This window comes from Mesocricetus auratus, unplaced genomic scaffold, assembly GCF_017639785.1.
Source record: "Mesocricetus auratus isolate SY011 unplaced genomic scaffold, BCM_Maur_2.0 Super-Scaffold_100011, whole genome shotgun sequence".
NCBI lineage: Eukaryota > Metazoa > Chordata > Mammalia > Rodentia > Cricetidae > Mesocricetus > Mesocricetus auratus.
Window position 1 is genome coordinate 71,719,513 of NW_024429195.1, and position 64,102 is coordinate 71,783,614.

Here is a 64,102-nt window from a genome sequence, read left to right on the forward strand (position 1 = left end):
TCTCAAGGTTAAAAACAACTACATAGAAGATGAAAAATCTTCCCAGAAAAAGCGAACTCAGTAGGTAGCAGTTTTTGAGGGAGTTGGGGGAGTGATGCTTATGATAATTAACCCTAGAAATGCACCCATAGCCTCCCCAATTGGCAAGGCTTCATTCTTCAGCTCTACAGGACCAGCAGGATCTAGTTCTTTGCCACAGCTGACCAGACTGTCCTACGGGAAATCAAGCAGGGTGCTCTTCCTAAGTGCACCCACTAAAACATCTCTACTAAAAGAACTGGGTCATACGCCGCAATGTCATTAACATTGAGTTGTAAGGAAACGTGGCTCCCATAGGCCTGAAAGAGTTTCTTAAATGTGACCTACATTCAAGTATAATTATCTTTCTTTCCCAATTGGCAAACAGATACTGTATAACCCTGTCATAAAATCCCATAATTAATATAGTTTTGAATGCTGTAAGACAAATTATCTGACCTAAAATGTGGCAAGATATAGAAGAATGCAAAGCAATTAGGGTAGCCTGGCTGTGCCTTAGCTGTGGCCCCAGTGCCACAGCTTTCCTTTAGGGTTTATTTCATCCATAGACGTCATCCTCACACTCCAGTAGTAGAAGATAAACCAGCGCTGCGAGCATACCAAATATTCAGGGCTGGTCTTGAATGGTATTAAAAGCACACCCAAGATTTAAACAAAAACATCCCCCATGAAGCCCTGGGGTAGTAGGAATTTATGTAGACAGATTAAATCATGCATTTATGCTGTGGTACTTATTTGATTGTATCAGTGGGGTCATTAAGAGATGGGGCAGTGTAGGATTAAAAGGCACTGGAAGGTTGCTTCTAAGCCGGTCACCTCGCCGGCTCTTTGCTCTTCTATAGCTCTTCCGTCTTCCTTAAAATCTCCATTTCTCACCTCAAATGAGACAGTGATATCTACTTCACTGTATTGTTACAAAGAACCAAAAATGCATTTGCTCAAACCCCACCCCTTCTCTCACATTCACTTCCTCCTAAGGTCTCCTATTCCCTGACCACTTTGCCCTACAAGTTTATGTGCTTTTAATTAAAAAAATATTATATATATTCATACACACACAGTTCTGTGTGTGTGTGTGTGTGTGTGTACATACAACTTGTTGAATCCATTTAGTGTTTAGGACAGGTCACTTGGCATGGAATAACCTATCAGGAGTCCACTTAGAGGTGTCTGTATGTACATGGGTGTCAGGGCATCTACTGGAGCTTGGGAAGTCTCTTAAAGCCTTACCCATGGGGAGGACTGACTCTCCTTCCCCAACAGCATCGCCCCCATGCCGGGAATTTAGATGGCTGACCTCGTGCAGGTCTTGTGTACGCAGGCAGAGTTGCTGTGTGTGCAATAGCCCTGTCGTGTCTGGTAAACACTATTTCACTGCAGACCCCTGGTACCTCTGAATCATATCATCTTTCCATCCCCATATGGGGTGTGTGTGTGCGTGTGTGTGTGTGTGTGTGTGTGTGTGTGTGTGTGTGCACTTTTCAAAATGATGTGAGTTACAAATAAATACTATGTATGTAGAAATTTCAGATCAGGCAAACTATCCTGGGATTCCTGAAAAGGAAAGTAGATTGTGCGCATGTTTATACCTAAAGCCCACTAAAGTGTTATTGAAATTCATTGGCTGGGGTGATGGCTCAGTGAATAAGAGTGCTCACCAATCAAGCATGACGCTCTGAGTTTCAATCCCCAGCACTCACAAGAAGATAAGTGTGGCAAACCATATGTGTAACCACAGCACTGTGCAGGACACAGGGCCAGGCAAAGTTTAGGGCTTCAATGGGGTGTCAGCTTAGCTGAAACAGTGAGCCTTAAGTTCAATGAGAGAACCTGTCTCATGGAATCATGCATAGAGCAATGGAGGACCCCTGACATACTCTTCTGAACTCTTACTTCTGTGGACATGTGTACAGGCACATGTATACAAACATAACCCACCACCGGTGCACATACATGTGTGCACACATACACAGATATAGATGAGAATATAAATATAAGTATACAGCCACAGAAGTTTTCTGTGGACTGTGTGAGCACGCCCCACAGCAGCAAGAGGGGCACTAGGAAATGAGGAGTGGCGAAGACAAAGACAATCAGTGAAGGCCAGAATGAGTCGCTGTGGAGCACGCACAGAGGATGACTACAGACAGAGTGGGAGGGTGCTCACTCTCTTCTTGAAGTCCCCTTAGAAGAAATTTCCAGGAAAACATGTTATAAATTTGATCTCTAACTGACTAGAAAAAAGGAAAGAAAAAATACAGACATAAGGAATAAAAAAATTAAGGAGAGGAGATGGCTCAGCAGGTAAAAAGCTTGCTGTGCAAGTGTGAGGACCAGGGTTTAGAACCACAATGATATATAAGATAGAGAGCAACCAAAGAAGGCTCCTGGCATCAACCCTAGGTCTCTGCATACATGAGCATACATATGCACCCCCACACATGCAAACACAAGCACATACCACACACACACAGGCACATGTACACCCATACCACACACACACACACACCACAAACACACCATGTACACACACACTGCACACACACCATAATACAACAGGAGTATAATGATAACTAACACATTATTTGACACTGTGAGAAACAACACTGTGTAAATTCTCCAGGGTAAATGCCATAGAGTAGTTCACAAACTGTAGATAGAGAAGGTATAGTCACGAATAGAGAACAGAAAGGAAATGTTAGTAATCTTGACAATGTAGAAGAAATTTACAAAGTGTGAGAGAACCTAAAGGGAACTTGGAAGAGGACACTGCCTGAGAAGGAGCGTGTGCTCTTCCTGAAGTTGCTTAGGTAGCCAATAAAGATGTGACAGAAATATGACGAATTGGGGGATTAAGAGGCTAAGGATACATTCTTATCTATCAGTATCACACACACACACACCAAAAAAAAAAAAAGCTCACAGTTTTAGATTAGTTTTGCAATAGCAAAAACACCTTAGAGATTTGTTTAGCTTATAGTTTTTTGAGGCTGATAATTCAACATTGGGTAGCCTAGAGTGTTTGGCTTTAGGTGAATGTCCCCTTGCCCATGCCACCTTATGGCAGATGGTGTCATGGGGGAGCCTGTGCAAAAAAGAGAGAAAAACACGTGGCAGGGGCAGGAAGCCAGTTCACAAGTGGGGGGAGGCGAGTGTTAGGTTTTATAGCAACCCACTATCAGAGGAAGTAAGCGGGTTCCCATAGAACAGCCTTGATCCCTTTTGTGTGAAACCATTACCTGCATCTAGTTACCCCACCTTCTCTTGAAGAAACTCAAGTCCAGCATCACTACACACAGGATCAAGCTTTAACACATGAACCACGGGCAACACTCATGCTATAGCCAAACGGCAGCAAATATCTGAAAGTAGTAGATCAAGGAATAACAGTGTAATCCAACTATTTCAGAGATGGAGAGGGGTAACTAGAAACCATGTTCCAAAATCAAAACTTACACCTGAGCAGAGACGTCAAGGTTGGAGAGGTGCGGAATGGAACTGCTGATGTCTGCTTACATGTGAGTGTCAGTGTTAAAGTGTGCGGTCCTCAGTTATACTATGATATAAAAACATTAAAATTAATTGCTATGAAAGTGCAAAAAGTACTTAAATTGCGCTGCAACATATGTAATCCAATACTATAAGCAAGATGACCAGATGTGCATGGAACACATTAGATACTATTCCGCAAGATATTGAACACTGAGCTGATGCACTTTATTTTGATAGGTACCCACTGACTGATTGTAAAGTGTTCAAATCCAGTGAGAGGTAAAGACATCTCAGCTCATGGACTACACTGTGCAGGGAATGCCCGATTGCTTTATGATGTCATTTGCTGCTACAGAAATTATTCATGATGCTCCCACAGCAGGCTGAACTCCTATGGGCTGATACCTTGATTCAGAATCTGAAACCTAAAGTGGCTTGAGCACTTGTGAAATTTAGATGCTGACCCAACACCAGTGCCTTCACCCACATTCAAACATACATTTTCCACCCGGAACTACAAGTGCATTTGCAATGACCATCCCTCCAAGCAACCGAGGACAAAGGAAAATTTCTGCAAAATGAGGAGGAAGCACTATCACTCATGCTTGCTGTCTCACCGGCATCTTCTGGTGGAATAGCCTTGCCGGTGACTCAGATAGTGTTCACATTGGAAAGATGGAGATGAGGGGCTCCTTAAATGCTCCAACGGTGCCCTCTGCTGGGGTGGAGATGGGATCTTATTTGCAAAAGAGCTTCATCTCACTGACAACTGACAGATTTTTATGTTATGTCACAAAGGACAAAGCTCTTTATCAAATGATAGCAGCATGTATTTCCCTCTTCTTCTTCCTCTTCCACTTCTTCTTCCTCCTCCTCCTCCTCATTCTCCTCCTCCTCTTCTTCTTCTCGAGGCAGGGTTTCTCTTTGTAGCTTTGGAGTCTGTCCTGGAACTCCCTTTGTAGGCCAGGCTGGCCTCGATCTCACAGAGATTAGTCTGCCTCTGCCTCCTGAGTGCTGGGATTAAAGGCATGTGCCACCACTGCTCCATTGAGGGAGATTTTTAAAAGAGGAGAGGAGAGGAGGAAGAAGAGGAGGATGAGAAGGAGAAAAAAAAAACAACCGTAAATGAGGCGAGCAGAAGCAGAAAGCCCGTCGGGTTTTAGCCCTTTATAAGGAAACAGACACCTGAAGCATCCTATCACATAGAAAATGCCAATATTATACTTCCTTAAATCCTAATTGGCCCCGGCAACAGCACATACTAAGGCATGGTTTTGCAGCTTCTGTTCTTTGTTTTACTAAAGTAATTCATCACAAACTCCACCCAGGAGTGTCCCCAGTGCTCTGAATATGTGACATGATAGACACAGCCTTTGGGAAACATATTAATTGTATCAAACAGAAAATGTTTCTTTGGGTCACAGACTAGGACTCTTACAAGGTCCCAGAAAGTCCTTGGCTGCTTGAGATATTTGGAAATGCTTAGGGAAAGTTTAATGTTGAGTCCCCCTCCCCCCCTAGAGTAGTAGTTTGAAGACAACAGAATTAGCTATTTAAATGAAGGAAAAAATGAGTGAGGTGTATCCTTCAGGGAATCTGGAGATGTACTTCATAGAATACATGGTAACTACTTAATCAGTGGAGTAGCAATTCAAATTAGTTATGACATATTTAGGAGAAAGCTAGTATTTTTAATATCTTTCATTAAAAGTCAGTTGGCTACCCAGCTTCCTATGCCACCACAGTAGTGGGAGTAACAATGTAAAATATTCCATTTTCATTAGGCATTCGCAATGGAAAATACAGAATGCCCATTTAAGAGATGTTACAGAGCCCAGCTTCTTAAACTGTAAGTCATGACCCTCTACACAGGGTCACTTCACTGAATGCAACAGTGCTTAACCAAATGTGGAGGTTCCAATAATATTGACCAAAGCAAAAGATTCCTGAATGTGGAATGACCAAAAATGAGTTCAAAATAAAATGTGTAATGAATCCAAGGTGTTTCAGGCTGTGCTCCCATGTGTTCCAACTTCATGGTAGCCTCAGCTCTGAACACACATGTGTCCTGCACACTGTGCCTGCTGGCATTCAGCGAGGACCATGAAACACCATGCTCAGATACACTGTATGTCATGGACTACAGTGTTTTTACTGTGCACATAGTTCTCTGCTCTTATAGAAAGTAATGGCTTAATTGCAGAAAACAAAGATGTCTAATATTTTTCTACCATCATATCATATACATTTGGACTATATTGTGTTTATCCGAACTGCTGACAAGCTCATAAAAAAGACCACTAAATTAATAGGTAGCTTGGGATTGGGGCACAATGGCCTTACACATATTTCCACATTTTGTATTGTATATTTATGCAACATGGTACTCCGTGCGTTGATGATTATAAATTCAAATTTGCGATCAATTCTTAAAAGCCCTGAAAATCTCGTATGCCCTGTCATATTAAATATTCAGTCAAGGCTTAATTCTTGTCATACCTACTATTGATATACAAATCCTTACAAAGGAATCTTTGAGCCCAAATAAATGCTTGTAAATTAACATCTCAGTGTGCCAATAGTGTGTGACCACATAGGCTAGAGTCCTTTCCTCAAGCCTATGTGCATGTCCCATGTGCCATCAACAATTGCTTCTCCTAGTCCCCCTTGCCTTCCTCCTTACAACCCCACAGCTTCCTCTGATGATGACTTCATTGCCATGGTCATGCTTCCCCAACCTGCTCCACGAGCCTAGTTTCCATATGCTAATAAGTTTGTACCCTTTTTCCAACTAAGCACGTGGCAAAACCAAAAACATATGTTCATTGCTTTATTCAAAGTCTTTTTCTCTTCGACCAGGAAGGCGGTGTCCATATCTCTTATGTTCAGAACACAAATGAATAGGTCTTGGTGATTGATTCTTCAATGAGGGTAACAGCTTAACTTTTTTTCTTGGGTGTAGTTGGACATGTTTGGTTGATATGGCATATGCCCTGAGATTTGAGTTTCAGAGGGAGAAAGCTGTGGGTTGAGCCCTTAATAGATCACCCAGGTCTCTGATGTTGAGGAAATCTTGGGCCCTCTCAGAGTTTGCCTCTTTATTGAAAAAGTCAGGCTTCAAAGCTCTGCAGAGAGAACTGAGGATGATACAACTTAACCCTTACACAATACTTGGGTGTCAGAGGTGTTCAAGAAGGACTTGTCTTCATCTGCACCTAGCACACTAATCAGTGTACTCACAGTGAGTTGTCCAAACCTGCTCCATGGCCACCAGTGTGGCTTGGCAGATCTGACCCCTGGAGTCCACTCTCACGCTTGGGTCTCAGAAGTATTCTCCCACCCACGCCAGTGGTAGCTGCACACAATGCCTGTGCTCTCATCTGTGGGAGAGATCAGGCCTAGGAGGGTTATACAACCTGGCATTTTAATCATGGAATTTGTTTTTTAGGTCAGGCAGGTTTATCCCTGGCTGATTATCTTTCCTGATCATGGCACTGACCTTAATCAACCCCCAGAGGAAGCTTGGGACTTAGGTCTAGCCCCACATCACTCCAGCAAGGAGCTTTGACTAAGATAGAAGGATGGGCATAGCCTCTCTGGGGCAGAGCATGTGATTCCTAGACACAGTATTACCCCCCACCCCCACCCCCGAAGGAGGAAGGATAATGTGTTTCATGGGAAGCAAGTGGGACTACAGCCAGATCACCTGGGACCAAGTGTTTCAACTTGTAGCTTAGCTGAGTCCTTAGGTTTGGCCTGTAATACTGAGCTCATACTCCCTGCCTGGGCGACTGTTTTGAAGGTAGAAGATAATCCGGCAGGGAAAGAAGCCAGGTCTGGAAGACAAGCTCGCTGATGGAGGCTATCTAACAAAAGAGAATCAGAGCATGGAATGCCCTCTCACCTCGACGTCCCCAAATACCTTCTATTTAATTCATATGAAATAGAACAAACCACAACCATTGGGATGGCGTTCTGGGAAACATAGGCTTCCAAACTTACAGTGGAAGAAATAGGGAATTCCTTGACAATGTAAGCCAGGCTTGGGATTCAGTTGCCGAATGCAGCTCTGTGACCCCTGTTGAATCCCTGCTCCCAGCGTCTGCAACTCTAGGGATGCAGTTCCTGTCCCATACTGTAGCAACAACAGCAGGAAATCCCCTCTGTTCACTTTTAATGAGCTCTTGGTCCCCATGAGCCATTGACAGGCATCACTGGTCCTTCTATTCCTCTACAAACTGAATCAGTCCCACTGTCATTCACTGTCCCCTATCCACAGCATCCATGGGCCATGGTCATGCCCACACCGCAGGACCCCTGCGTCTGACTGGGGTACATGCCTGCCTTCCTTAGACTGATTTAGCCGTCTTACAGCAGTTGGTACACGGTAGTTGCTTGCATCCGCCCACAAAAGGGACTCTTTGTAACTGACGCAAGCAAGAGAGGAATTTATTCCAAAGATGTTGAGTAATTGCCAGAATCTCCAGGACGCTGAGGGACTTGGCCTTTAAATCTGTGTGTCTGGAAACCAGGCCCCCAAAGAGCATTGTAAATCATACCCAAACAGCATCCCACCTTCAGTGTGGTCACCACAGAAGAATAGATGGTACCCTTGACACCAACCACCGCGTCCTTGTGTCCTTAAGAACTGCCACTGCTCAGCCACTCCACTGTCCTCAGAAGCCAGGCCTGCTTCCGTGACAAAGCTTCACCTTTTTTCAATCTACCCTTGAACCACTGCTCTGTAACTAGAAATGGGAGCATGTGTCCAAGCCTGCCTGCAAAGCAAATGTGCTTAGCACGACTTCTAAGATCATGGACCATTCCATAGGACAAATTCTGAATTCAGGACAGTCTAAAAGATAACAACAACAGTTATTACACTTACTTACAGCAAGAACCTGAGTCCAAATCATCTCATTTCATTTGCTCAAATATACACCTAAAATCACGGTGCTCAGTAGCTGTTGAAATAAATGAATGAGAACGAGCCATTATATATATGTATATATATATATATATATATATATATATATATGTCATAGTGCCATTAGCTCTGGGTTGCTGTGACATCCCCTCTGATTTCTCCTTTTGTCCTGAGGTTTTAACAGCAGCCAGACACAAGCCCCCTGTGCCCTGCAGAGTGGCTGCTGAGAACAGCCATTATGTCATTCTAGTCCCTTCAGCCTGGCTGGCACCAGTTCTCCAGCTTTCTGGCCTCCACAGTCTCGGCGCTGTCTTCTTTTCATCATTCTCTTGCCCTCTGGACTGCTGACTGCATTTGACTCCCTTGCTTTTTGACCCTGGGTACTTTGTAGTGTTTCTCAACGGGGGCACTGTTAGCATTTGTTCAGAACAGTCCTTTGTCTCGTGTTGCAAGGCCTTTTAACATCTCTGGCCATACTCATTCAGTGTCCCACTAGTCCGATGGTCACAGCGACAACTCAAAATTGGATGCATATTTCCAGATCATTTTTAGCTTACAGGACGAGAAACACCCAGTCAGGAAGGAGCTCTGTATGAAAAGGGGCCATTCACCACCTGGCCCCTCAGTTATTGGTTCGCCCCTTCCTGATCTCTTGCTTGAAGCCAGCTGCTGCCTATCCTACACAACCTTGGAGGGGGAAACTTGTGGACTAAAATTAGCACTGGGAGAAAATTCTGTGCTGTAATTGATCACAGAGCATTCGCTGTGGGATGCAGACCACTCAGTCACTCTGGGCTCCGATTTCTTAGTTGTAAAACGAGGCATGTTTTACATAACACAGAAGGCAGAAGCAGAGCCTGGGCAGGGGACATGCTGTGAGAGTGAGCTCAAGGCACGTGTGACAGAGAAGCAGGATGGAACATGAAAGAAACCAAACAGGGAAACTGAGACGCATAGATCAGCATAGCCCATCCCATCTCAAGACCAGAAGCCAGCATTTGGGGCCCCGGAGTCACACAGGCCTTGCCTGAGGCCTAGTAGGAGGAAGCTCCTCTTCCCACACAAATGGACACAGCTGCCAGGGTATGGGTGGAGCAAGGAAGGAGGCCCGGGTAGGGGGCTCAAGTGTCCGAGGCAGGGACCTGCGTTGGGACAGTGTTTGCTGCACAGTAAGCAGCCAGCGAGTGTCATGGACTGGGAGTGTTTGTTGTCATTGTATCTCGGCAGCTGGGGAAAATGGCGCTGCTGGTGTGCTGAGGAGCCAGGGGGAACTTCTTCAGACACGAGTCACCCACGAGAACCTGCAGGCCCCCTGGTTGTAATCCCCCTTCTGAAGGGTCACCCAGCCTCTGTCGTTTTCCAAGTGAATAGAAGAAGGATGAAGTCAGAAGAGCAAAACTGAGGCGAGGAATCACTGAAGGGAGGCAGTAGTCCAGGCCCTGGCTAGAGAGTCTCAGAGATCCAGAGTTAGCGGGTTGTACTCCACGTGCAGAGGTAGAACCTTGGTTTCTGTTGGGAAGCAGAGAAAAGGAAGGGAGCTAAGGGAACGAGAAAGGAATGAGGGAGAAGGAAAATGAAACAGGGAGAGGCGAGAGAAGAGTGGGAAGGAGAGGAGGACAGAAGAGCGAGAGGGGAGGCAGGAGAAGGGAAAAGAAAGGAGGAGGAGAAAGGAAGAGGAGGAGAGAAGGGGGTAGTCGTGGACAGGGAGAGGAGCGGGAACAGAAAAGGAGAACTAGAGCCACAGTGGGACATTGAAAAGTCACGGATTTAATGGCATAGTTACAAAAAGAAAAGAAAAACTGCTGATTTCACAAACTTGCAGAAGAACTACTTCCTCCATGTTGGAGGTTGCTTTCCTCCCTGACATTAGCAGCAAAGCGAGCCCTCCCTTCAGTCAGGCTGCACGCTCTGACCAAAGAGAAAAGAGAAAGACAGAAATAATTACAGTTGAGCCTGTTTTCCAAGGACTAACAGAATTCACAGAATTTGGCGTTATGTGGCAAACTTTTCCTGAGGAGGTACAACGCATGTCTGTTCCCAGATAGGGAACCCAGGACAGACCAAAGTGTGGATACCACCAAAGTCCAATTCAGTGAACCAATGTGTTTTACTGGGGTTTCTTACAGGAGTATGAGTGAGGGGTTACTTAGAAGGAACAGAAATCATGAAAAGACAGCTGCATCACCAAAACCCACACGGACACAGGTGACAGCTCACAAAGCTGGGAATCTGGAGCATACTGCACAGCCTGCAGGCAGCTCAACAGGTCGCAGAATGTCCTTTCCAGGTGCCTCAGTTGGTCTAGAACTCCTCCAGGCAGCTCAGCTGGTTTCTGCTTCTCCCAGGCAGCTGGTCTGGTCTCACACACTTCAGCTCATGGAGAGAGTCTTCTTTGCAGCTTAGCTCTGCTTACTCTGGCAGGGAGGGGCCTAGTGAATCTGCTCAGTTTCAGGGACTTCCTCAAGCTATTTTGAGTTATTTACTGTTGAGGGGTTTTTGCAAGTATTGTCACTGACAGGAAAGCAGACCACAGAGAGTTAAGAATGAAAACTCAGGACACTGCCATTTTTTCAGGCACTGGGTCAAAACCTCCAGGAATGACCCTGGGGTCTATTTTCCTTACACATTTAAACAGTAGAACTTGTGACCTGTGACCTTTATAATAAGAATGAGTTCTATTGGTTGATAAACAGAGCTCAGGGCTAGGGCCTAGAGAAGGATCTGTGAAAAGCACATTCTATTGGTGGAGGAGGCAAAGTACACGGGGTCTCTTTCACAGGGATGCGTTCTCTTCACTTGAGAGACAAAACTCTGTATTAGGCCCTACACAAAGCTCAGGTTCTAGGAAGGCTGGCTCATAGAATAGCAAAAAGGTCACCAGGGTGATTGACCACTGATGTGTTAATCTAATTAATCTTATAAATAAAAATTGGGAGTCAAATATCCAGGTAAGAACCTGAAAGGTCGGAGAAGCAGGGAGGGAGCAGCTGTCAGTCACTGCCTACCTCTACCAGTCCTCCATCCAAAAGGGCCGGAATCCTCTCTCCACCCCGCCTTACTGCTTCCTGTCTCCTCTCTGTCTACAGTCCTCCAAACCTCTATGGTTAATTTAGGTCCACTAGTGGCTAGCTCCGCCCCCTGTCTCCAAGCAAGCTTTATTTGTCAGAACACACTCAAAATACCATACAACAGACTGCTTTTCACTCTGGTATTCCCGACGACTAGGCTTCATTTCTTTTCCTCCACGCGATTGAACACCCCGGTTTCTCAGATGCTTATTCTAAGCTTGCCTCCCACGGTTTACCTTCCTGTTTAAAGAGATTCCCTACGGGATGGGATGTTGCAGTTTCTTAGGAAGCTGTTATGCACCAGTTGATCTGCATGGTACAACGTTTTAAGATGTGAAGATCTTCTTGGAATTGAACCATGTCTTATGTGTAGATGCAAGGACAAAAACAGAGGGGAGAGCTGGGATGGACAGGCTGCTGTGCTCCTTTGCTTTATCAAGATGCCTGGGAACTTCTTAAGTGTTGCTGTAAGCTGCCCTTGCTCAGGAGCAAAATGATGCAGAGCTGCTGGGTACCTGCCCTCAGCAAGCAGTTCCTGTTCGCAATGCCGGAAACTTACTTTTCAAAATTGAAGTTGCATCTCAAAAGAATATAAAAATGACAGCATAGATAAGAAAAAAGAGGAAACAAATTTTACACTGTCCCAACATAATGACTATTAGCATTGTGTGGTACATGCTTATGGGCATGTCCAGCACACATGCAATACATACACGCAAACACATATGTACAGACACAACACATCCTAGTGGTCAATGTGGACATATTTTTTTGTAAACTCTCTGTACACGAAAAGGAGAAATGGCATCTTTTTGGTTTTTTTTAATTGATTCTTCATGGATTTTGCATCATATGCCCCAACCCCATTCATCTCCCAGCTGCTTCTCTCCTTGTACCCCTTAATAAAATAAAAATTAAAAGGAAAAAACAAAAACAAACTAGCATCCAAATAACAAAAGAGTCCCGGAGGCTGTAGTGTGACACAGTGTATCACACGTACGCCCTGCAGTCCACACATCTTCACTTGTAGGTGTTCATTGCAATGGATGAGTCGCTGGACTGGTGTGAGGTCTCTCCCTTGTGCTTCACTCTCAATACGTGACCCTCTCAGATATCCCCTTGTTGTCCTGTGTCGTGAAGACCCTGCAGCGTTGGACCTGCAGGACCCGCGCCTTCGCATGCTCCAGCCGTTCATAGATGATGTGGATGTTGGGCTGGGCGGTCTCATATTTCTGGGCCTGGGTGGCAGCTGGGTTGGTCCGTCTGACGGATTTCCCTCATGTACACCACCAGGGTGAGCTCTCCAGCACTGCCCTGGCTAGCTCACCCAGTGCAGCAGGCCTCAAGGATTGGGCCAGTTCTCCTGCTCTCTGGCCCAGCTCAACCACACCCACACCACCAGGGCCAGTCTACTGTGGAAATGGCATATTTTACATCAATTAATATGGTATGATGTGCTCTCAATTTAATGGCAATGTAGGATTTCATCATACAATTATATCTTAACCTTATTGATATATTATAGTTGACCCATGAGCTATTTTCAACTTTACTATTGTAAACAATGCTGTGATTAACATCCCGAGCTTGAAAAACTTGAAGTACATTCATAATTAATTTCCTGGGATTGATTCCTAGACACGGCCTTGCTGGGTGAGACAATTCTCACATTTACAGTTTTATTACCATTGTCAAAGGACCTTCCTGTAACATATTTATGCTCAGAGACTCCACATGAAGGTATGGTTGGTGTTAGGGTCCACAAGAAGTTCCATAAAAGACCACCAGTCACATATGCAATCAGCAAGAGTGCTTTATTAAAACTCTAGCATGTTGGAGTGGCACATGGAGACAATGAAAGAAACTCAATGGTTCCCTTTAAGCAAGATTAAGGGAATCCCAGGGAGGGGAGGTTAGTCTAGGGACTGATTGGTAAATCTAAACAAACAGTTTATGGGTTACTATAGGATTGACTGGCAGCTTGGTGGTTAGGGGCTTTTCAACTGCAGGGTAGGAGAAGGTATCTTCAGTTCTCTTAAGCTTGCACAAGGCTGTGAGGCACCCTCTGACTGGTTGCCCCTGTGTTGTGGCTTCCCCAAGAACTGCTTGCCCAGCTCCAGCCAGTTCCAATAAATCAAAACTGGGTCTCTGGGAGGGCTACTCGCAGGGCCTGTCATGGCCCTGGTTTGATTTCCGTCCCCCTCTGTTAGCTCTTCAAACAAACTGTGTAACTGTAACCTTAGCAAACTTGGTGGTTGTGCTGGTCATTTTATGTTGCTTAAATAGAATACCACAGACTGGGTAACTTATAAAGAATAAAGGTGTTTTTTTTGGGGGGGGTGATGAGAGCTTATCTCCTATTAAAGGCATATTTTACGCAATAGTCCAAGTTTCCAGTATATAATTAGTGTAGATGGTTCTCACATCAGTTTGACATCTGGAACTAGGGCTGCTGTGTCTGGGCCCTTCTCTGCTGTCAGGTGTGTAGGGACCTGTGCTTGGAGTGCACTACTAGGCAACTGCAGAACACAGTGTCAGGTGTGGCATGGAGCCCTGGGGGGCTCCAGGAAAATATCTGGACCTTAACTTTGTCAAACAGCTCTTTAAGCATTTCCTTCCTAGGACTCCCATTACAACTAAAATCTGATAACGGTCCTGCTTATATTAACAAACAATTTCAGGAATTCTGCAATTTATGTAATCACGTTCCTGGAACCAAGCTGTTGTGGAACAATGCCATCAAGTACTTAAACGGCAAATTTAAAAAATATAAAGGGGCATATACACCCACCTAAATCCCCACATACTAGGCTACATTTAGCAAAGTCTTTTTTTGTACTAGCTTTTTTTTCTTTAAAGGCTAATGTTTCTGCTGCCCCAAAGTACTTTGCCCTAAAGGAGACACAGCCTAAAGTACATGTTAAAGTGAAAGATATAGAAACTAATCAGCAGAAAGGGCCCGGTGTTCTTCTAACATCAGGACAAAGTTATGCTTCCGTCTTCACAGCAAATGAAGTCCCAAATAGCTCCCTTCCTCTCTGATGCATCTGACCAAGGCAGCATCCAAGAGATCATCCAACAAATGGCGGGCCAATAATAAGATGGAAAATAAATCCAAAGAGTAGATGTCCCAAGAGTAAGAATGAACCAATGACTTAGGAAGACAGCAAGAACACAATACTAGTGACCCAAAAAGTATGCTGTTATGTTTACTAACCGCATTGCATCTTAACTCTCAGTGTGTCAATGAGAATCCATTGGGGAGATAAAACGCACACCTGTGCTAGGAAGGAGAAAATGTGATGTTGTTTTGCCATGCTAGGATTTTTCTTCTTTAATTACCAGTCCCAGGAGTGATTACTGGGATACAAATAAAGGTCTCAAAATGGCCTGCATTATTTACTAAAACTACTAATATTACAGTTAAAATATTAGCAGGAACTAATCAAGAGATGGATGAATTGAGAACTACAGTTTTACAAAATAAAGCTACTATAGATTACTGTTGCTTAAGCATCATCTTGGTTGCCAACGTTTCCTGGTTTGTGTGTTGCATTACTGTGTCTGTTAGACTTCTCTCACACTATCAATGGCCAAATTAATAATCTGAATTAGGATATAAACAAAATCTCTCAATGACCTTTGAATGGTCAGCATGGCTAAAATGGCTTTTCCTTTCCTTGTTCCTCTGCTGGTTATTCTTTCATTCTGTTATGCTCGCCTATATTAGTTAGACTAGTTTTGCATGCAATGCTTTCGACCTTGGTCTCTATTACAGCCACAGTTTTCTCTTTAAAAAATAAAGAGGAGGATATGCGGGAGGAACGGGGGTCATTGTGCTCACAGATAAGCACTAGGGGAACCAGGAATGTTAAACACACAGGTTGTTCCTTCAAAGGAGGACTACATAATCTGTTATCCACCCAGAAGGCTGGGAGCAGATGTGATTAACAGCCTGGTGACCTTTCACCATCTGTGTGGCCAAGACCACACCAGACCCTCCTCCAGACCTTTATCAGGAGATTACTTTTTATTTTCAATCAATCTGTAGAACCCATCTTTATGGACGGAGTCACATGTACTTTACAATGAGTTTTGATGTTATCCTATCTTACGCTTTATTGCACACATGGAATTGAGTCACCAGGAAATTTTTTCAGCAAATTGTGCTGCGTCTAAGATAAACCATTCAGGGTTAGACTCCCAAAACCAGCTACTTAGTTCTACTGAACCGAATTACCTTCTTGACTCCCACGATGTTACTCTGCAGACCATAGTGATGGCAGAGACCCCAGACGAAGTTAATTTTAGACAATGGGAAATCCTAGTCAGGGCAGCCACATGTGATGGGAAGGTAAGAAGAATGTGTGTGGAAGAGCTCGAGCATGGGATAGGTAAACTCCATTGTAGTCGCCTGCTCTGGCTACAGCTAACCACCTGCCATGACAGCAGCATTCATTTGTTCCTGGGGACTCCATCGAGCTACCCAGCACTTCCTCCTAGTCCTTACTGCCCAATAGAGCTCACTTAGGAACTCACCTCCCAATACATGGCTCCTGGGGGAGAAACACTCAAATCAAACAGTAGTAAAACTGATGCATGGTGTTATCTTTACATATTTCACTGTTTAAACTGTCCCAACCGATATGCAAGTCACCATAATTTCTCTATAGTTAGATTTTCTCCTATACATAAAACATTGATGAGCAAAGATTCAGACAATACTGACCTAAAAATAAATTCTTAAAACCAATATACAATATATTCTATGTACAAATTTTGGGTCTACAAAGTAAGTTTTTCGCAGAAAAAAATCTATAGTACTTCCTGATGTTTAAGTTTGAACATGGTTTATTTGATATGTAGATGCCAATCCCATTTGCTCCTGAAGCCAGTTGATAAATAAGAAGAAATTCGCAAAAGTTGAAAATTTTTCAAGTAAACAGAACAGAGGGGAAGACACTACCCTTGATGAAATGTCGTATTGAACAAGCAGACAGGCAACTTTGGTATTAGGAAACACAGGTTTGTTCCCAGCCATGGCAGTGATGTGCGGCCTGTGAGGGGTGACTTGAATGTTCTAGAAACCAGAAACACAGCAACGACTCTTGCCCTTTATGTCTCCCACACCCTCCAATCCACTGTTTATGGGTTTTGGAGTTTATGAGGAGCCATCTGTTAAGCCCTTTGAACTCATTGCCGAGGAGTTCTTCATAAATAGAATCTGAGCCTGTGGGGTCCTACACCAGTGAAGCCAATTTCTCATGTTTCTTAAAAAAAAAAACACTATATTGCACAAGTGCCCTAACATGAGACAAACAAGAGCAATCCAGTCTCACAATCCACCAGTTTTGAGGAAACTTTCCTGGGAGTCTCCTTCTATGTATTACTTTTAAAACATATGGTCTTTCTCTGTGACACTTCAAATCGTTCTCTTTTTTGTCAAATAAAGGCTTGGAGAGATAAAGGTTTGGATAGATGGATTAGCAATTTCGTGGACTAACTGCTCTTCCAGAGGACCCAAATTCAGTTCCCAGAACCCATGACGGACAGTCTGTAACTCAACCTCCAAGGGATCCGGCACCCACATCTGGTCTCATCAGTCGCTTGCACACACATGGTGTGTGTGCAAATACATACACATACATAGAAATAATTTAAAAACTTTAAAAAGCAAACTAAAACATGTGCCCCTATAAGAAACAGTTCCTGAAGAAATGGTTTTCTTTAAAGTACTATTCATTTATGCTAACTCAAAGACATTTGTTACTCTGGAATTTGTCCTTAATTTAATGACAGTTAAGGGAGACGTTGCAACAGCAGTACCCATAGAAGATATTTGTCAATCACTTAGTGAGCAAAGGATTGTTATCTAAACTATATAAAGAGGGAGTAGGACATGGGAATGGCCAAAGGTGAAAAAGAAGTCAACCACAAATGTGACATAGTCCCAGCACAGATGTGCAGATGTGCAGATGAGAGCTCTCATTGGAAGAAAGGTTTCCTGTCAATAGTCATCCTGTCTTTTATCTTCTCCCTTTCTCAACAACAGCAATAACAACCCCCACCTGCAGTGAAGGCTTGCCACACCCCAGGCTTTGTTCTAAGCAAGATGCTCATGTTTACACTTGTTCCTGTGAGGTTGGAACTGTTGAGAGGCACATCTTACAGACTTGTAGACTGATAGGGAGATTATTGATCCCTTTCATAAATAGAGAGCTGGATTGGAACAGTTTTTTTTTAACTGTTCTTGAGAATGGACCTAGAATCCCTCTTTCAGTAGGCAAGAGTCCCACTACTCAGCATGTCTAACCAGTGCCATGTCCTGCCTCCTTACAAGGCCTTCCAGGTGATGACTGCCATGCGTGTTACACCTGCTAGAAGATGACAAGCTCTGAGGGAAGCAACTAGGGGAAATAACTCATTTATTCAGTCACTGTCATTCACTTCATGACTACTGTCTGCCACCTATTGTACCCCTTCACATGCATGTGAACACACACACACACACACACACACACACACACACCAGTTTACTGCAGAATTAACAAAGGAATGGTCATTGTAGAACTCAAACAGCCTTCTCAGAGGTGGGTAGGCCACAGAGTCATTAATGGGAGTCAGAAACACCAAAGGAAGACCTCACATATGTCTCCCAACAGCCACCCTAGCAAGAAGTTTCATAACAGAGCCACCTGACAACACATGTGTAAGTTGGTTAACTCACACCTCATAAAGAGCACTGTGGGCAGATGTTGTTATCTCAATCTGCAGAATAAGGAAATTGCTTACGTGCTGCAAGAAATCCACACAGCTAGGAAAGGAAAATACAGGCAGCTGCCAGACTTGTGTAGCCTTAAGCTTACCTTCCATGAAGAGTCCCCAATTTTTGCCATAGTCTTCATCTGTGAAGCCGAAATAAGATTATAAACTCTAATGCTTATTAGTAAATTACCAAACAAACAAATGTATATACATTCACACACATACAGAGAGAGACAGAGAGAGAGAGAGAGAGAGAGAGAGAGAGAGAGAGAGATTATGCCTAAGTAATGTGGACAAGGACTATCTCTAGAGAAAAGGACAGTCCAGGATCATCTGGGTGTTTTCCATGGTGTATTCTTTGCCCTGAGTGGTAATAGCATTGAGCAACACATTTATTTGATATACCTCCCTGTACCTGTATGTGTGCTATGTCACCATACAAAGATTTTTTTAAATCTCACCATTTCTTCCAGCAAAACACACGGTGGTCCTGATGAGAGAAGCAGTTTGCCATATGTTACAGTGGTCCTGGTGAGACAGGAGTTTGTGTGCATTAGTTTTCTTCAAGACCCAAAGTGACAAATTCCTGGGAAGGCGACTTGAAGGAGATAAAATTGCCTTCTCCCTAGCCCTAGGCCCTAGGACACTATGCTCCCTTCAACCAGTCCATGTTTGTGCCCAGAATGCAGGAGAGGGGGAAGCAAGATCTAGGCAATGGTTCCAATGGTCAGGCAGTAGGGAAGCTTTATCCAGGGGATTTATCCTTCTGGAAATTCACCAAGGATAGCTAAGGCACTTTGGCAAAGTCACAGGCTGCTGCCAATTGTTTTTGCAAGTAACACCTCTGCACCCCACCCCATCTGCTGTTCCCTGGAACCACAGCCATGGGGGATAGGGGAGATAGTGTTAAGAGCCTTCATTACACCATTCAGGCAAGATAGAAGCCAAGAGTGTGAAAGGACTACACATTTCAAGAGGAGACCCAAGGGAGAGCACACAGGACAGACCAGAGAATGAGCGACCAAGGAAACTTCGAGAACCACCACTGAAATAAAACATTTCTGCCCTCTGTAAGTCTGCATTTTCCAATTTACTTATATCTCAGCATCATTATATTTGGTCCTCAGACCTATTTTGGTTTCCCCAAAACAACACTTGAGATAGAGAACATCTGTGATCTGAAGAGTCGTGGTACATCTGCTGTTCATTGTTTTGTAAGAGATTCTAATATATGAACATTGACCTTGTCACACAGACCTGAAATGTGTACAATGCACTGATTTTAACATCTTTAGTACCACAATACACTCACACATACATACACGCACATGCACGCACGCGGGCACACACACACAGACATAATCACACACTTAAACTAACACTCAGTCTTACATACCCATGCTCACACATACTCACACTCAGTCTTTTATACTCACACATACTCACACACACTCACATTCACTCAGACATAATTACACACACAGATATAATCACCCACTTAAACTCACATCACACTCAGTCTTACACACACTTGCTCACACATACTCACATAAATTTAGACATAATTACACACACACATCTTATTCTTCCTGTGAAATGTGATATGTGCTATGTTGCACATTGCAAATGATCCATGAACTGTTTTATCCCTTTTTATAGTTATTTTCCTTTTTGTCACCTAACTCACTTTTGTAATTACTGCCAGTGTTCTCGCCTAGCAAACAGCATTTCATTTTATTAAGAAGAAAAACAATGATTGAACTTTTCCACTTTCTTTAGTATCTTTAAAAAAAAGGAATCAAGCTCTTAGCATAAGTGTTTCAGATAGCTAAGCCATTTTAGACTTGTGAGACCTAGACAGACAAATCAGTCTCTCTCAGCCTTAGTTTCCCCACCCGTACACAGAACCAGCAATGCGTGGTTCACAAGACAATAGAAGAAATAAGTCGTGAAAATGGAATGCCATGCATGGAAAGTAAAGGTGACTAATCCACCGGAGCCCGTCTACCTTATCCCTTAGTGTACCGACATCACTGGGGGCCATGGCAGACACACAAATGACGCCTCTGCATTTAAAATGTGGTCTCTGAAAGCGCAGTGTTCCAGTTCCTAAAATGTCCACCACACATCCCGGGACAGTTCTATTTATCGCCATGTTTTCTCCATCTGAGCCCACTCCACCTCCAATGTATCAGAAAGTCTCTCACATTCTGTGTCAATTTCACTCCCCCAAGGAAGACCTCCCCCCACAGGACCTTCAGCTCAATACGATCCCTGCTCCAGAACAGCCATCCTGGAGGATGGCATTAAACACAGCCTTCACTGTGTCTGGTTTTGGATGTGTATATTTTCCTTCGTCAAGCGTACACTTCTAAGGATGTAACCAATGCCCACCTGTCTTCTCAGAGACCAGCACAGTTTCCTCAGTTCATTCAGATAATAAATATAAACTTATTGGTGGATTGATTGACCGGGGGAGAGTAAATAGGTGGACAAGGACTTAAGTTCTTTCTTGTAACTGTATCACAAGCCTGTGATATAGCCTTTGCGGTAGATGGAGTGGGGGCACAGAATTTCCCTAAGGAATCTAGGAAGACATTTCCAGCTGCCACTTGGAGTAACTAAGGGGAGATCACTCAGACTCTGTGAGTCCAGCAGGTCTGAGAGTTACTATAAACCCAACCAAACAACTTAGATTGCTCCCCAAGCCCCCCATCTAAGCAATGAGAAGTGTTTCTTCTCCACTGAAAACAAAAACATTTGCCAGGTTTAGCAAATGTCAGCCCAAGCAGCACAAAGAACAAAATATTGAGTGTCATTTCCATGAAGCAACGTTACTGGGCCAACAGCAGATGTATCCGCTGGCATCGAGTGAAACCTGTTATGTTAGCAGCCAGAGCACCAGAGATCAAGAGCTTACAAAGCCGGAGCATTCAGGGCTGTGAAAAAAACAAAAAACCATCTATTGTCTCTGGCAGACAGTGCTAGAGAGAAAGGATCCCGGAGACTCACGGAAAGCAGGCTGAAAACGCATGTGCCAAGCCAAAACGAAAGAGAGGCCGCACAATGGTAGCTACTGAAGGAGCAGCTGGTCCTGGTGGCACCAGACTGTGTCTTTCAACCCGTGTCATCAACAGTTGTCCACACAGTAAACACTTTCTGAAGGGGTGTCTGTCAGTTTTCATTTATTTATAAATAAGCAGATGAATAGCATCCAACTTACATTTTTCATGGTCATTTTCCCCCCTCTTTAAGTTCCAAAAGCAGAGGAGAAAGGGCAGCATACCGCAATGTGGAACAGAAGGGGAAGGCAGCTCTGTCCAGGAAGCAGGAGCTGAAAACTGACAGATGACACTGTTGGGCCGGTGCTATGGGGCAGTTGCTGACTATTGTTGGAACAAAAGGAGATCAAGTTGTATTCTTTTCTCCTGCTGGGACACAAAGAGCTGGGCACAACTTTTCTTTTAAAAGAAGGAGAAGAATGCATTCCTAAATCGAGGCAACCCAGGGCTGCCAGTACAATCCCAACGCTCCTTAGCTACAGGAACTGGTCTGTAGACAAACACTTCTACCTTTCTCAATTGGACTCCCAATCTTCTGGGGCCAGCTGCAGTGCTAACAAGGCTCTTTTGAAAGTAAATAAGTTGTAGTCCTCTCATTTGATCCACTACCTCCTAAAAATAAAAAAAGACCATCTTGTATTACCCTCCATGGAGCTTCGTAGAGTTTGGGAGTGACCAGTAAGTTTCCTATCAAAAAATTAATAATAATAATAATAATAATAATAATAATAATAATAATAGTCTTGGACTTCTTCCATCCACTGTCTCCATCAAACTTCTTTGTCTAAAAAATTTTTAGAATTTTAAAATTATAAAGAAGTATATAAATTGAATCCACCTTACACCAGAGGGTAAATTGTAAACAAATTCAAAGACTTTAACTATTAAATAAGTGTATCTTGTTTGAAACCAATGCGGGCATGTTTTCGACCCAATTCTGATAGTCTGCAAGGCAGCGTGGTTCACAGCAAAGGCCTGTCAGGGTGTTGGGCTCAAATCTCAGTTGACATCTGCTAACCAAGGGCAGATACAATGTGTTTGTTCCGGAGTTCTTCACACGCTCCCCATATTCAAGTTCAGAGTCCAGCCTCAGCTACTTGCTTTTCTTTAGCCTGATGGATATTGCTAGCCAGACTGCACACAAACAGTAAAAGAAATGTTTGACCTTGTGAACAAGCAACGGCTGGCCCACTGGAAGATGAGAAGTAAGAGGAACAGAGCCAAGGTTGTCCACTCCCCCTCAGCCAAAGCTGTTCTAATCTGCAGACACCCCCGTCAAGTATGTAAGGAGCCCAGCCTAGCTGAGAGAGCTACCCAGCAGAGCCCAGCCTATATCACCAGCCCTCAGACTTAGGAGCTAAACAAACACCATTTTAAGGAATTACGTTTTATGGCTATTTTTGATAAGGTATTATTGTAGCAAAAGATAATTGCTATGCTAAATGTTATATGATCATGTGCAAATCATTTTACTTGACAAGATTTAATTTTCTTCAATATTTTTACAAGCGAAATGCAGTTTCTTCATAAGGTGATTACCATGATTAAATTCAGGAAACTATACAAGGCATGGGAAATCATTTGTTGATGTCGCTAGCACATAATTGACACAAAATCATTAGTCCTTCAGTGCCTCCCTTGCTGCTCTTACATCGGTCCTTTTAGGAGAGAGGCTTTCTGAATAGTCTCCCTGTTAGACGCTGTCCACTGGAATAGTTCTACGCCGTTAGGAGATTTGTGGTTAGAAGACCTAGTGCTTCTCCAGCCGTGTAAGCATACCTGATGACAGCAAGAAGAACCTATCGTGGGCCTGAAATTCCCAGCTTACTTTATTACTCCATTCACTCCAGATCACAGCTTCATGCTGAAGCTCAGAGAAGACCACTGGCTTCTTCCTTCTGGGTCTCTTCCTGCAGGTGCAAGTCCTCAGTACCTGAACTGTTAAGATCTCATGTGCTAGCAGGATTGTCACTCAATGGGAACCATTTTTTCCCTCTAACACAAGCTAATTCTAGCTTCTGGTATCTATTGTTTCCCAGAGATCCTGGGATGGACTCTCCCTGGTCCACAGCAGTGAGCCTGCCCAGCGCTGTGAGACTTCAGAGCCTGAGGAATAAAGATTGTAAGTTCATGGCCTTCACCACAGAGTGAGTTCAGGACTAGTGTAGTAGCTTCAAAGAAAATGGCCTCCAAAAGGAGTGGCACTATTAGAAGGTGTGGCCTTGTTGAAGTGGGAGTGGGCTTTGAGGTCTCTTTCCTCAAGCTTAACTCAGTGTGACAGTCAGTCGACTTCCTGTTGCCTGCAGGATGTAGCACTCTGAGCTTCAACACCACATCTGCCTGCATGCTGCCATGCTCCCTTTCCTGATGACAATGGGCTGAACCTCTGAAACTGTAAGCCACCACCTCAATTAAATGTTTTCTGTGTAAGAGTTGCCGTGGTCATGGTGTCTCTTCACAGAAAATGAAACCCTAAGATAGCCGGCATCCTTTTGTAAGTGCATCCCTTCGCTGTTCGCTCTCCTCTTCCCCAGTGGCACTTCCTATTTACAAAGAGACTGTGGAAAACTGAAACTTAAATAACCCCAAAGAGCCATATTTGTATGGGACCTGTCTCCAAATCCAGATCCTAAGAGACAGGCCCACAGGATGTAAGTCCAGAGTCAACTCCCCAGGAAAAGATAAAGAGACTGAGATATTTGTATGTTTTTCTTTATAACACTATATTATTATTATTATTAGAACTATATACACATAAAGGAAAATAAACATATAGTGTAAATGCAGCAACGATGCATCCCACAATCACATCTAGTCAGAGGGAAGCTGACAATTACCCTGTGATAACAGCAAAAATCTCAGAATCAGAAGCACACACCAGTCTAAGAGCTCATCAACGCTTAGGTGTGGTTTACAGCAACCTAGTCTAAGTCTGAATGCCTAAAAATAAGACTTCCTACCAGCCCTCTGCGTAAGTCTGGAGGGAATAAAATACGTCCACATGCTGCACTGAGATTTGCTTCTTTGCACTTTGACTTATCAGTTCTATTTCTCCACTTTAGGCTCAAAGACCACTGGTTCTCTTCCCATTGGACCCTTCGTGGATTTTGACTCCAATTGCTGGCAAAACTAAGCCTTATCTTTTCCAAAGTAAACATCTCTCTGTTCTCCAACCATCCATATGTGATGCTAAAAGAATGACAGGAAATCAATGAGTCATCGCGGGCACTGGACAAGGATAGGACGTGTGCTCTGAACAATGCTAACAGTAAAAGTTACTGGACAAGTTGAGATGGTATCTGGAGAAATTAAGCCAAAATTTTAAGACTAAGCAAACATTTTAAATGAAGCGAGCTGAGCATTGTCTACACAGAGGGAAGAGTGTCTTTGGGAGGGGAGAGGAAGTAAACAGCAGGATATGATGAGGTACCCAGGCAGAGAGAGGCTAAGCAAAACAGAAGGGTGACAACAAAGAGTTGTAAGGGGGAATAAATAGCTCAGTTGTGACAATCCTTCCCAAGTAAACTGATCACCTACAGTGACAAAACAAGTCAGGAAAAATGCGCCACATTAAAGATATCACAGGGCAGCTGGGAAGGTGGGTCAATGGGTAACACACTTGTTGGAAAAGCGTGATTTCAAACCCCAGAACTCAGGGACAGCTGACCACGGTCTGTAACCACAGTATTGCTACAGCAAGATGGGAGTCAGAGACAGGAGAATCCCCCGAAAAGCTCACATGCCCAGATACCCTACCTCAAACCCTGAAAAATGAGCGTGGGCACACTGCTTATTACTTAACTTCCTTACACATGCTGTGGTGCCTGAACACACTACACCACACACACACACATACACACACACACACACACACACACACACACACACACACACGCACGCACGCACGCACGCACCCTTATCAAAATGGCCGAGACAGAAGAGGAAAGCAGTGGGTGTTAAGGGCTTTAGTGGCAGCTAAATGAAGGAGAAAGGGGTATAACAATGAACATCTCAATGTTTTCTTCCCTCTCTTCTCCCTCACCCTGCCACCAAATTGCCGCCAAATATGTGACTAGAGTAACTGCAGGACTGGTCGTTGGTGAGTGACCTACCAGGCCCCCTTGCAGAGCACAGCAGTGGCTCTCTCCCCATTTCCAAGGGTGTGTGCACCTTGGTGCGTGCAGATCTACAAGGCCCTGCCCAGAAGAAATATCCCACTCTGCACCTATTACAGAGTCACAATGCCTTCCCAGATTGCCTGGGTTACAAAAGCCCAGGCCCCAGCCATGCAAACTGCCTGACCTGTTCAGTCAATCACATCAGGGACTGTATTGAAATAGCTGCATTTTCTTGTTTTGAACATCTTTTATTTCTCATGGCATTTCAGTGAACTGATTGAAAACAGTTCTGTGTGTTTTCCCTCCTGCCAGACTATTATCTTTGAGAATATCCATATGCATATACATATACATACACATACACACATATATGCATATACATATACATACTCACACATATATACATATACATGTACATGTACATACGCATACACACATATATACATATACATATACATATACATACACATACTCACACATATATACATGTACGTGTACATACACACACATATATACATATACATACACATACACATACATATACATGTGCATGTACATATGCATACACACACATATATACATATACACATACACATACACACACATATATACATGTACATACACACACATATATACATATACATATACACATACACATACACACACATATATACATGTACATATACATATACACATACACATACACACACACACACACATATATCCAAAAGCTGGGGTGGCTGGATTCTCCACCAGCGTTCTCTGGAAGTGCATTCCCTGAACAGAGCCGAGCTGAGGGTTTGAAGAGCTGGGATGCAGTCACTCCACATAGAACTCTGTCATTTTCCTGTGCCTTTCTGGATTGACCCCTGATTTTCCCCCCCTGCCTGTGTTTACTCTTCTAATATTGGTCCAAGTTGTGGCCTCTCTCTCCACCCCATGTGTTCTCTAGCTATGAACTTTCTGTCACCTGTGCCAGGACATCCCAAGCCATCCCTAGGCTTTTCAGCAGTTTTGACCCTTTGGAGAACTGATCTCTGTTGAAGAAGACAAGAACTGGCCAGAATCCAGATACCCAGAGATACTATTGGACATGATGGTACCCTGAGCACCGTGAGAATTGTAATTAGCATCATCTATCCAAGCAGCAAAGTCCTCACTGGGATTCATACGCATAGGGAAACACATTTTCCCATCCCACATCATGAACTTCTCTTTCAAGTGTGTTTTGAGTCATCTCCTGCTATTTCCTTCCTAAAACTCTTTCCAGTATTTGACATCAACCTCAACGTTTTGCAACACTGGTCCAAGAACAACTAAGCGATGCATAAACAGTAAAATAATATCATGAGAGTGATCTTTCCAAATTGTTCTGAAACTTAATTAAATTATGAATCAAAGACCCTAGCCCTTCATTTACTCACCTTAGAATATTCCATAGAATTCCTAGTTCTTGGTATGAGTTTAGTAATATGGCCAAATTGCAAGTTCAATGTGTGGTCATTATCATTTCTTTGTGGAGTTTCTTTTTGCTAGAGATATGAAAAAGGGTAAGAAGACTGACTTGCAAAGAAATTATGAAGATTTTTTTTTTGGTTTTACGAGACAGGGTTTCTCTGTTTTGGAGGCTGTCGGTCCAGCCTGGCCTCGAACTCACAGAGATCCGCCTGCCTCTGCCTCCCGAGTGCTGGGATTAAAGGCGTGCGCCACCGCCGCCCGGCCAGTTGTGAAGATATTAGGACCAAGTAGAATCTAGCATAGCTCTCACAACTGAAAGGGTTCCAGCCCCTCCCTGCTCCTCTGCTTCCTGTGTCCACTCTACAGCACCACTGTGTGCATTCCAAGGTCACTATAGGGACAATAGAAAGCATTCAAACATAGGTAGGTGTCTGTGTGTGTGTGTGTGTGTGCGCACGTGCATTAGCGTATGTGTGACACACACATGCTCACACACACACTGAAGCTTGTCCAACATTTACTACGGCACACATTCTCAGTCTACATGATGGTGGTCAGCTCTTGCCCTCATTGGTCAAAGGAAAGAAACAAAGCAAGCTATGTGGATGACTCCCCCTTCTTTGTGGAGGTGCTTTATAAATTTCAAAAACAATTATAATACAATTAGATCTGAAGGGAGGCCAGTCCTCCCCGACTCAAAAATATGATTTGGAATGTGTTCACAAGTATCTTTGTTAACTGTGAATTTCACCTTAATTATGTACAAAAATGTTAACTATATTGCTTATAAAGATTAAAGCAGAGTGTTAACATTTTAATGGGAGAAACATTGAAATCAAAACATTTTAAATACAGATTACTTCATTTTTTTGTCCTTTTAAGTGTCCACTTTAATTTTATGCTGTAAAAAGTTATTAGTATGGACATTCATGTGTATAATCCAGAGATAGAGATGCATAAGTGAGCAGAACTTGCTCGAACTTTGTGTGCTGCATATCAAAACTTGGGAGAACATAGGTCGCAGTGACTCCCTTTGGGGTTATGCTGAAGGTTTGCTAGTTGAGACTGCTATTATCCTGTACCATTGACTGGGTGATTCCCACAGCAAACACTGACCCCTCCCAGTTTTGGATAGTGAGTAGTTTGAAGTTCAAGATCAAGACTCTGAAAGTTTCTGGTAAGGAGCTGCCTCCCAATTCACAGATGGCTGTGCTCTCACTGTGAGCTAACTGGTGTTCCGTGAATCTCTTTTATAAGGCCACACATTCTGTTTGTGAGGGCACCGGGTTTGTTCAATTATAATTCTTCAATTAACATGCAAAGTAGCAGGGCTCATCATGGCTGTTTCAAACTTAGTTTATCTTGGTTGGCTTCCCACCCTCCATCCTTCTTATCCCCACCCACCCTGTCTGCCCCCCTTCCCCCTTCAGTACCTTCTTTATTAATGCCGCCTGTATTCGATTACACCCTGGGCCCTTCCTTAAAACCACTTTCTCCTTCTCCTGGTCCCCTTTCTAGTACACTCACAGAATAGTTAAAGTTAGGATCTGCATATAAGACAGAATATGTGGCATTTGTCTTTCTGAGTCTGGATTTCCCCCACCAGATTAAATTAGTCTAATTTTTATTGTTTTCCCACAGATTTCATCATTTCATTTTTATTTAAATCAATTGCGCATGTTTTAAGCTTCCATTGCCCTTTGACCTGTTATCTGTCGAGGGTCATCGAGGCTGGCTTTATTTTCTTGCTACTGTGAATAGGACATCAATAAACATGGATATACAGCATCTCTGTGGTGGTCTGGAACCTCCTTTGCCTATTTCCCCCAAAGCTAAGGCATATGGTGGTTGTATTTTTAAGTTTTTTAGAAGCTTCTATACTAATTTCCATAGTGGCTGCATTAGTTTATAGTCTGACCAGGCATGGATAAGGGCTGTCTTCCACACACATCGGTGCCAATATTATTTTTTGTTTTCTGATGACAGCTATTCTGACTAGGGTCAGATGGAATCTCAGACTGGTTTTAATTTGTAGTTTAATTTGTAATTCTCATGGCTAATGATGTTTGTGCTAGCTAGTGTTTTGTCAACTTGACACAAGCTAGAGTCATCTGGGAAGAGGGGATCTTAATTGAGAAAATGCCTCCATAGGCAAGTCTGCAAGGCATTTTCTTGATGTGACAGGGCCCTGCTCACAGCGGGTGGTGGTACCCCTAAGCAGGAATCCCGGGTGGTATGAGAAATCAGGTTGAACAAAACCACAAGGAGCAAGCCAGTAAGCAGCACTCCTCCATGGCCTCTGCTTCCGTTGCTGCCTCTGGGTTCTTGCTTTGAATTCCTGCCCTGACTTCCCTCGGTGATCGGAGTGTGACCTCAGAGTTGAAAGACAAAATGAACCCTTTCCTCTATGAATTTCTTTCAATTGCGATGTTTTATCATGGCAATAGAAATTCTAACTAAGATCATGTTGATCACTTTTTAAAGAATTTATTGTCTGTTTATGTTGCCTCTTTTGGGAACCACCTGTTCCCTTAATTAACACAATTATTAACAAAAGTTTTGCTCTCTGGTTATTACATTTTTTGCAGCCATTTCTGTATTCTCCATAGGAACCCCTAGTCTGACATACAGAAGGCAAACATTTTCTCCCTTCCTGCAGTCCATCTGTTCACTCTTCTGGTAGTTCCCTTTGCTCTGCAGAAACTCTTTCCTTACCAGCGTTCCCACTTGTCAATCTTTGGGATTACTTCCCAAGGTGTTGCAGCTCTGCTCAGAAAGTTCTTGGCTGTCCCTGCATCTTGGTTTGCTTTACACAGCTCCCCTTTTATGACCTAATAGCCCCTCAGGCATTTCCTAGAACATCACACTGATGTTTAACACATGAGTTTGGGACAAAGCAAACCTTCAGCTGCAGTGCCTGCAGCAAGATCTGGCTTTAGCACATCTTCTTTGAATAATGAATTTGGCCAGTCTAAGCTCCTGTGTGTGGAAAGCTCTTGCTAAACTGGTCCCAGGACCCCCCCCCCTTCTATTTTTCTGGCCCTGGCACTTAATAGATTGGCATAGACTAAACAGACATTCACCGGGCTACACAGGCAAAGGCAGAATATACAGCAACCATAAGGTATAGAAATATGGAAAGACAGGATGTCAGACGTGGCGCCTGTGTGGAAAAGGAGGATTATAGAGGATGTATGGACCTGGTCCTTGCAGGGACCTAAAAAGAGAGATGCAGCCATCAGGAGACCACCACAAACAATGCCCCTCCCCCTTACCTGCCCCTATAGGCTAATTGCAACATAATGGAAGTATGAATATGGTTCACATAGATAAGCCTCTTATGACACAGAATTATATGGAGAAGGATGGAAACTGGTCTTGGGAAAAACAATAGAAGACGTCAAAGCTGATTATTTCTCCCCAAATTTCTAATCAATTCATTCAAATATTCACTTTTTATTCTTCAACGTCTATTGAACACAGTAACAGGGACTGATGTAGTTACTAGGGATACAAAAGGAACCAGACAACTTTACTCATGTCATAAACTACCTAACTGAGAGCCAGGCAGGCAGTAAACACAGAACCAGTTAAAATAGCTACAGGCTATAGGGCATTCCTTGTGGCATGTGCTTATGCTAGGAATAACAGAGTGCCTGCTTCAGGGGAAATGACCATGAATGGTTTTGATGAAGCAGAAAACCTACAAAGAGAAAACCCATAGAAAAGACTAACCTGGGCTCATAGGAACTCACAGAGTCTGGACCAACAACCAGAGACCCTGCATGGGACTGACATAGGCCCTCTCCATACATGTGCAACAATTGTACAGCTTGGTCTACTAGTAAGACTCCTGGCAGCGGGAGCAGGGCGTGTCCCTAACGCTTTGACTGGCTTTTGGGAACCTATTGCTCTTACGGGGTTGCCTCGCACAGTCTTAATACAAGGGGAGGAGCTTAGTCCTACATCAACTTGGTGTGCCATGCTTTGTTGACACCCATGGGAGGCCTGCCCCTCTCTGAACAGAAACAGAGGAGGAGTGGTTTGTGGGGGGGTGGAGTAGAGAATGAGAGGAGAGGATGGAGGGGAAACTGGACGGGGTATAAAATAAATGAACAAATTTAATTAATAATAATAATAAAATATTTTTAAACTGAAATAATAAAGGAGCCAAACCAAAGTTGAAGAATGCTCAGAATGTTCCAGAAATAAGCAGTAAGTACAACAGCTCCTTGGTAGAATCATTTTGTCCAATGCAGGAGCAAAATGGAGCCAGTGTGGCTGGGCTGTAAGTCAAGAGACAAGCTTGGAAGAGTGGGTTGGGCTCTCTGTGTGAGGCTCTGCAGGCTGGGCAATGGTGTAGGCACCTTCAGAGTAGTCATGCTGCCAGATAGTGCTGGCTCTGTGTGTTGTGGCTCTAAGCTTTGGACACACAGTTCCATTAGAAACTCATCCCTTCTTCAATCTGATAAACACTTACTCATCCTTCTTGACCCAGTTTCTGTATCATTTCCTGTGGGGCCTTCTGGGATCTCAAGCCACCTTAGTCACTTCCTCTTCTGTGGTCACTCAGCACTGTGTGTGTCTCTTAGTACTTTGTCTCTGTTTGCTGATCCTCCCTTTCAAGGAGGCGAATGCATTGAAGGCAAGAGACAGTTTGCATTTCTTTAAACCCCTACTCTCCTGCCACCCCTAAAGCCCTTTTAAGAGCTGAGAGCACACTGTGTTCATCTTTGCACCCCTGCCCTATTCCTCCAACTCCGGAGCATCCAGGACAAGATACACCATGTTAGTAACATCCCCAAATGCACAAGGAATGGATGAAATTGCAAACAACAGACTCTCTGCTAACTCTGGCCTTCACTGATAAGCAAAGCCAACTCAGAAGAGATGTCGATGGAAACATCCCAGAGTTCCCAGGCATGGATAAAAAGATAGTTGCTAGGATCTGCTTATATAGCTTAACATCTGGTGTTTTGCTGGAGTTTAAAGGACGTTTGCACCCATATCAGGATGGTAGCAGCTGCCACTTATTAAATACTTGCTGTACACCAGGCTATTGCAGAAGCTGCCCATAAACATCCATTTAGTCTTCAGAACAACATCAAACTGCTTTCATATTCACCTGCCAGACAGATGAGGAATGGGGTGCAGTGAGCATCTATGACTCGGTGTAGGTTATACAGCCCGTGAGCAGTGGGACTGGAAGTCATGCTCAGGAAACTCAACTGCAGAGCTCAGCCCCTTAATTTCTAATATACTGCATTTAGAGACTTAAAAACTGGTAATTAAACCAGTAAGATGAAACTAATAACAATAAAGGCTTTTCTTCTCCCATCCTTTTTGCATAGGGTCACATCATCTGTCTAGGAGAGACAGACTTGGGCAGATCCATTATATTTCTTATATCTCATGTATGCCTACTGACTATTCATAACTGAAGACATCAGTATTCATTCATCTATAATGAGTGACTTAGCTCAAAGGTCATCTAATCCTTGTCTGGACAGTATGGGAGCTACTTAGCAGTATTGGTTACTTTTTCATTGTTGTAACCAAATACCAGACAAGAGCAACTTAAGGGAAGAAGGATTCATATGGGCTCAATGTCTGAGGATTCAGTCCATCACAGAGGGATGGCAAAGGTCAGAGAAGCTTGAGACTGTGTCAGGGGGGATGTGGGTGATTTCTCCACACAGGACTGGAAGCAAGACAGAGCTATAAACTCAAGTCCCACCTCCTAGAGGTCTACTTATTCCACATAGACCCACGTCCCAAAGACTTTTCAGCCTCTCCCAAACAAGGTCAAACAAGGTCACCAATTGGGAATCAAGTGTTCGAACACATGATCCCGGGAGAGGGGTGGTATTTTATATACTAACCATATATGATTCAAGCTGTATCTTTTCCTAAGGACAAAGTAAATGAAAGAGCTATGGATATAATCATATCCAACACTTCTGGTCATAATGAACTCCCCGTCACAAAGCGTAAGTCACCATTATTCTCTTAGGCACAAACAAGCACAATTTGGTCATGGTGTTTCATTGCAGCAGTAACCCTAAGACAGCAGCTGGCAAGCAATGCTTTCACATTTTCAGATCTTTCCTATAAACTGGATGTATGGTAAGGTATGCCAGCAATCCCTGCACTTGGAAGTGGGAGACAGGGAGGTTACAGAGGAAATTTGAGGCCTGTATCAAAAGTAACAAGCAGTCTATCCTGTAAAAGAGGTCAAGATCTCGACTCTTAAAGGTGCCTATATGGTCCTGCTCTTCCACGTCAATAGAAACTTTGTCTCTTTGTCTCTGTTTCTGTCTCTCTCTCTATGTGCCTGTCTGTCTGTCTCTCTCTGTTCTCTGTGTCTGTCTATCTGTCTGTCTGTCTGTCTGTCTCTCTCTCTCTCTCACACACACACACACACACACACACACACACACACACACACACACACGGGTATTTTGCGCTATAGATACTCAGTGAACATTCCTTCAATCAACCCCAAAAGGAATGGGGCGAGCAATTGACTAAAACCATTCCTCAAAGAGTTGATTCACTGTAGACCCAGCTGGTTACCACTCTGAGAATCAGCTTCCTCGTCTGTAAAAAAAGAAGCAAGTGGGTAAGAAATTCTCTGAAACTCTATGTATCTCTAAAACTGGGGAAACTTGGAAACAAACATTCATACATGCCTAGCCCTTCTTTTACTCAGGCTGCAGAGATCTTTCCTCTTTAAGAGTGTCTACCTAGCCACATATGGTTTAAAATATCACAAATAGGGTAGGAGCATTAATCGTTTATCAAAGGTCAGGCATAATAGCAGTTCTGAGTAAAAGAAAAGCAGAGTTCAAAACAACCTGAACTCTGTCAAGAATGTCACAAGACTCCCTCCTGTCCCATGGCCAGAGAATACAATACAAGATGATAAGACGTATTTTCCACATATTGATGGTGTACTAGAGCCTTTGTTCATGGGGCGCATGGGAGCAGCAGCCCCACTATGGGCCTTGCCAAGAAGATACGGCTGACGTTTCCTTGTGTTGTCATTGCAACGTGAAGTAAGATGTGATTTTTAGAAACTGCAACAGAGACTTGCAATAGCAGGAACAGTCTAAATGGAGCCTTGATGGCACAAGAAATGGGAAAGGTTAGAGGCCAGCAAGGAAAGGGACGGGATCATCTATTCTTTGCTAGGAGTGGCATAAAGGAAAAGTCACCACAGAGCAACAAGCTGGTCCAGGAAGGTAACTAATCACCTAGGCCAGGCCAGATCTCTTCCTCTCCTGCTAATGAAATGAGAAGTTGTCCAGGTATGGTGATGTCTGTAAACCCAGCACCAAGAGGCTGTAGCCTGAGCTACATAAGAAGATCAAGCCTAGCTTGAGCTGCATAGCATAACCCTTACTCCCAAACCCAAAATGAATCAATAAAGGGATTAAATAAGGGAAGGCTTAATCTGATCAACAGCTATTAAACTGAGTCTTAAAATACAAGTGTCTTATAAAAAACACAATTAGGGACAGCCAGGACGACACAGAGAAAGCCCATCTCAAAAAGCTAAAACAAACCAACAAACAAAAAAACCACAATTAAGAGATGAGAGGTACAAAGAAAGTTGGCCTGGCTCCTGGCTCTCCGTATCCTATACAATCCTCTCTGTTTTAAAGTGGGTTGTAGTAGAGTTCAACAACATGCCTATCTCAAATGGGAAACACAAGTTAGATGACCTCCAACATCTCATATTGGGGACATGGCTCAGGATAAAATGTTTTCTCCATACAACCATGAGGACCTGAGTTCAAATCTCCAGAACTCACATAGAGCTGGTTGCAATATCTCATACACAACACAATATTACACATACAACACAAGTGTTCCTATGGTGAGATGGGAAGTAGAGACAGTAAGATTACGAGAAATTCCCTGGCCAGCCAGCCTGATCCACACAGCAGGCATGAATGATGAGGCTCTGTCTCAAATAGTGTGGAAGGCAAGGATTGACACCCAAGGTTTGTCCTCGGCTTCCATCCATGCCCATCCACATGCACCCATAGAAACTCCCCCTCCCCACGCACACACAAGCGCGCGCACGCACACGCGCACACACACACACACACACACACACATTCTGAAAGCACAAAATGTTAACAAATAAATAGGCACAAACACCCAGAAAATATTGTAGAGTGAATTCAAAATAATTCATCACTATTTGATCTCTTTTTCTTTTCGTCCAGCTGTGCATTCTGAAGGTCTAAACTATTAAAAAAAAGCACGAGTGGTCTCCCTTTGCTAAAACATAAGGTGACTTTCAGCTGCAACACTGATGTGACTTGTTACACTCATTTCCTCCAATCATCAGCCCTTCTGCTTCATAGTGATAGTAATTGCCTTTGTCAGTTTTCACAGGTCTTGACAGAGTCCTTGGCTCATCACTCTAATGTCAGACAATCTAATGTCAGACAAAAGCCTTCTCATCTTACCATCTTTTTGGAGCTTGGTAGACCCTTCCCCCATGTTTAGCAAAAGTGCTGTCACTCTCCAGCAAATCCAGACTTGTTGGCACTGTTTGTGCTTTATGAAGTCACCTGAATCCCCTCTGGAAGGTTGGAAGCACAAGTTCCCATTCAGTGGGAAAGCCTCAGAGATGGTTGCAAATGATGGAGTCAGATTCACTGAAATGAAATAAACAGAAGCAAAGGTTTCTGTGCATGGAATGAGAGGGAAGAAGTTGAGAATGGTCCACCATACTACCAAATACAGCCGAGTGATTACTGCCATGACAGCTGTCCCAGCCAAACCTGGAGATTTGCTCAGTCTGTGTGGGACTGTTTCTCTATACCCAGTGGATTGAAGAACAACTCCACATTGATAACTCAGAAGGCTTTATCCTTCAGGTTTGGCTGGAGTACCACAGTCAAGGTAAGAAACACTGAACATGCCATGGTTCAGCTCTAGGTCTCTGCTTCAGGTTCTCACACCGTGCCTTCAAAGTAGTGCTTGTCCATCTTGCAAGGTTCGAAATGATATGCTCAACATCACATACACTAAAGCATTTGCCCAAAAGAGGCTGGGTTGCTTCCTGACACCTAAGGGAGACCTGAAGGTCAATGCCAGCCATCCTTCCACCAAATCCAAATGCAGTCTCTGAATAGTTCTCTGAGAATATGCAGAAGCCCCTCAGAGTTGTCAGCTAAGGCAAACCCCATTCCCACTCTGAAAGCACCCTCGATGCTCATGAGTATAGCATGTATCATTTCAGCCATTCAGAAGTGTCTGCGAAGACATTTTGCGCACAGTTGAGTCTCTCGATAAAAACATCCCTCCACTGCTGAGGGTAGCCCGTCCTCAGAATCTCTACCTCAACACAGTTGGGCCTGCATTTCTATTTAAAAAACAAAACCTTTATAGGTAAAAACAAAAAGGTTGTGTTATGGATTAAATGCACTACTTCTAGTTAATTTGGGGAGTTCAAAACACGTCTCTCTAGACCCCTCCCTAAAGTTTCCAATTTTTTAACAACATCAGTGGTCACGGCACCACCTCCTCAGTCGTGAATTCAGCCATTGCCCGTTGTCACGCTGCAGTCTGAGCAGCCTTCTTTGCACCCCCAGTTCCAGCTACAAAGGACTCTCACTTTGTTTGTTGTTGGGACAATACCTACAGAAGCAACTAAAGGAAAGAAAGTTTACCTTAGTTCTCCGCCTCGTGGTGGGACAGGCATGATGGGAAAGGCACAGCAAGGCTCGTGGGGATGGGGTTGACGCCTTGGCTGGCCAGGAAGCAGGGAGGTACATGACATAGGAAGAGGTCTGGCTGTAATCCGTAAGACCTATCCCTAATGACCCACTCCCTCTAGGGAAGAGGGAGGCCATGCTTGGAAAAATCCTTCAGCTGCTCAAAATACCTCAACCAGCTGGTGACCAACTGCTGTCGACAGCGTAACGAATCTCTTTGGAATCTCGGACATAAGCATACTGATGTAGAGGCAACCACCTTCACCTCCACGGGTCCTAGAGACACTGGCCTCCTCTGCATGGGTACACGCTGTCCCTGACTTTATGATTGAATGAGTCGTTCACTCCCTCTTTCCCTGACCACTTTATGTGGAGCTGCTCTTCATTCTCCACCACCGACTGTTCTCCAATTTAACACCAGGTTTTTCATCTGCAGAAACATATCGATGCATGTGTTCGCCCAATGGTGTTCCATTTTCATTACAAGGCCAGAGGCTCTGTGAAAATAAAGCCCTTCCAGGTTTCTCCAACTTCACTGCTCAGGAAACCACGGCTCATAGCACAGAATCCCCTTTGAGAAATCATTGGTAGATAGAGCTGTCTTTACTGTTTTTAGATTTATTCTATTTTATGCATGTGAGTGTTTTGCTTGCAAGTGTGTCTGCACGTCACATGCGTGCCTGAACTCTCAGAGGTCACAATAGAACACTGGATCCCCTGTAACTAGAGGTAGGAATGGTTGTGGGTTGCCATGTGAGTGCTGTGAATTGAATCCAAGTCCTCCATAGGAGCAACCAGTGTTTTTAACCACTAAGACATAGAGAGAGAGTTTTAAAAAAAAGCAAAAAACAAACAAACCAGGAACCACCATGTTAACTTTCCAAGGTGCACATGGGCTCTTTCGAAGCTGCCCAGAGCAAAAATCTGACAAATGCTTGTACTTGCAGGCTCGGTTGCCACATTGCCTCTTTTAGTATAGCAACAGTAAATCACAGCCAGTTTACCATCAGGCAGAAGGAGGAAGGGGAATGATTTTATGCGGGTGAGCAACTCATTGCCCTTGCACAGAATTTTCTCAGCCTGAATCATTCAATTCGTGCGTGTACATTTGCATCATTGTTATTCTCCTTCAAGACACCATCACAAACAAGTAATGAACTTCATAAAACATATCCTAAGCAGGGGAACGCCCAGAGCAAGCCCAAGCAAACTTTGCCTTTACAGAGCTCACATTTCAGTGGAAGAACAAAAGGCACCAATGCATAAACAGGAACATCTGGGAGAGGAGGAGGGCAGAGCTGGGGCCCTATCATTGTGAGCACGGTGAAGCTGGAATGTCAAATAAATAAAAAGATATGGACGCAGCCAGGGGATAGATATCGTGTGGAACTGTGGGATGTGAACTTTCCCCCTTTAAGAGGAAAAGCAGAATGCCCATCCACCACTCATCCCCTAACCTCTGACCTGTAAATCACTTATAGCAGGACTTGGCATGGAATATTCAAAAATACCCGTTAGCTACTTATCACTAGGAGTCTATTTAAAGAATACAAAGCAAGGAAAGAAGAAAATGAGATGATATTAGCACTAGGGAAAGAAAAGTTTTAGAAGAGGCACCAATATAGTATGTGAATTAGCTATGAGCTCAGTAAAAAACTAAAAGGGATTTAATTAAGTATGCTACACATGACATTTGAAAGATTACTAAGCAGTAAAGAGGCATTACCTAAAAATTTTAAAATGTAGAAATAGCTAGGCATCATTTAGAATGAAGAAAGCAAAATGTTGAAAGATTTGTAAACGTAAACTTTGAAAGCAAAGAGATAGAGGGAACAGGCTCAGCCTAGGAGGGGTCTGTACTGTTTTTCCTTCCCTCGAATCTTTGTACGTGAGTTATTTTGTTTTTTTGTGTTATTGCAAGCCATAAGGATATGGCTTGGAATCAACATACATACATACATACATACATACACACACACACACACACACACACACACACACACACACACACACACTCCTTGTAGTTTCTGTGTTAGGTGAACAGAAAGCAATAGGGGGAGGGAGTCGGGAAGCCACTCCCCAACAGAGGGCCACACTGAAGGGTCTCTCTGGCTTTTCCTGCCCATATTCCTCCCCCTACCCCCACCCCCCCAGCCCCGTTTCTGGCCAGGACAGGGCAGTGTCTGATTTCTCAGTGGAGTCATAAGTTGGACTGCTAAGCAGCCTTCCTAGTGTTGAGGAGTTGAGAACCCGAGCACGTACCAGAGCCACAGGGAGCAGAGCCACTGGCAAATGGAGGATTTTCAAGGGATCCCAAAGGAAGATGGAAGCTTGAGTTCCAATTGCAGGGGGGGGGGGGGGGGTGCCTAGGATGCTCTTTGATCTGTCTGAAGCACTTGCCAATGGAAAGCAGCTGATCACAGACGCTGCCCTGTTAGTTTAAAAGGCTCGAGATGCCTCAGGTCCCATTACCATGCGCCCACTCCTGGGAGACACGTGGTGTGCAGTACTCAACAAGGACCTTACTTGCAAAATGCCCCTTGCTACCCAGCAAGACAAAGTGCTGCGAGTAAGATTGTATCGGGAGCAATCCACTGAAGAGGGGACGTTGTTTTCAAGCATTTTCAAGAACTTTGGAAGAACCTTTTTTTTTTTAATTCAAGACATTGATTAAAAATCATTCTTATTTGTTAGAACCATTCCTCTCATTTTCTCTACCAGATAAAAATTTGACAGGACACTGTCAGTCACAGATACATTTTAAAGCCAAGAAGAAGGAAAAAAATAGACTGATGAACTGTTTTGTAAATGAGAATTTTTCCTTCATTGGAACAAATTTTACCTGTAAAGAATTCTTAAACGTTGAAGTGTTACATATCCTATTACAACTGTATACTATCTAAAGTCAGTGAGAAAATTTACTTTTTCTTTCTTTTTCAGTGTTAGGTATTTGATTGTGTGTGTGCATGTGTTATTTTGTTTGTTTACTAAAAGCTGAATGTTTCCCAGTTATTTTGTCATTACGGTTTACAAGAATAGCTTCCATGTAAGTTAATGTTTGTGCTATAAACGTCATTAAACACAAAGGGCATAACAACTAAAAATAGTTCAAAATCTCTTGCTACATTTTGTCTGCAATCCTTGCGCTAGCCAAGTTCCCCCATTAATTGCACAATTTATATTTGAGGAAAGGCAGAACTTCATTGTTTCCAAACAAAATTTCAGGCCTGGTACACTTCCTTGCCTCTGTCAATTTCAGCTAAACGAATTATTTTTCCAAAAGAGGGAAGGAGGAAAGGAAGGCTTCTCCAAAAATCCTCATTTAATGTGTGTGTTTCATCGAGGGCTTAATTGCACAGCTGAGACGGACGACAGCTTTCCAGTCATCGTTGGAGAGCTTTCTGTTCAGAGAGCTTCTTTCATCCTTTTTGCCAACACACTTTGCACTGACTCAAACAAGACGGCGCATGCCAGCGAGATGAAAAATGCTTAATCCCATAAAAGCATAAAGGCAAAGTCAAGATTTTTTCTTCTAATATGCTTCAGGCTATAATACATTAAAAAAGTATCAATTGCCTCTTCTAAGTAAATGAGAATGACAAATTCATTTAGGACATCAAGTTAGCTTTCCCTGGGTTGAGGGCATTCCTACATGGACTCTCCCAGAATCAGTGCACTTCATCAGCTTCAAAGCTCAAGGCATAATATGTGGATGGAAAGGGGACACAAACGCCTGCAGGATACAGTTCTTGTTCCCAGTGTGAGCCAAGTCTTCCCAGGACACTGGTCTTCTGCTAGGTTTTTGTCTGAGCACAGGCAGACTGTTAGTAAGCCATGTGCACTTCAGAGATGCCAGCAATGACCAGGAGAAGAATGAAAAGCAAAAGCCATTGTAGCAGAGACAGACTAGCAATGGGAATAGACCCACACCCCATCCTAGTCCTTAAAGGGTTGGTGAGATGGCTCAGTGCGTGAAGTACCAGCTAAGCAAGCAAGAATGCCCGAGTTCAGATCCCCAGGGCCCTCGTAAAATCCAGACAAAAGGCAGCAATCCCAACACTTCAGGATGGAGACAAATGGATCCCAGGGGCCTGCTAGCCAGCCTACTCAAGCTGTAACGGTGAGACTCAAGTTTGATGAGAGATTGTGTCTCAAAAAAAAAAAAAAACAAAGAAAAGAAAAAGTGATAGAGATAGACACCCAAGTTAATCCCCAGCCCCCCAACACAGACACCTATACCTGAACCCATACACTGTACACACATAGGCCCAAGAGTCCTTAACATAAGATCCTTGTAAGATGATTCCTACTTAGAGATGTCTATTATAGAGAGTGTAGGAAACTCTGAGTGAGTGAAGTCCTAAGTGAATTTTTATTTTGACACGGGCATGGCCTCTGAGACCACTTGGCCCATGGAAAATTGGCAAAGCCATTACCTATATGGGCCAGGCTCAAGGGGAGAATGACAATCTGTTCTCCAGAGCCTGAGAATGAGTGTTTATAAAGGACTGACCAGTGTGTGCAAAGACTGAAAACTGCAGCTTCCTTCTCTCCAACGTTTACAGCCCGAGACTCTCACCTACAGAGACCAGCTGAACCCAACCCACTGTGCTGTACCTTTCAACATGCTGAGGCTCCAGGCTGTGGGAGCAGTGACATTAGAGACTCTACCTGGTCCCAGCTTCATCATAAGTGTGTCAGTGTGCCTGTCCTTTCTTCATTACTTCCCTGCCCCTATCCAGGGTTCCAGGATCCAAGATGAACTGTGCAAGACGTGGTAATCTATAATAAACTGTGTTTGTACTTTGTAAGAATTCAAATTCAATCCTCGCAGCACTTGGTAGAAATCAGAAGGTTGTTCCCCCCTTTGTAGACACAGAAATTAACAGTAATTTGTATGAAGACTTACAGATTCTGATGGCCAAGTCAAAACTTAAATCAAGGAATACAAAACATATGTAGAGTCATTAATCTTACAATGGTTTAAATAATCTTATGCATCAGAGATACATATTTACAGGGGAAAACATTTCCTTTTATATGTGGAGGGGTTGATATCATAAAGACAGATGATATTTCTGGTGAGAGCCTTTTCTTCCTCTTCTTGTGTGTACTGATAACATAACTATAGTGACTATGTTTTGCTCATATAATAAAGTAGGGAGATTATTTTAAGAATAAAGTTAATTTTTAATAATTAAATTGATTTAATGACAAAATAAAGACAGTGAGTCCTATTTTTCTGCTATTAATAGCAAAAAAAGTAGCTAAGTGTTTTAGAGCATTTATTTGATAGAACATTGTGTCATGTCCTATACCTCAATTAATCCATCCAATGTTGTTATTATGGTGATGGAATTTGTTATCCTCCCTTCACAGATTGTGAGATTGGAGCAGAGAAAGTTCACAGAATTTGTCCTGGGTCATCTCAAACCAATCGCCCAGAGCTGGAGTCTCCCACTGCTGGGCCTGACTTCCAGGGAGGAGGTCATCTGGATCTGAAGACAAATGGTTACTTCATCCATGACTGGGTGACTCAAGACTGGAAACTCGTGTTTCTTTTCTCAGTTCATGTCCTAAGTGGAAAACTGACTGTAAAGATATTTTAGAAGTCCCTCTGTAGAGATAGAAATTACTCAGTGGCCTTTAGTATTTCATACACATAACACTTTGAAAGTTAAAATAGGCACCAGTGTTATAAATTTCATATTTAAAAAGCTAAAGATTTTAAGTATGTACTTCTATGACTTCAGTGATTCTAAATCTTAATTATGGATTCCCATGCTACATGCTGAGAAAGAATTTAATGCATATTTTTGTATTTGAGGCATCCGTTAAGCCACCTGAGTGTTCAATAACAAAATGTGATTTTTCTAATCAACCAAAGGAAGGACTTTAAATTGAGCAAACTTTTTATTACCCTAAGAGATAATTATGGAAGTTAAGATGTGTGATTCCATGTGGATTTGTAAGTAAATTATTATAAGACGTTAATTAATTCTCAAATCTAAAAAATGGCTCATGAGACACATTCATCTAGCTTTGACAGTGTGTATATAAAGTTCTGACACTTTGCAATTAACCTGATGCTAACAGATTCTCAGATTCTGTCAATAATATTCTTCCAGGGTGTTAGGGGAAGGGTCTTTTAAAATACGTAGACAGTGTGATATATGACCAGAGACTAAGCATTTGTAGCAGTGGTTCTCAACCTTCCTAATGCTGTGACCCTTGAATACAGTTCCTCATGTTGCATGGCATTGACTGCAACCATAACAGTATTTTCATTGCTACTTCACATGTATGTTTTTCTACTGTTATGAATCATAATATAAGTAACTGTTTTCTGATGGTCTTAGATGAGCCCTGTGAAAGGCTCATTTGACCTCTAAAGGGGTCGTGACCCACAGGTTGAGAACTGCTGCTCTATGTTTTGCATATTTGTCTGCAAGTTCCCTTTCTTTATTTTTCATTATTTTTGTTACATTTTTTTTTTAGAAAAGAGCTTGTTTCACATGTCAATCCCAGTTCCCTCTCCCTCCCCTCCTCCCGCACCCCACCACCATCCTCCCCAGCCTCCCACTCTATCCCCACTTCCTTCCACATAGGGGATATCTAGAGTCTGTCACTTCACTCAGGGCAGGGTCCAGGCACTCCCCTAAGAGTCCAGGCCAAGAGAGCATCACTCTTTGTGTTATGGACACACGATGTCTGTTTGTATGCCAGGGATAAACACTGATCCACTGCTCAGGGTCCCATAGGTTGCCCAGGCCTCCTCACTGACTCTCACACTCAGGGGGTCTGGATCAGTCCCATGCTGGCCTCCTAGCTGTCAGTCTGGGGTCCAAGAGCTCCCCCTTGTTCAGATTAGCTGTCTCTGCTGGTTTCGCCAGCCCATTCTTTGCCAATTTGCTCATCGCTCCTCTCTCTCTGTCACTGGGTTCCAGGGGTTCAGTTCAGTGTTTAGCTGTGAGTGTTTGCCTCTGCCTCCATCAGTCACTGAATGAAAGTTCTAGGATGGCATATAAGGTAGTCAGGAATGGGCATTTAAGGTAGCCTCTCCACTATTGCTTAGCTTGCCAGTTGGTGTCATCCTTGTAGACCGTTAAAGGGCTCACTGGTGCCAGATCTCTCTTCAAACCTATGACTCCATCCATTATGGTATTTCTCATCCTATTGCAGGGGGAGAATAGGATGCAAGTTCCCTTTTGCTTGTAAAATATTTAATAAGTATCTCCTGAAGCTAATTGTTAGGTATTGGTTTTTTTTAAAAAAGAACCTTGGTAACACTCAACAGCCAGTTCTTAAGACAAGATGGAAATACAGCCCGAGACATTTCTTCCTTTGTGACTCATGAATAATCTAATTCGCCTCCACTGAAGAGCAATTTAAACTATCTCAAAGCGTGTTCATTAAAAGACACTCCCACTTTCTCTTGCACTAACTTAGTTTCATTAAGCTCTTCATCTCACATTTTTATCCCCCAGCACAATTCATAGCCCAGTGTTTACCTCTGTGCCCAAGGAGGATGGTTAATTCCTTCTGCTCCTATCTTGTCAGATGGCACTAGGATGTATTTTAAGTTCTAGCTATACATGTGTATTAATAATAATTATATATTTTCTATCACCACCACAGTAGTGCTGTCTCGTGTGGTCTCATTAAATTGTTACTAAGTGTGCCTGTGCCTCTCTTCAGACAGATCTGAAAAATGGAGTGAAATTTTCTTCCCTTTCTTCCTGTTCCAACACTTTTATCATCTTTCCTCCATTCAGCTGATTAATTTCTTTTGCTTTAGAAGAAAAGGCAAGATGGCTGACAGAAGCAAAAGAATGTTACCTCTTTCATCTTCAGGCAGGTGGATCAATATCAAGACACAGTGTGTCTTCTGGTCCAGGTGAACCTTGAGCAGAAGGTACCTGATGTCGGCAAAGGAAGGACTTTTTCCCCAGGACAAGATGCAGAAGACAATGAGACATGAGCCCTACAAATCATTGGAAGTACAGCAACCTCCCAGCTAGAAACAACTTTCTTCCAGGTTCTCCTTTATTTCCACACCTGCCTGTCTGTCCAATTAGAACACAGGCCTGCCGGGTGCATAAGTTGGGTCTCCACTCTTTCTTCCTTCTGTCTGCGCAAGTTACTTAACTTTGCTTCTTCAACCTCTCCATGTACCACATAAATATAATGATTGCTCCTTCTATGTTATTTTGAGGAGTAAATAGAATAGGGTTTGTAGAATAAGCCCACCTCAGGCACATGTAAAACACCCAGGCACTGTGGGCTGCCCTAATTACCATTATTATGATAATTTTAATTTCTATTCCATACCAATTTTCTTTTTACTATGGCCAAGATGTCAAGCACAAAAGTAGGATTTTTCCCCTAGAGTAATCTCTTCCTTTAATACATGAATAGTCTAGTAGAAGTTAGAAAATATCCCTTAAGTGTTTCTAACGCAAGATATGGTAGGGGGCAAGGGAAGACACAGTTTTCCAAGATGGTGCTTGTTTAACTGTGCAGTTCACATGACTTGTGTGGAGATTCTATTAAAATGCAGTTGGATTCAGTCCACCTGGGGTGGGCTGAGATCTTATAGTTCTAACAATCCGCCAAGACATGCTAATGCTGCTACCTTGACATCTTCCCTTTGAACACCAAATTCTGGGCTATTTAGAGTGTACTATAACCAGGGCTTCTACTTAGCTGCCCTATATCAGCATATCTGTACTCTTTTCTAAATGGCAGTAGCTGTGTGGATTGGCAGTTATCCATTATGATCCTGCGGCTGAGCTGTACCTGGGTATTATTCTACAGGTATCCCATGGAGCTGTGTTGGACAGTGTCACTGTTCCATTTGATTTTTAAAGGGACTGGGTCAAAGAGTAAATAGAATTTAGCAGCATCTGTGAAAGATTAGCAGTGTTTAACCCATCCTCACATGTTTGTGTCCCTTACTCCTACATTCGTTTTGTGACATGATGACCAATGCCTGAGGAAAGCAACTGAAATGAAAAAAGCTTCAGAGAGTTGAGTCTGTGGTCACCAGGCTCCTTTGTTATGATACCTGTGACAAGCTATAAACATGATAGCAGAAGGCTGTAGTAAAAGATAGCTACTCACCTCATGTCTGCCAGGAAGCCAAGTGACAAAAGGAAAGGGATCCGGGATACGACGTATTTTTCTTATCGGTAGAGGCATGGTCCCTGTCTCCTACTTCCTCCAACCAGGACACACTCACTACTTTACCTTCGGGTAGGTGCCATCAAACTGCGGATCCCCCAACGGATGAACCCGTTGATCAGGTCAGAACCCTCAGTGTTCAGTGACCTCTCAACAGCTCCACCAAATGGGCACCGTGCCTTCTACCCATGCGCCTTAGGAAGAACACTTCATATCTATAGCAACTGTCTCTAACAGTCACCGTGCAGCTGACTACAAAGTGACTGATGTCCTTTAGACATCCGAAACCAGGCTTCAGTGGAAGAATTATGTCTCTCATAGGATGCCCTCATGTTCTTAGAGTGTTGGTGTCATTTCTGATTTGGAAATGAAAAATTTAAATTATACTATTCAATGACATCTATTATCTGAGGCAAAACCCAGCCCCTGCCAAGGGTGATTTATATTATGGTGGCCAGATACCAAATGTTGAAGTGAACACCAACTTTCAGTTGAAGGATTCTGCACATTGTCTGAGGCATAAATTCTCACTTAGAAGCCCTGAGGGGGAACAACACAGACCACCTTTAAGTAGGATATGAGTTCTGGAATCTTCCACACTCCAAGAAAATTACCATTATCTCTAACATCAAACCCACTTCACTCTCTTAATTCACTCACATGAGAACATGTGAGTTTGGGACCCTTTCTACTGAAAGTCCAGGAATCATCTTCATTTATGAAAAAAGTATCCTTTGCTACTAATGTCATACAACCAGTATATATGGCATTTTTTAAGAATAAAGAATAACTTGTTTCTACAAAAACCAACTTACTGTAATAATCAAACACAATTTAAAGCCAGCTAGTATAGTTCAGATGTTTTTAGGCAAAAAAAAGTTCTTTAATGTTTACATTATTATTATTTTATGTATATTAGTGCTTTGCTTGCATATATGTCTTTGTACACTGTGTGCCTGGTGCCTGAAGAGGCCAGGAGAAGGCCCAGAATGCCCTGAAATTGAGTTTCAGAGGGTTGTGAATCCCCATATGGGTTCTGAGAATCAAACCCAGGTCCTCTGGAAGAGAAGCCAGTGCCTTTGAACATGGAGCTATGTCACGACCACCTCGACCTGCAAGGAAGACGCGACTCAGGAATCCTTCTCATCAGCGGTTTATTTAGGAACCTTGAAACAACGTAGAGGCAGCCACGGGAAAAACCCCTCCTGCTCCCTAAATAGCCGAGGCCAGCCAACCCTGAGCAGCCACGTGTGTGCAAGCCATAGGCTCATCAGAATGCATAAGCAATCTGATGATGACGGCGTGACCCCGGCGGGATGGGAGCAGGCCAAATAAGGAGTTGTTTATTTCCGAGCGCACTCACCGTCGGGATGGTGGAATGCGGAAGCCGGCGCCATCTTTGAGGCGCGGTGTGGCGCAGCTCTCCACAGTTCCCCCTTTTTGTTTTTATATAACAAAGGTGGGTGAAGATAGAGGCCCGATCCCTGGTGTGTAAAGCTGGGATAATGTACAGGTGACACCTACAGACTCTATGCTTGTGGTGACCCTGACCCATCCTGTACCTGTTTTCCCAGGGGAAGGATCTTGGGTACAACCTTTCTGTAATTGGGCTTGTCTTCCGAGGGTAGCTTAACTGCTTACAAGCAAACCCTCGTGTAGTGTTTAGTCTTGCACCCCGACCGGAGAAAATTAGTTTTTAAAGGTAGCCAGCCAGGCTGAGGGGGACTGACCTTCTTTAATGGTAGCGAATGCTTGTATGACCATCATTGTATTATAGCGCTGATTAGACTGAGCATTACAGAAGCACCACAGGCATACCAGGGAGGCTATGGCCATCAGGCCAAGTAGGGACCCTATCCCCGCCCACTCCTTTAAGTGATCCATGGTGGCCCTGATCCAGGAGGACAATCCTTTTGTGATGCTGGAATCGACTTGGGTGGAGTTTACTGTCACTATGGCTGTGTGTAGTTGGTCGAGTTTTTTTTTAAATTTCCCTGACCAATTACCTAGAAGATAACTGGAAAGTTTAGACAAATTAGCAGCACGTATATAATTTTTAAACTGTACGCTGGTAACACAAAGACTGGGATATTTAAAAGACCTTTATTCTTTCCTACTATATCTGGGGAAAAGGTGAATAGTTTATCTTTATTTGTCCAATTTACTTGTGCGGCCTGGCATCCTGTCCAGGGCCAGGCCTCCCCCTCAAAGTGGCCCCAGCATCGGGGTGCCCACCTTGGTTGAGTAGGAGGGGTATCATTACTCCTCTTTGCTACTACTGGCCATGAACCATTAATCCAGGCCGCATTGGTAGAGTAATTTGTGATAAGATGCGTCCGGCAGGTGGTGGAATTACAACTTTGACTCTGTCCGGATTGATATTTATCTTTATGAAAAAACCATCCTGCAGTATGGCAGGCTAACTTAATGCAGGAGCTGCTGGTCAAAATGTAAAACATAAACTTTTCTTTTCAGGAAAAGTCCGGTTTTTCCCTATAGGGGATGCCTGGGTATCTAAAGGAAGGGAGGGCAGGTTAAACAACCAAGGGAAAACTTGTGCATTATGGCGGACCAGCATCAGCATTGGAAAGGTCGATAGAATCCCCCAGCGAGGCTCCGCCACCGCCATTGTCGTTATCATCATCATCATTGGAAAGCATGGGGTGAGCGGCCTGAGTGGCATTTGTATCATTTGGATCCAGCGGTGTCTGTGCCTTCCTCACCAGTCGTTTTGGAACCCACACGGGGTCTTGTTGGTCCTGTGGAAAAACACAAACAGAACCTCGTGCCCAAGTCAGCACGGGATCAGGCCCATGCCATGTGCCAGTCAAGATGTCCTTTCATTTTACCAAGCCTTTGCTTGGACCATGGGGTTCTTGATGTCTGTCAGCTGTAGAGCGACCTTGAGCATCCAAATTTAAAAAATTTATAGTAAAGAGGGCGAGAGAAAGCCTCTCTTTTGGGGTGCGGCCATAGCCTATTCCCCCTTTTTGTTTATTTAGACATTTTTTTAGAGTGTGATGGGCACGTTTTACTATGTCCTGACCTTGTGGATTATATGGCAATCCATGAAGCAGTTGAACCTCCATTTGTTTGCAAAAGGAGGCAAAGGACTGAGCTGTATAAGCCGGCCCATTATCAGTTTTTAGCTGCCTGGGTTTTCCCCAGGCTGCCCAAGCCTCCAGGCAATGGGTGACAACATTGCAAGCCTTTTCGCCTGATAGAGGGGTGGCATGGATAATTTTAGAGCAGGTATCAACAGATACATGGACATATTTTAGACTGTCAAATTTGGCAACATGAGTAACATCCATTTGCCAAACCTTTAAGGGGAGCAATCCTCTAGGATTGACTCCGAGACAGGGCGGATGATGATGGACGGCACATTGAGTACAATCTAAGATGACTTGTCGTGCATCAGCCCGGGAGAGATGAAACTTTTGTTGTAAGGTTTTGGCATTTACATGAAAATTTTTATGAAAATCTCTGGCTCTATCCAGGGTGGAACAAAGGAATATATACTCCATTTTGGTCCATTGATCAACTTTATTATTGCCCTCACTTATGGGGCCCGGGAGGCCCGTATGTGCTCTGACATGTTGTATGAAAAAACAACATTTTTGGTGCCAGATCAAAATTTGAAGCCTTTGAAACAGGGTGTAGACCGGACTGCTGGACCTAATAGGGCAGGCAGCTTCCAGTACCTTTATAGCATTAACCACATAGGCAGAATCTGAAAGAAGATTAAAGGCAAAAGAACAATTTTCAAAAACCTTAACAACAATCTCTAGTTCTACTAATTGGGGCGAGCCGGGTTGAAACTGTATCTGAACGGGTTCCGAAGAGCCCACCATATAGGTACCACATCCTGTTTTTGAGCCATCTGTGAATACATTGGGGGCACCTGGGATTGGAGCATTGGAAGTTATTTTTGGAAAGACTACCGGGTGCTCCTTAAAAAATCCTATTAATGGATGTTTTGGATAATGATTATCTATATCCCCTTTAAACCCACATCTTAAAATGGCCCAATCATCAATAGTGGTGTAAAGGACATGAATTTGATCATTGGTGTAGGGCACAGTGATCACTTTTGGGGTTATGCCAAAATGTTGTAAGCATTGTTGGATGTCATTTTGAGCCAATCTTGCCACCACGGTGGGATAATACTTAATAGATTTAGTAGGGGATATGCTTGGATAAATCCACCATAAAGGTCCATCCTGCCAAAGCAAGCCCGTAGGCTGATAATATGTGGGAAGTATACATACAAAGATGGGATGTCCCTCCTTGTATCTTTGTAGGAAGGCATCTTGTAGCCTCTCTTCCACCCTACGTAGGGCGAGCCTTGCTTTAGGGGTTAACTGTCTGGGGGAATCCAAGGCTAGATCTCCATTTAAGAGATCATTTAAGGGCTTTAAATCATAATTAGGGAACTTAATAAAACACCTAATCCATTTTATTTTTCCTAGTAACTTTTGAAAATCATTTAAGGTTTTTAAATTATCTTTTCTTAACTCTAATTTTTGTGGAATAATATGATCTCCGATAATCTTTGTGCCCAAATAATTCACCATTTTTCCTTTTTGAATCTTTTTGGGAGCCACAAGCAGTCCCTTATTTTTCAATAAAAACATCAATCTAATAAATGTCTTTTCTAAAAATTTTTTTTCCTTGGCAGCTAACAGCACATCATCCATATAATGAAAACATCTTAGGATGGGGAATTCCCTTCTTAATGGCTCAATGGTCTGTCCTACATAGAGCTGACACATAGTGGGGCTATTGGCCATTTCCTGGGGCAACACAACCCATTTAAATCTTTGATCGGGCTCTTCATGATTTAAAGATGGGACAGTAAAGGCAAATCGTTTACAATCCTCCATATGGAGAGGGATAGAGAAAAAACAATCTTTTATATCTATTGCAATAACATGCCAAGACGCTGGTAAGGCAGAAAGTAACGGCAGCCCTCGCTGTACAGGGCCCATTGCTTGTATTTGGCTATTTATGGCTCTCAAGTCCTGTAAGAGGCGCCATTTTCCTGATTTTTTTTTTAATGACAAAGATGGGCGTATTCCATGGTGACAGGGATGGCTTTATGTGTCCCAAGGCAAGCTGTTCAGCGACTAAGGTTTTTGCTGCATTTAATTTCTTGGAGGAAAGTGGCCACTGAGGAACCCATATAGGCTCCTCCGTCTTCCATGTAATGGGAATACCTCCCTCAGCGGCCCCTAGGAAAAACCCAACCCTTGCCTCAGGTATCTCTGGTGTGTTTGAACGGGCCCCCTATTTCCTTGTAAATGTTTTCCTAGCCCGAAACTTGGATGGCATCCCATGTCCCTCATCATTTGTTGAGAGGCGGCTGAAAATTTATTGCTTAGCTTAAAGCCCATATCATTGAGCAAGGAGACGGGAAGATCCAGGACATAGGGCTGCATAGTTTCGGAATGACCCTCCTCATCTTTTTACTGTAGGTGTCTAGCACTTACATCCGGAGCCTTAACATACCCTAGCCCCCGTAAGGTTTGAGAGGAGGCCTGTATAGGCCAACCCGATGGCCAGTCCTTTTTTGCTATAATGTTTTTGTCTGCCCCCGTGTCTAGCAGGCCAAGAATCCTTTTTCCATCCACATTAAGTGTTAGGACTGGTCTTTGATTTAATTTTAAGGACAAAAAGGTCAGATCTGTTCCTGTAGAGCCACAACATTCTTTTCCTCTTTCATTAGACCGTGCTGGAAACAGCTTATGTTGGCTGGGCAGAAGCAGAAGTTGGGCAATCCTGTCTCCCGGGGAGATAGCTACTACCCCTCTAGGTGACTCTACCATTATCTTTATTGTACCATTATAGTCAGGGTCGATTACCCCAGGATGTACCTTAAGACCCTTTAAAATAGTGGATGATCTTCCCAGGAGGAGACCCACTGTGCCTGGGTTTAAGGGTCCTTGGAGGTCTGATTCTATTAATTGTACCCCCATTTGAGGGGTCAGTACGAGTCCGGAGGCGGAACAGAGGTCCAGTTCCGCGGCACCTGCAGTGGCCCTGTGAGGTTTTTGGGGTGTCGGAAGGTTGGCCACTGTTTTGGGCTCGTCTCCCTTAGATTGGGATTTTCTGTTGTTGAGTTCTCCATGGCCCCATATATTTGTGGGCCCTGAGGCTTGGGGCCCGGTCTCCCGTTTTTTGGCATTGACATATATGGGATGACATGACCGTTAATGTCCCTAACAGACCTGCACTCATTCGCCCAGTGCCTCCCTTTTTTACATTTTTGGCATAATCCTGGCATGGTGCATTGAGCACCTTTAAAGTTTAAAGCATCCTTATTCCTTGGCTGGTCTCTCTGTGGGCAATTACGCTTCATATGCCCCACTTTACCACAATGGAAGCAAGTTCCGGGGTGGCCGCCTCCCCTGCTTAATTTGATGACGGCGGCCGCAAGTCCCTCATTAGTTAGGGGGCCGCCTATTTCCCTGTAGGCCCTCATCCATTTCTCAAGTCTCTTATGTCTAAGTGGAATGATAGCCACCCTGTATTCTTTGGTACATTGTTTAAACACAAGTTGCTTTATTAGCGGCATGGTAGTATCAGTATCACCGAAGATTTTTTCTGCCGCCTCCACCAACTTGGCCACAAAATCAGAAAAAGGTTTAGATGGCCCTTGTAAGATTTTTGTCAAATTGCCAGTCGTTTTTCCTTTATTGGGGAGAGCCTTCCATGCCCTAATGGCAATCTGATTGATCTGGTCATACACCAATGGTGGATAAGCATTTTGTTGAGTGGCGTATTGACCCATGCCTAGGAGCATTTTTGTATCCCAAACAGCCTGAGGCCCTCCGGCCGCGGCATTAGCCGCGCTCTGAGTAATTGTAAATTCATTGAGATAGGCCTTCCAATCTAGATATTGACCAGGTGACAAGCATGTCTTTGTAAGATTCCGCCAATCAGCCGGTGTCATGGCAAATCTATGTAGGGTCTCTAACTGAGCAACTGTAAAGGATGCTGTGACCCCGTAGGTTCTGACTGACTCGGCCAAGGATTTTACAATTTTAAAATCCAGTATTTTATGAAACCTGTTCCCTTGTGGGTCCTGGAAGATTGGATAGGCCAGAGGCATCTCTGTTCTAACCTGTCTCCAAACTTTTGAGTTGAAGCAAGCTCCTCCTGAATTAGCTACAGCCTCTGGATAGGGAGGGGGAGCCGAAGGGACTATGTCAGTCCTTGGGTAAAGTCGGCTAACTTTCTTTCTTCCTAGCTGTAATTTTGTAAGCAATCTTCGGGCGGACTGTAAAGGTGCTTTATGGGGGGCCTCCCGCTCCTCTTCTGACTCAGACTCTTTGGTGGAGGTAGGGGCGGCAGAACTATTAATATCCTCCAAGTCTGACAGGCCAGGGTATAATCTATTTTCTTCTTTCTTCTGTTTTGGTTTTATTTTTAGATCCGGGGTATGACCTATGGGAGAGGCAGCCTCAACTGAGGTAGCCGACTCTGACCTCTCCTCCTGTAAAAGTTCTAGGGCCGCCTGACCGTTCCTTATAGCTTTAATGTATTTTTGATCAGTAAGACACCCGCGAACTAACGTCCAAACGGGCTGAACCCCAGGAGCAAGGACACCGTGCTCCGCAGTAACATCTAAATCTTTGTCTAATTTCTTCCATGACGAGAGTGTCAAGCTGCCAGATACGGCAAACCAGGGTGCCACAGTGTCACACTCCGTCAGGAATCTTTTCAAAGTACTTTTCTTAAGTTTAAGGTTTTTTGAATGCAGCAACTCATTGAGCGCCAAAAAAATTGGGTGGGATGTTGAATTACCCATGTTTTTAGCAAGGTTGATTCCCTGACTGACCTGCCCTAGTACAATCCTTGCAACAAACAGTGAAAAGAAAACCCAAAAATAAAATTGAATACCACCCAAAGGGCCAAGAAAAATAATACCCTCTGTTTTACTTTTACTCCGTCCGCTTTGACGCGGCTCTACTACTTTCCCTTTTGTCCCGTCTGCTTTGACGCGGCTCTACTACTTTCGTTTTATCCCGTCCGCTTTGAAGCGGCTCTACTGCTTAGCTTTCCCGTCCGCTTTGACGCGGCTCTGCTGCTTTGCTTTCCCGTCCGCTTTGACGCGGCTCTGCTGACCGTTCTCCCCTTCTCTATGGGTGAGAACAATAATCCCGCTCTTTTCGCGGATCCCCGCCTTACCTGGGGACTTACCGGTGCACCCCCTGACCGCCGTGAGTTCTGAATTCCCCGTACGGGCCACCAACTGTCACGACCACCTCGACCTGCAAGGAAGACGCGACTCAGGAATCCTTCTCATCAGCGGTTTATTTAGGAACCTTGAAACAATGTAGAGGCAGCCACGGGAAAAACCCCTCCTGCTCCCTAAATAGCCGAGGCCAGCCAACCCTGAGCAGCCATGTGTGTGCAAGCCATAGGCTCATCAGAATGCATAAGCAATCTGATGATGACGGCGTGACCCCGGCGGGATGGGAGCAGGCCAAATAAGGAGTTGTTTATTTCCGAGCGCACTCACCGTCGGGATGGTGGAATGCGGAAGCCGGCGCCATCTTTGAGGCGCGGTGTGGCGCAGCTCTCCCCAGCCCTGAGATGTCTTGAGTGATAGTCCTCTATTGTCTTTTTCATCCCAATATTCTACTCTAATAGTTCAATTTTCTCTTCTCTTCTATGAAAGCAAAAGGAAACCTGAGTCAAGAGGAGAGAAAAAAAAACGCATGCTGAGAAATGAATCAATACTTCATTCCACGTGTGAGATATTTTGAAGACATATTCTAGAAACTTCATGAGCCAGTAGAAAATGCGACGAAATAAAAAGCCAGAGGAAAGGTTGTGTTTTCCCAGCCCCAGTTCTCCAAACCCAGAATTGTATGACCAGTTCTGTAAATCTGGGGAGACCACTTTAGTTTCCCCAAACCTCATTTCATCTTCTAAACATTCACAAAATAAAGGGGGGTGAGAGGTGAAAAAATACAGAAAGTGGATTTTAGCCTCTTGAAAAGTAATTTCAATTGCTAACAATAGATAGGCATTTTGAAATTAAGGACCTATTTACTCCTTTAAATTTGTCGTAGACTGTTTTTTCACTAATACTTAAAAGCAGAAAAATAATCCTTTGACATCAGGGGGTAAAAAGTAGTAATTGACTTCCTGAAACAAGAACACAACACAAGAAAAACCTGTGTTGATATTTATTTATTTATTTACTTATATTTTTCTTTCTTTCTTTTTTCTTTTGTTTCCAGAAGGGAAAATAATCTAATTTATACCATTCTGTGTGATAACCAAAAGGTGAGCACTGAAAATGGTCAATCCACTCTCAGTATGTAGCTGGCAAAATAAAAATATTTGGGTTCTTTATTCTCCACACAAAACATGTCTTTAAAAGTAAAGGCACCAGGGAGATACACACAGAAAGCAGCAGTGAGGACATAGAGAGGGGACAGTCCCAGCCTCCACTCTATCCTCTGAGGTTGGGAAGGCCACTCTGTATGTCAATTTTCTTTAAAGGTTTCATGAATAGGGCTGGGAATATAGTTGAAAGGTGGCCTACCAGAAGATGTCACATTTGAGTTGGGCTTTAACCAATAAGAAAAGTTTCAATAAACCAGAAGCAGGAAAAAGAATATTCCAGAAAGAGTATTTCAAAGGTATGGAGGTTTCTAAGCATAGATAGCATAACTGGCTTACCAAGTGAATTCAGCAAGACAAAATAATCTCTGGTGGATGTTAACTGCTTAGCTTTATGATGGAAAATAATCTTTTGAGACAGAGTATCACTATGTATCCCACCCAGGCTGGTCTCCGACTCATGATATTCCTATCTCAACCTTCTGGGTGCACTTTGAGGCTTGGCAAGACAATAATTCTTGCACTAACTGCACTGTACTTTAGATATTTCGATGACATTCACAGGTTATTCTAAGCACCTTCCAGAGACTCAGGCTCCAGAGAGATAAACTACAAAGTAGAAGATACAAGGTTATTATGGAAAACAGATTGAAAAAGAAACAGAAATTGAGAAAGAAAGGAATGAGAAAAGCAGGGAAGAAAGAATGCCAAGGTCTTTGTCACAGTCCTGGACAGTATCACCTTATTTCATCCTTACACGATACTATCATGATACCAATTACTGTGGCAACCCACTTGGATTCTGATCCTCGGCAGTAACTCTTTAGGCCAGTGGTTGTTCCCAACCTTCCTAACGCTGCAGTCCTGTCATACAGTTCCTCATGCTGTGGTGACCCCAACCATACATTATTTCATTGCTACTTCCTAACTGTAATTATGCTACTGTTAAGAGTCGTAATGCAAATGTCTGATATGGGACCCCCTCAGAGGGTTCGAAACCCACGGGCTCAGAGACCCAGCATTTTAGCTTCTGCTGACTTCCTTTAGGAAGAGAGGAGGCTTTGACATTTTTGTTCTATTTAGAAATCTCTTGAAAATCAGGAAAAAGCCAATAGCGTGTGCCACAGAAGTCTTTAGTGGATTTAAGTGAAGACCAAACATTGTCTTTTATTTCTCCATTTCCAAACATCTTCTCCAAAGCCTGACCTCATAATGATAACTTTGAAAATACTGTTTATAGATGTTTCCTCGGCTTCATTTTGGGGCTTTATATGTAAATTATTACTCTAGCTGGTTATTGTCTTGCAGGGAATGTTGGTCTGAAAGGCCATGACTTCCCACCCCTCCTTGAGCCAAGTCCACAATAACTGTCTTCACTACCCTGGGGAAACATAGGAAGTTTTGGACCAGTTTCAGCTATATTTTTCTCAGTGCATTTTCCAGTATGAGACTTAAACTTCAGTGAATCAAAATTACCTTTAGGGAGAGACTTTCATCATCCTCACAGGGCGGGGGTGGGGGTGGCTGAGGGGGATGGCAAAATTATGTGTTGTCCCACAGATACAAGTTGTCTTGAGGGTCAGTTTATTCAAGCTCACCAGGTTTTAATCATTGAGAGAGTCTAGCAATGAATTTGAAATTCACAGCCAACCAGAAACACCTATAAGACTTCTGAAATTTGAAGACAATAAAAGCCCTAGGGTAATGGCGTGTTACTCCTTAGCAGCCTTAGGAAACAGTTTAATATGACAGTTCCAAGAATTTGTAAATTGAGCTTCCCAACCAGACATCCCTGGGGGATGCCAGCCCACAGCAGCCAGCAACTGGGTGATGTAGGTTAGGCCAGCTCTGGGAATATGTCCAATGTTAAAAAGGAGCCCAAGGGTGTGAGGAGCCGCCCTCGCTATCGCTATTGCCGTTAGAAGATGGCGCTGACATCCACTGTCAGTTGGAGTTAACTGTCGCTGTCAGTTGGAGTTAACTGTCGCTGTCAGTTGGAGTTAACTGTCGCTGTCAGTTGGAGTTAACTGTCGCTGTCAGTTGGAGTTAACTGTCGCTGTCAGTTGGAGTTAACCGTTTAAACTGTGCCTCTCCCGTGACGTCATCTGGGGTGATGTGCAAACCACCAATCCCGGCTCTACACATCTCACTCGGAGCTCCTAGGCTTATATAAGGGGCTGGGTTTCTTAGCTTGGGGTCTCCCTCTAAGAAGCTGATCATCTATCTCTCAAGATGCATTAAAGCTTTACTGCAGAAGGATCCGAGTGTTCTGCGTCGTTCTTGCTGGCGAGACGGTAGCGCGGGACATCTGGTGCCGAAACCCGGGAACTCTTCAACATCGCCGGCGCCGCGGGAGACCCCTCGGAAAACGGGGCGGATTCAGAACTGCAGGGACGTAGGTTCAGAGAGGTATGCTTTATCCTGAACAACCCTTTTCTCGACTTTGGCCTTAGTTTGTCATCACCGTGGGACGGGTCAGTGGAGGCTTTGGTGCTAGTCCTGTTTGTCCTTCTCCTTCATCGTGGCTGGTGCTGACAGAACGGCGCTGTCCATCTGGCGCTGTCCGTCTGGCGCTGTCCATCTGGCGCTGTCCATCTGGCGCTGTCCATCTGGCGCTGTCAGTCTGGTGCTGTCAGTCTGGTGCTGTCAGTCTGGTGCTGTCAGTCTGGTAACGGAGTTGAGCGCGTTTTTTAGATAAGCTGTCAGCGCGATGGGGTCGTCACAGTCAGTGGTTACAGCCTTACAGACTGTGCTAAAACAAAGAGATCTTAAAATTGCACCACGAACACTTCAAAATTTTGTGAAGGAGGTAGATAGAGTGGCACCATGGTATGCTTGTTCCGGGTCCCTCACTGTGGCCTCATGGAACAAGCTAGGTAAAGAACTAGACAGGAAGCATGCAGAAGGAGATCTCTGCTTAGGTACCAAAGCCATTTGGAAGCTAGTTAAAAACTGCTTGGAGGATGAGGCCTGTCACCCTGCTATAATAGAAAGTCAGGGAACCTTAGAGGAAGTTCAGGATAGCATGTCAGAAACTGAACGGAGTGAGAGAATGGGAGCTCGCAAAAGAAAAGACATGTCTAAGAAAAAAGGCCCTCCCCAGGAAGTTAAGAAAGGGGGAGAGAAAGAAGGGAGTTATCATTCACCCCTTAACAAATCTAAGAAAAAGAAAAAGCCAGAATCTAGTCTATACCCTGCAGTAGAGCTAGAAGCCTTGGAGCTAGATAATTCTGATTCTGACACTCTGGATTCTAGCGAAGAAGGTGGTCTAGAGGAGGAGGTGGCACGGTATGAGGAAAAAAGATATCACCCTGATAGACACCGGCCACTGAAAACAAAAATGAATGTGAGGCCACCGCCTATAAATCCGGCGGGCTCACGCTCCTCAGCGCCTCCGCCATATGAGCTTCGGCTGAATACTGGTACTGACTCCTTTTTACCTTTAGAGGAACGGAGAAAAATACAAATGGCTTTTCCAGTATTCGAGAATGTGGAAGGCGGAAGAGTACATACCCCCGTAGATTACAATCAAATTAAAGAATTGGCCGAATCCGTTCGTAATTATGGGGTCAATGCTAACTTTACCACATTACAGGTGGAAAGGCTTGCTAATTTTGCCATGACTCCCACTGACTGGCAAACGACAGTGAAAGCAGTGCTTCCCAACATGGGACAATACATGGAATGGAAGGCTCTCTGGTATGATGCAGCCCAGGCACAAGCTAGAGTTAATGCCACGGCTGAAGATGAGAATCAGAGGCAGTGGACATTTGAAATGCTGACAGGTCAGGGTCAACATGCCCTTAATCAAACCAACTACATCTGGGGCGTCTATGGTCAGGTGTCGGCCGCCGCTATTAAAGCATGGAAGGCCCTCACAAAAAGGGGAGAGTCCAGTGGACACCTTACAAAGATTGTCCAAGGACCCCAAGAGCCATTTTCAGACTTTGTGGCCAGAATGACAGAGGCCGCCAGTCGCATCTTTGGTGATTCAGAACAAGCTATGCCCCTGATTGAGCAACTTGTCTATGAACAAGCAACCCAGGAATGTCGAGCGGCTATCGCCCTCGCAAAAGCAAAGGTTTACAAGATTGGCTCAGAGTGTGCAGGGAGCTGGGGGACCCCTAACCAATGCAGGACTAGCTGCCGCCATTTTACAAACGCACAGGTATAGAGATTTATCTAATCGAAAAGCTTGTTTTAATTGTGGGAGAATGGGGCACCTTAAGAAAGATTGTCAAGCCCCTGAAAGAACAAGAGAATCGAAGCTTTGCTATCGTTGTGGTAAAGGTTATCATAGGGCTAGCGAATGCAGGTCAGTCCGGGATGTAAAAGGGAGGCTTCTGCCCCCTATTGAAGAATCCAAGGTACCCCAATCAAAAAACGGGTCACGGGGCCCATGGTCCCAGGGCCCTCAGAAATATGGGAACCAATTTCAGAAAAGCAATCAAGAGGAAGTAGAGGTTTCCGAGGAACCTCCGGAATGGACTTGCGTGCCGCCTCCGACTTCTTACTCATGCCCCAAATGAATGTTCAACCGGTCCCAGTCCATTCCCCTGGACCTTTGCCCCCTGCCACCATTGGGCTTATTCTGGGCCGTGGCTCCTTAACTTTACAGGGACTCATTATATATCCTGGGATTGTTGACCCATATCATAAAGAGGAGATTCAAGTTCTCTGTTCTAGCCCTCGGGGTGTATTTTCTATAAAGCAGGGAGATAGAATTGCACAACTGGTGTTGCTGCCCTCCCTCGGGGATGGAGAAACCTACACTTTACAAAAAAGGGCTATGGGATCTTCTGGAAGTGATTCAGCCTATCTGGCTATACCCCTAAATGAGAGACCTACAATAAAATTGTTAATTAATGGAAAAGAATTTGAAGGGATAATGGATTCGGGAGCAGACAAAAGCATTATTTCACTCCATTGGTGGCCGAAGTCTTGGCCCACTGTTGTTTCATCTCATTCTCTACAAGGTCTTGGATACCAGTCCTCTCCTGCCATCAGTGCCTCAGCCTTAACCTGGCGGGATGCTGAAGGCAAACAGGGATGTTTTACCCCCTATGTGTTGCCACTCCCTGTAAATTTATGGGGACGAGATGTGTTACAAGCCATGGGCATGACCCTAACTAATGAATACTCCCCCAGGCATCAGCCATTATGGCAAAGATGGGGTATACAAATGGTAGAGGCTTGGGTAGGCAAGAACAAGGCAGAATAAAACCCATTACACAACACGGAAATCGGGGTAGAAAAGGACTGGGTTTTATTTAGGGGCCGTTGAGGCTTCACGACCCATACCATGGAAAACAGAGGAGCCGTTATGGGTCTCTCAATGGCCTCTATCCTCTGAAAAATTAGAGGCTGTCACAAGATTAGTGCAAGAACAGGAACGGCTGGGGCATCTAGAGCCTTCTACCTCCCCATGGAATACACCAATTTTTGTTATTAAGAAGAAATCTGGGAAGTGGAGATTACTCCACGACCTGCGGGCCATTAACAATCAGATGCATCTTTTTGGCCCTGTTCAAAGAGGCCTTCCTTTGCTTTCTGCACTTCCTCAAGATTGGAAGCTTATTATTATAGATATTAAGGATTGTTTCTTCTCTATTCCACTTTACCCACGGGATAGACCAAGGTTTGCCTTCACTATCCCTTCTCTTAATCATATGGAACCAGACAAGAGATTTCAGTGGAAGGTACTGCCGCAAGGCATGGCCAATAGCCCAACAATATGTCAGCTATATGTGCAGGAGGCTTTGGAGCCAATTAGGAAGCAATTTACATCTTTAATCGTTATCCATTATATGGACGATATTCTTATTTGTCACAAAGAGTTAGATGTTTTACAAAAGGCTTTTCCCATGCTGGTGGCTGAATTAAAACAGTGGGGATTAGAGATTGCCTCAGAAAAGGTTCAAATTGCAGATACAGGCCTCTTTTTGGGCTCAAAGATTACTCCCAAAAATATAGTTCCTCAGAAAATAGAAATTCGCAAAGACCACTTACAAACATTAAATGATTTTCAGAAACTTCTGGGAGATATAAATTGGTTGAGGCCCTTTTTAAAAATTCCATCTGCTGATCTAAAACCCCTCTTCGATCTCCTGGAGGGTGAGCCTCATATCTCCTCACCCAGAAAATTTACCCCTGCCGCCCACCGAGCCTTACAGATGGTGGAAGAGGCCTTACAGGAAGCACAATTACAACGAATTGAGGAGTCACTACCTTTTAATCTGTGTGTTTTTAAGACAGCTCAATTGCCAACTGCAGTCCTGTGGCAACATGGACCATTACTTTGGATTCATCCAAATGCTTCCCCTGCTAAGATTATTGACTGGTACCCTGATGCTGTTGCACAGCTCGCGCTTCGCGGAATAAAAGCAGCTGTTACACATTTTGGCAGGGATCCTGATTCCTTGATTGTGCCTTATACTGCTGCACAAGTTCAGACCTTGGCAGCCACATCTAGTGATTGGGCAGTTTTAGTTACTTCCTTTTCAGGACAAATTGATAATCATTTTCCAAAGCATCCAATTTTACAGTTTGCCCTAAACCAGGCTATAGTGTTTCCACAAGTGACAGCTAAAGACCCACTCCCAGATGGGACTGTGGTGTACACTGATGGATCAAAAACTGGTATGGGAGCTTATGTGGTCAAGGATAGGGTTATATCTAAACAATATAATGAAACTTCACCTCAAGTTGTAGAATGTCTGATAGTACTGGAGGTTCTTGAGGCTTTTCCAGGACCCCTCAATATTGTATCAGATTCCTCTTATGTGGTTAATGCAGTTAATCTCCTTGAGATAGCTGGAATAATAAGATCCTCCAGCAGAGTTGCTAACATCTTTCAGAAGATACAAGCTGCCTTGTTAAATAGGAGATTTCCTGTTTTCATTACCCATGTCCGAGCACATTCTGGACTCCCAGGTCCCATGTCCTTAGGGAATGACTTAGCGGACAAGGCTACAAAGCTGGTGGCCGCTGCCTTGTCTACCCATGCACAAGCAGCAAAAGAATTCCATAAGCGCTTTCATGTGACGGCTGAGACCTTGCGCCGTCGTTTTGCTCTATCCAGGAAAGAGGCTAGGGAAATTGTTACTCAATGCCAGAATTGCTGCGAATTCTTACCTACTCCCCACATGGGAATAAACCCACGTGGCATTAGACCATTGCAGATGTGGCAGATGGATGTTACTCATATTCCCTCTTTTGGAAGGCTTCAATATGTTCATGTTTCTGTTGACACCTGTTCTGGCGTAATGTTTGCCACACCCCTAACAGGGGAAAAGGCCTCATATGTGATTCAACATTGCCTTGAGGCCTGGAGTGCTTGGGGAAAACCCAGAATTTTAAAAACAGACAATGGACCAGCATATACCTCTCAAAAATTCCGACAGTTTTGTCGGCAAATGGATGTTACCCATCTAACTGGCCTACCTTATAACCCTCAAGGACAGGGCATTGTGGAACGTGCCCATCGTACACTCAAATCATATCTGATTAAACAAAAGGGGAGTATTGAGGATGTTCTACCCTCGGTACCAAGAGTTGCTGTATCCATGGCACTTTTTACCCTTAATTTCTTGAACTGTGATGCCCAAGGCCACACTGCGGCTGATCGCCACAGTTTAGAGCCTGATAGGCCAAAAGAAATGGTAAAATGGAAAGATGTCTTGACTGATCTCTGGAAAGGCCCGGATCCTATTCTTATAAGATCCAGGGGAGCTGTGTGTGTTTTTCCACAGGAGGAAGAAAACCCCCTGTGGATCCCTGAAAGACTCACTCGAAGAGCTCCTTCACAACTCCAGAATAAGAAGGATGGAGGCCAAGTGGGTGATGAAGACTCTCCTACTCGGGATGATGGTTCCTAGTATGATGGGAGAGTTACGGTGGGCCATCATGTCTACCTTCCCCTACCGATGCCAGTGATGCAGAATGCCCAGGTGTTCCCTAGATTTTTCACAAATAATAGAGAGTTGGGGCTTGCCTTTTTGCCTTTAGATCCTCAGATACAGAGTTTTCAGGATGAGAGAACCTTGTCATTAGTAGGAAGCTTGTGCTTTACTGTGATTTCTTCATTAAAGGATAATTTTATTCATATGGATCCAGAAAGATCTAATGCTAATCCTTTTGAATTAATGGAAGCTGTACTGATCTTTCTCCTATGATAGTGAGAAGGGACAGATTACTTTTGATTGGAAAGGGGCATTAGGCAACAGTCTGAGTGAGGGACAGAGCTCTGGATCATCTGATTGGTCCTCCTCCAATGTTAAGTATACCCCTTTTAAGAGAACTAATTATTCAGCTGCCCTTTATTTGGGTTGTGAGTAATGATACCTTAGGTAAGAATCAGAAAGAAATAAATTGTTCTGCTTAGAATTGTTTTTATGCATTATGCTGGGATGCTATTAAGCACCCTTTTGCTTTGGTAATGCGCATGCCTCGATTTATTCCAGCTCCTGTTGAGGCGCCAAGTAATTTGAGTTTGTTTAGGGAAAAGCGAGATTTTTGGGATCTCTGCTATTATTGTGGGCCTGATAGCCACCGCCGCGGTTACTGCTTCGGTTACCGCCTCGGCCCTTGCACTTTCTGCCACTGTGCAGACAACTCAAACCATTAATGAACTATAGGCCACTGTGACCATGGTCCTAGATAAACAGGCCACTGCCAATTCTCAGATACAAGGAGGCCTGATGTTGGTAAACCAACAGATTAATTTGGTTCAGGAACAATTGGATATATTGTGGCAGATGGCCAAATTGGGATGTGAACAAAGTTGCCTGGCCTTTGTGTCACTTAGTACAATATGAGAATTTTACAAGAGCAGCTAACCTGTCAAAAGCTCTGTCTCAACATTTATTACAGAATTGGACTTTTGAGTTTGAGC

General features: G+C 43.8%; 1 protein-coding gene and 1 pseudogene across 1 annotated transcript; one reads left to right on the forward strand and one right to left on the reverse strand.

Moving 5' to 3' along the window:
• Window positions 1-48,410: 48,410 nt before the first annotated feature.
• LOC121143128 (igE-binding protein-like) lies at window positions 48,411-53,662 on the reverse strand. The gene is made up of 3 exons (XM_040754315.1): window positions 52,225-53,662; window positions 49,554-49,582; window positions 48,411-48,608 (listed from the first exon to the last, which is right to left on the reverse strand). The coding sequence occupies exons 1-3, from the start codon at window positions 53,660-53,662 to the stop codon at window positions 48,411-48,413; spliced, it is 1,665 nt and encodes a 554-aa protein (XP_040610249.1).
• A 4,980-nt stretch (window positions 53,663-58,642) lies between these two features.
• On the forward strand, window positions 58,643-59,717 carry LOC121143343 (annotated as a pseudogene).
• Window positions 59,718-64,102: the final 4,385 nt, after the last annotated feature.

Coding starts and splice junctions, on each gene's coding strand:
- LOC121143128 (XM_040754315.1), bottom strand. CDS start 53,662: ATGGGTAATTCAACATCCCACCCAATTTTTTTGGCGCTCAATGAGTTG. Junction 49,583..52,224: donor CGGAACTTGCTTCCATTGTG/GTAAAGTGGGGC, acceptor ATCTTCTTTCAG/ATTCTGCCTATGTGGTTAAT. Junction 48,609..49,553: donor ATGTGGTTAATGCTATAAAG/GTACTGGAAGCT, acceptor GTTTTTCCACAG/GACCAACAAGACCCCGTGTG.